Source organism: Rhinoraja longicauda, chromosome 27, assembly GCF_053455715.1.
Source record: "Rhinoraja longicauda isolate Sanriku21f chromosome 27, sRhiLon1.1, whole genome shotgun sequence".
NCBI classification, from domain to species: Eukaryota; Metazoa; Chordata; class Chondrichthyes; order Rajiformes; family Arhynchobatidae; genus Rhinoraja; species Rhinoraja longicauda.
The window spans coordinates 344,735-408,930 of record NC_135979.1 but is presented as its reverse complement, the minus strand read 5'-3'; the positions used below and the strand labels follow the sequence as shown (position 1 = coordinate 408,930).

At 51.3% G+C, this 64,196-nt stretch overlaps 2 protein-coding genes across 4 annotated transcripts; one reads left to right on the top strand and one right to left on the bottom strand.

Annotated features, from left to right (window-relative positions):
• Window positions 1–6,600: 6,600 nt before the first annotated feature.
• On the top strand, window positions 6,601–33,984 carry hdac1 (histone deacetylase 1). 2 transcript variants are annotated; one of them, XM_078423363.1, is made up of 14 exons: window positions 6,601–6,680; window positions 16,755–16,867; window positions 20,872–20,989; window positions 22,020–22,094; window positions 23,621–23,759; window positions 24,211–24,352; window positions 25,712–25,804; window positions 26,013–26,121; window positions 26,831–26,971; window positions 28,412–28,520; window positions 29,260–29,390; window positions 31,317–31,466; window positions 31,865–31,922; window positions 33,332–33,984. In XM_078423363.1, exons 1-14 carry the CDS (start codon window positions 6,626–6,628, stop codon window positions 33,366–33,368), a joined length of 1,470 nt encoding a protein of 489 aa, XP_078279489.1. In that variant the 5' UTR covers window positions 6,601–6,625; the 3' UTR covers window positions 33,369–33,984. The 2 variants fall into 2 exon arrangements, with proteins under 2 accessions (XP_078279489.1, XP_078279490.1); XM_078423364.1 differs by lacking the exons at window positions 6,601–6,680; window positions 16,755–16,867 and adding an exon at window positions 18,133–18,256.
• A 2,466-nt stretch (window positions 33,985–36,450) lies between these two features.
• marcksl1b (MARCKS-like 1b) lies at window positions 36,451–38,808 on the bottom strand. Of its 2 annotated transcripts, none has more exons than XM_078423182.1 (2): window positions 38,452–38,808; window positions 36,451–37,742 (listed from the first exon to the last, which is right to left on the bottom strand). In XM_078423182.1, the coding sequence occupies exons 1-2, from the start codon at window positions 38,482–38,484 to the stop codon at window positions 37,227–37,229; spliced, it is 549 nt and encodes a 182-aa protein (XP_078279308.1). In that variant the 5' UTR covers window positions 38,485–38,808; the 3' UTR covers window positions 36,451–37,226. The 2 variants fall into 2 exon arrangements, with proteins under 2 accessions (XP_078279308.1, XP_078279307.1); XM_078423181.1 differs by having other exon boundaries at window positions 36,451–37,739; window positions 38,431–38,800.
• Window positions 38,809–64,196: the final 25,388 nt, after the last annotated feature.

Sequence of the window (64,196 nt, the reverse complement as noted above, 5' to 3'; positions counted from 1 at the left end):
GTGTGTACTGGATTTTGCTAGCACTGTGCGTCACACCTGCCCCTTGATGTTATCTGTCATATACTGCAGGGGGATGTTTAAACTGATCTGCAATAGCTCATCACATTAACCCTGGCAGCTTACACCCCAGCGGTATGAATATTTGACTTCCCTAACTTCAAGTAGCCCTTGCTTTCCCTCTCTCTCTGTCCCTAGTTCTCCGACCAGTCCTGACAGTCTTCCTGATTAAAATTTGCTATTGTATTCTTCGTTGTCATCTTCCCCTAGCTAACAATTATCAATTCTACATTTTCCTTGATTCTCCCCCTTTGATCCCTCGTTTTCACACCTTACCCTTCCATATTGAAGGTATCACAAAAAGCTGGAGTAACTCAGCGGGTCAGTCAGCATCTCAGGAGAGAAGGAATGGGTGACGTTTTGGGTCGACACCCTTCTTCAGAACCTTCCATATCTCTCGTTTCCCTCTCCCCTGACTCTCAGTCTCGACCCGCAATGTCACCCATTCCTTCTATCAGGAGATGCTGCCTGTCCCTCTGAGTTACACTGGAATTTTGTGTCTATCTACATGAAATTATTATCTGTGGGGAATAGGGATTACACCAATCGGAACAATATTCTGGATCGAAAGAGGTTATTCTCGTTGTGAAACCGTACATTGCTGCACATTTTGCCAGGTGTGTGGGCTGCACTTTCCGCAAATACCGACTTGTTTTGTGCCGATTCAGACAATTACCAGCTCAGCACGAGGCAAACCAACAACAAGTCAAGTCAAGTCAATTTTATTTGTATAGCACATTTAAAAACAACCCACGTTGACCAAAGTGCTGTACATCTGATTAGGTACTAAAGAAAAAAATGAAACATACAGTAGCACGCAAACAGTTCACAGCGCCTCCTCAATGAGCCTCAAACGCTAGGAGTATAAATAGGTTTTGAGCCTGGACTTAAAGGAGTCGATGGAGGGGGCAGTTCTGATGGGGAGAGGGATGCTGTTCCACAGTCTAGGAGCTGCAACCGCAAAAGCGCGGTCACCCCTGAGCTTAAGCCTAGACCGCGGGATAGTGAGTAGCCCCAAGTCGGCCGACCTGAGGGACCTGGAGTTAGAGAGGGGGGTTAGAAGATTTTTGATGTAGGGGGGGGAATGTCCATTTAGGGCTTTATACGGTGAATAGGAGGAGCTTGAAGTTGATTCTGTACCGTACAGGGAGCCAGTGGAGAGAGGCCAGAATCGGCGTGATGTGGTCCCTTTTACGGGTACCCGTCAGGAGTCTCGCTGCGGCGTTTTGGACCAGTTGCAGGCGGGACAGGGAAGATTGGCTGATCCCAGTGTATAGGGAGTTGCAGTAGTCTAGGCGGGAGGAAATGAAAGCGTGAATGTCACGAAACAAGGATGTCACGATGATCGATAGCTAATCGTCTTTCCAAATTCGTACTATTCTGCAATCGTATTTCATGCGAAGCAAATTTGTGGATATTTGTTTCTGTTCTGTCTGAATATGTGAAATAATCTGATCTGCAGCACGTTGCACTCGTTGTGGCAGCAGAAGCAAGCTTGGGGTTGGTGAGATGGCACCTCATCCTCTCTGCTGTACACACCCACCCTCCCTCCATGCCTAACCTCCATCCCTCCCTCCCTCCTTCCATCCCTCCCTCCTGCACCCTCTTTCCATCCCTCCCTCCTGCTCCATCCCTCCATTCTCGCCATCCATCCCTCCCTCCCTCCCCCATCCTTGCCCCTCCACCCCTCCCTCCATCCCTCCCTCCCTCCATCCTTGCCCCTCCATCCCTCCATCCCTCCCTCCCTCCATCCTTGCCCCTCCATCCCTCCCTCCATCCTTGCCCCTCCACCCCTCCCTCCATCCCTCCCTTCCTCCCTCCCTCCATCCTTGCCCCTCCATCCCTCCCTCCCTCCATCCTTGCCCCTCCATCCCTCCCTCCCTCCATCCCTCCCTCCCTCCATCCTTGCCCCTCCATCCCTCCCTCCCTCCATCCCTCCCTCCCTCCATCCTTGCCCCTCCACCCCTCCCTCCATCCTTGCCCCTCCATCCCTCCCTCCCTCCATCCTTGCCCCTCCATCCCTCCCTCCCTCCATCCCTCCCTCCCTCCATCCCTCCCTCCCTCCATCCTTGCCCCTCCACCCCTCCATCCTTGCCCCTCCACCCCTCCATCCCTCCCTCCACCCCTCCCTCCCTCCATCCTTGCCCCTCCATCCCTCCCTCCCTCCATCCTTGCCCCTCCACCTCTCCCTCCTGCAGCCCCTCTCCAATACCGCTCTGACGAGCATCATTAGCCATGACCCATCAGTGCCAGCTGACAGATTACATGTTTTAAGTTTTATTTTCTCTTTATAGAATCTTTTAAACAGAATTAAATGTTAGATTTCTGAATACATAAAATTCATTGCAATTTCTGCTAGAACAAGTTTTTTTGTTTTTTTTCACACTATGCATTTTGTACAGATAGAGATGCAAAATAATCATTTGTGATTTTGTAGACTTTTGTAGTTTTGAGTCTTTTTTTAAGAAAATAAATAAAGGAAATGAAGTGCAAATTCTGCTTGTTTATCCATTCACCCACAATGCAGCAACACCCGCCCGACACAGATCACGCGCTGGGCCCACAGCCCCCACCAGGCAGAGCCCCTCAGCACTGCTGGGTCCTACTGCCCACCCCCTACTACAGGTAACTGCAGCAGGGGTTCCACTGGGTCTCCCCCTTCCCCCTCCAGCCAGGTGACCCCCAGTACTCCCCACATCGGTCCTCATGCCCCCCCTCTGCCCAGCTAACCCACCACCCCCCCACCATACATCCCCTCCACCTGCCCCCTGCCTCCATCCGACCCCAACCCCCACCATTGCCGGGTGTTCACCATCCCCCCTGACCTCCCCCTTTCAGACACCGAACGGTCGGTCCTCAGCAGAGGCCTTACCTTTGTTCCCCTCCGCCCCACATCAACGAGTTCCGCGTCCGCCATGACGTGGAGCTCTTCTTCCGCCGCCTCCGAGCCTTTTACCATGGCAAGGAGTCCCGACCCTCCACTGATGACCCCTTCTCCCGTCTCCAACGGACCCCCTCCACTTTTACCCCCCAGTATGGCCTACTACCCCCACTAGAACTTTTTATCTCAAACTGCCGGCGTGACATCAGCCGCCTCAAATTTTCCACTCCCTGACTAACTCCAACCTCTCCCCTCCTGAACGTGCAGCCCTCAACTCACTCCGCAACAACCCGGACTTAATCATTAAACCCGCTGACAAGGGAGGGGCTGTGGTAGTCTGGCGTGCTGACCTCTACCGCACCGAGGCCAGACGACAACTATCAGACACCTCTTCCTACCTATCCCTGGACCATGACCCCACCGATAAACACCAGACCTTCATCATCAGCACCATCACCGACCTCACCAACTCCGGCGATCTACCCCTCAGTGCCTCCAATCTCATAGTTCCCCAGCCCTGCACGGCCCGATTCTACCTCCTACCCAAAATCCACAAACACAATTGTCCCGGCAGACCCATTGTCTCTGCCTGCTCATGCCCCACCGAACTTATCTCTACCTACCTCGACTCCATCCTATCCCCCCATGTCAAATCCCTCCCCACCTACGCCCAAGACACCTCACACGCTCTCCATCTCCTGGATAACTTCCGGTTCCCTGGCCCCCACTCCCTCATTTTCACCATGGATGTCCAGTCACTCTACACTTCCATCCCCCACAAGGATGGTCTCGAAGCCCTCCGTTTCTTCCTCGACCGTAGAACCAGCCAATCCCCATCGACCAACACTCACCTCCGCCTAGCAGAGCTGGTTCTTACCCTCAACAACTTCTCCTTTGACTCCCCCCACTTCCTCCAAACCAGAGGCGTAGCTATGGGCACTCGCATGGGCCCTAGCTACGCCTGCCTCTTTGTCGGGTACGTCGAACAATCCCTGTTCCAGAAGTTCACTGGCCCCATCCCCGAACTCTACCTCCGCTACATCGACGACTGCATTGGTGCTACCTCTTGCACCCATGCAGAACTCACTGACTTTATACACTTCACCTCCAATTTCCATCCTGCCCTTAAATATACCTGGACTATCTCTGACATCTCCCTCCCGTTTCTGGACCTCACCATCTCCATCACAGGAGAAAAACTAGTGACGGACATTTATTACAAGCCCACCGACTCGCACAGCTATCTGGACTACACTTCTTCCCACCCGGTCCCCTGCAAAAAGTCTATCCCCTACTCCCAATTCCTCCGTCTACGCCGCATCTGCGCCCGGGATGAGGTGTTTCAGACTAGGGCTTCCGAGATGTCCTCGTTTTCAGAAAACGGGGCTTCCCCTCCTTTATTATAGATGAGGCTCTCACTAGGGTCTCTTCTACATCCCGCAGCTCCGCTCTTGCTCCCCATCCCCCCACTCGCAACAAGGACAGGATCCCCCTCGTTCTCACCTTCCACCCCACCAGCCAGCGGATCCAACATATCATCCACCAACATTTCCGTCACCTACAACAGGACCCCACCACTGGCCATATCTTCCCATCCCCTCCCCTCTCTGCGTTCCGCAGAGACCGTTCCCTCCGCAACTCCCTGGTCCACTCGTCCCTTCCTACCCAAACCACCCTAACCCCGGGCACTTTCCCTTGCAACCGCACGAGATGCAACACCTGTCCCTTTACCTCCCCCCTCAACTCCATCAAAGGACCCAAACATTCTTTCCAGGTGAGACAGAGGTTCACCTGCACCTCCTCCAACCTCATCTATTGCATCCGCTGCTCTAGATGTCAACTTATCTATATCGGCGAAACCAAGCGCAGGCTCGGCGATCGCTTCGCTGAACACCTGCGCTCGGTCCGCATTAACGCAACTGATCTCCCGGTGGCCCAGCACTTTAACTCCCCCTCCCATTCCCAGTCTGACCTCTCTGTCATGGGCCTCCTCCAGTGCCATAGTGAGGCCCGCCGGAAATTGGAGGAGCAGCACCTCATATTTCGCCTGGGCAGTTTGCAGCCCGGTGGTATGAACGTCGACTTCTCCAACTTCAGATAGCTCCTCTGTCCCTCCCTTCCCCTCCTCCTTCCCAGAGCTCCCTCTATCTTCCTGTCTCCACCTATATCCTTCCTTTGTCCCACCCCCGACATCAGTCTGAAGAAGGGTCTCGACCCGAAACGTCACCCATTCCTTCTCTCCCGAGATGCTGCCTGACCTGCTGAGTTACTCCAGCATTTTGTGAATAAATCAACATTCCCAGCGTCCCAATGGCTCCCGGGCTCCTCGCGGTCTCGTTGACTCTCTGGGACTTGTGGCTCTTTGGCTCTGAAAGCCCCTTCCAGCTTTTCAAACATCTTCAGTTTTAAGCACATCCAACACGTGCCAGGCACTTGGGAACACCAAGATTCTCTCTATGGGGAGGAGGATGGGGATGGGGAGGGGGATGGGGAGGAGGATGGGGATGGGGAGATGGGGAGGGGAATGGGGATGGGGAGGGGAATGGGGATGGGGAGGGGAATGGGGATGGGGAGGGGGGGATAGGGAGGAGGATGGGGATGGGGGGATGGGGAAGAGGATGGGGATGGGGAGGATGGGGATGGGGAGGAGGATGGGGGGATGGGGAGGGGTGGGGGAAGGGGATGGGGTTGGGGAGGGGGGATGGGGAGGGGAGGGGATGGGGAGGAGGATGGGGAGGAGGAGGGGGAGGGGGAGGGGGATGGGGAGGGGGTTGGGGAGGGGTTGGGGAAGGGGATGGGTTTGGGGAGGGGTGGGGGGATGGGGATGGGGAGGGGAGGGGGGGTGGGGAGGAGGATGGGGAGGGGAATGGGGATGGGGATGGGGGGGGGAATGGGGATGGGGAGGGGGGATGGGGAGGGGTGGGGGATGGGGTTGGGGAGGGGGTGGGGAGATGGGGAGGGGGTGGGGGGGAGGGGGATGGGGAGGAGGGGGATGGGGAGGAGGGGGTGGGGAGGGGTGGGGGAAGGGGGTGGGGTTGGGGTTGGGGAGGGGGGTGGGGGGATGGGGAGGGGGAGGGGAGGGGAGGAGGATGGGGAGGGGGGGTGGGGATGGGGAGGAGGATGGGGAGGGGAATGGGGATGGGGAGGATGGGGAGGGGGATGGGGAGAGGGGATGGGGAGGGGAGGGGATTGGGGATGGGGAGGAGGATGGGGAGGGGGGATGGGGAGGGGATGGGGAGTGGGGGATGGGGATGGGGAGGAGGATGGGGAGGGGGGGATGGGGAGGGGGTTGGGGAGGGGGGGATGGGGAGGGGGGGATGGGGAGGGGAGGGGAATGGGGAGGAGGATGGGGAGGGGGGGATGGGGAGGGGAGGGGGTTGGGGGGATGGGGATGGGATGGGGATGGGAGGGGGATGGGGATGGGGAGGGGGGGATGGGGAGGGGGGGATGGGGAGGGGGGGATGGGGAGGGGGTGGGGGAGTAATTCTGCACCGTCAACCTAACTCGCTGGCGCGGAGGCCCCGCCCCCTGCCTCGCCATTTGTTACCTGGGGCTGACGACATAGAGGGCGGGGGCGGGGCGAGGTGGGGATTGATGGAGGCGCCGCCACTCAGCGCGGGGCCAGCAGGGTAGGTTGCGCGGGGCGGGGGCTGCGGACGCGGGCGGGGCAGCGGCAGCGGCGGCAAGATGGCGTTCACGCAGGCGGGTGGCGGCAAGAAGAAGGTCTGCTACTACTATGACGGTGAGGCGGCGGCCGGGAGCCCGGCAAATGGGGGGCCGCCGGTTAGGCTCGACCCCGGCGGCCTGAGGCATGGGAGAGCCCCCGACCCGGGCACTGGTGCCCCCCAGGCTCCCCCCCCCTCCCCCCCTGCACGTTAAAGGCTCCTCTGCTGGTGTGCAGTTGTTGTGGTCGTGGGGCATTGCCCCCTTGGGCTGGGACCCTTGCCCTTGGGCTGGGAGCCTTGCCCTTGGGCTGGGACCCTTGCCCTTGGGCTGGGACCCTTGCCCTTGGGCTGGGACCCTTGCCCTTGGGCTGGGACCCTTGCCCTTGGGCTGGGACCCTTGCCCTTGGGGTGGGACCCTTGCCCTTGGGCTGGGACCCTTGCCCTTGGGCTGGGACCCTTGCCCTTGGGCTGGGACCCTTGCCCTTGGGGTGGGACCCTTGCCCTTGGGCTGGGAGCCTTGCCCTTGGGCTGGGAGCCTTACCCTTGCCCTTGGGCTGGGACCCTTGCCCTTGGGCTGGGACCCTTGCCCTTGGGCTGGGACCCTTGCCCTTGGGGTGGGACCCTTGCCCTTGGGCTGGGAATCTTGCCCTTGGGCTGGGACCCTTGCCCGTGGGCTGGGACCCTTGCCCGTGGGCTGGGACCCTTGCCCTTGGGCTGGGAATCTTGCCCTTGGGCTGGGACCCTTGCCCTTGGGCTGGGACCCTTGCCCGTGGGCTGGGACCCTTGCCCTTGGGCTGGGACCCTTGCCCTTGGGCTGGGACCCTTGCCCTTGGGGTGGGACCCTTGCCCTTGGGCTGGGACCCTTGCCCTTGGGCTGGGAGCCTTGCCCTTGGGCTGGGACCCTTGCCCTTGGGCTGGGAGCCTTGGGCTGGGAGCCTTGCCCTTGGGCTGGGAGCCTTGCCCTTGGGCTTGGAGCCTTACCCTTGCACTTGGGCTTTGGGGAGGGTTGGTCCTGCTCTCGCCTCCCCCCCTCTTCAGTCTGAAGATGTCCCCCACCTGAAACGTCACGCGTTCTCCCCGGAGATGTACCTGACCCCCTGCGTTACTCCAGCACTTCGTGTCTATCTTTGGTATAAACCTGCATCTGCAGTTCCTTGTTTGTTCATCGAGGAAGCCTGGCCTGGAAAGACTATCTCTGCCTGTGGAGAATTGAGTGAAAGATATAGGAGGCATCAGCCTTGGCGATCTAAAGCTGCACCTGGGAGCTGCAGTCAGTGGGCTAGCTTCTGTGCACTTCTGTTGAAAGCTTTTTTTTTTTGTCCTTCATTCATTGCAAATTTGTGATGATAATTATGTTCATGGTACACTGAGTGTGCCAGATGGTTATCTGGGATTTGCAGTTTCCACACATGTAGTGGAAGGACGTGTAGGGAGGATAGCATCACATTTGGAAAGTGGTGAAATCATCGGACAAAGTCAGCATGGATTTACCAAAGGCAAATCATGTCTGACGAATCTTATAGAATTTTTCGAGGATGTAACTAGTAGAGTGGATAAGGGAGAACCAGTCGATGTGTTATATCTGGACTTTCAGAAGGCCTTCGACAAGGTCCCACATAGGAGATTGGTGTACAAACTTAAAGCACACGGTATTGAGGGTTCAGTTTTGAGGTGGATAGAAAATTGGTTGGCGGACAGGAAGCAAAGAGTAGGAATAAACGGGTCCTTTTCGGAATGGCAGGCAGTGACTAGTGGGGTACCGCAAGGCTCAGTGCTGGGACCCCAGTTATTTACAGTGTATATTAATGATTTGGACGAGGGAATTGAATGCAACATCTCTAAGTTTGCGGATGACACGAAGCTGGGTGGCAGTGTTAGCTGCGAGGAGGATGCTAGGAGGCTGCAGAGTGACTTGGATAGATTAGGCGAGTGGGCAAATGCATGGCAGATGCAATATAATGTGGATAAATGTGAGATTATCCACTTTGGCGGCAAGAACAGGAAAGCAGAGTATTACCTGAATGGTGACCGATTGGGAGAAGGGGAGATGCAACGTGACCTGGGTGTCATAGTGCACCAGTCATTGAAAGCAAGCATGCAGGTGCAGCAGGCAGTGAAGAAAGCGAATGGTATGTTGGCATTCATAGCAAGAGGATTTGAGTTTAGGAGCAGGGAGGTTCTGCTGCAGTTGTACAGGGCCTTGGTGAGACCGCACCTGGAGTATTGTGTGCAGTTTTGGTCTCCTAACCTGAGGAAAGACGTTCTTGCCTTAGAGGGAGTACAGAGAAGGTTCACCAGATTAATCCCTGGGATGGTGGGACTTACATATGAGGAAAGACTGGTTAGACTGGGCTTGTACTCGCTGGAATTTAGAAGACTGAGGGGGGATCTTATAGAAACATATAAAATTCTTAAGGGGTTGGAGAGGCTAGATGCGGGAAGATTGTTCCCGATGTTGGGGGAGTCCAGAACCAGAGGTCACAGCTTAAGGATAAGGGCGAAGTCTTTTAGGACCGAGATGAGAAAACATTTCTTCACACAGAGAGTGGTGAGTCTGTGGAATTCTCTGCCACAGAAGGTAGTTGAGGCCAGTTCATTGGCTATATTTAAGAGGGAGTTAGATGTGGTCCTTTTTGCTAAAGGGATCAGGGGGTATGGAGAGAAAGCAGGTACAGGCTACTGAGCTGGATGATCAGCCATGATCATATTGAATGGCGGTGCAGGCTCGAAGGGCCGAATGGCCTACTCCTGCACCTATTTTCTATGTTTCTATGTTTCTAACTACAGGGAAGAAAAGGTGGTGAATCTGTGGAATTCTTTGGCACAGAAGGCTGTGGAGGTGAAGTCAGTGGATATATTTAAGGCAGCGATAGATAGATTCTTTTATTCACAAAATGCTGGAGTAACTCAGCAGGTCAGGCAGCATCTCGGGAGAGAAGGAATGGGTGACGTTTCGGATCGAGACCCTTCTTCAGACTGATGTCGGGGGTGGGACAAAGGAAGGATATAGGTGGAGACAGGAAGATAGAGGGAGATCTGGGAAGGAGGAGGAGAAGGGAGGGACAGAGGAGCTATCTGAAGTTGTTCACAAAATGCTTGATTAGTACGGATATCAGAGGTTATGGAGAGAAGCTAGGAGAATGGGGTTAGGAGGGAGTGATAGATCAGCCATGATTGAATGGTGGAGTAGACTTGATGGGCTGAATGGCCTAATTCTACTCTAATCACTTATGATCTTGTGAACTGCAGATATGTTTTTTAGGCTGAAGATAGATAATTCGGAAGCGTAGTGTAGTGGAAGGAGTTTCCTTGATCCACTCTTCAGTGCCAATCACATTAGGGTAGAGTTAAACCAAATAAGCAAACACTACGGCAACTAAATTGTACCTCGTCTACACCTAATATTTTGGAATGCCTGCTTCAAGAGCATCTCAGCCAAAGTTCCCTTTGAGTTAAGATAGACACAATGCTGGAGTAACTCAGTGGGAGAGGCAGCATCTCTGAATAGAAGGAATGGTGTGACATTTTGGTTCGAGACCCTTTTTCAGACCTTTCTAGTTCAGATGAATAAAGCAAATGGTGGCATTTAAAGCTAGTGCACAATGCTGAGCATGATGGGTTTGTGTTCACCAGTGGTGGACCATGGATGTGGAGGCTTTGGGGAGGGCACAGTATGCTTTTACCAGAACAGTTGGACAAACCTGCAATATTTTCTTTGGAGCGACAGAGGTTTTGGGAAATCTGGTAGAAGTAAGTAAAGATAGGGTAGACAGTCAGAACCTTTCCCCCTGATGAAAATGGCAAAGACTTGAGGACGTAGCTTTAAGGTGAAAGGGACAACGTTTAAAGGACATGAATTCAAGAAGATGAATTCAAGCAACAATCTAACTCTTCTTTCATCTTTGGACAGGTTTGGATTTGTTTTAGATATTTAGTGTCAGTCTGAAATTTATCTGCATTTTCTCCTGCCTTTAGATTATTTCTGGTTCAGAGTCAAGTAGAATGTAGGGAGGTACTAGTAAAATATTTTGGCAGTATTTAGTTTGGCAAATGTGAGCAATATTTAGTGTAGTCTCCCGCGCCCACTCCACCTACTACTCTCAAATAATTCACTCTGGCTCCGGAAACCCAAAAGCACTCTTCTCTATAATAAACAAACTCCTCAGCCCCCTGGACACCATCTCCCAATCATTCACAGTTGACAAATGCACCACTTTCCTTTCATTCTTCCAAAGCAAAATAGACAGCATCTACAGCACCTTAACCACCAACGCACCTGCTCCCCCTCAAACCACCTGCCCCCCTTATCCTGTCAACCCCTGCCTCAGTTCTCCCCAGTCTCCACCACCGACCTCTCTGACCTCTTCACAGGAATAAAAACTGCCACCTGCTCTCTGGACCCCATCACCTCCAGCTTTGTCAAGGCCTGCCTTCCTGCTCTCTCTCCACTTATCATTGCAACAATAAACTCCTCCCTGTCCACTGGCATCGTCCCGCCATCCCTCAAAATCGCTGCTGTCACCCCCATTCTGAAAAAACCTGGTCTCAACCCTGACACCCCAAACAACTTCAGACCAATCTCCAACCTACCCTTTCTGTCCAAACTTTTGGAACGTGCTGTAGCTTCTCAACTCAAATACCACCTCTCTACCAATAACCTGTATGAAACTTTCCAATCCGGATTCCGCTCCAACCACAATACTGAAACTGCGCTCCTCAAAATCACAAACGACCTTTTCCTCTCCTCTGACGCTGGCAACCTCAACATCCTCATCCTACTTGACCTCAGCGCCGCCTTTGACACCATAAATCACTCCATTCTCCTCACCCGACTTGAAACCTCCTTTAACATCACCGGCACAGCCCTATCCTGGTTCAAATCTTACCTCTCTGACAGGCACCAGTTCATCTCCATTAACAACTGTAAATCCCCCACCGCTCCCCTCCCCCAAGGTGTCCCCCAAGGCTCAGTCCTTGGCCCCCTCCTCTTCATCCTCTACCTGTTCCCCCTTGGTCAATTAATCCGCCGTCATGGTCTCAACTTCCACTGCTTCGCCGATGATATCCAGCTCCTCATCTCCACCAAGTCAATCTCCACCACCACACACTCTACACTGACAAACTGCATCACTGAAATAAAATCTTGGCTTCAATCAAATTTCCTCAAACTCAACTGCAACAAATCTGAAATCATCATCATTGGTCCAAAAACGCTCACCAAATCCACCCAAAACTTCATCCTCAATATTGATGGTCTCCCAGTATCCACCTCCCCTCACATCCGGAATCTTGGAATCATCTTTGATCAAACCCTCTCCTTCGACAAACACATCAAACACATCACAAAGACAGCCTTTTTCCACCTCAAAAACATTGCCCGTCTCCGTCCATCCCTCTCCTCCACAGCTGCAGAAACCCTCATCCACGCCTTCATCACCTCCCGTCTGGACTACTGCAACAGCCTCCTCTATGGCTCACCCTCAAAAATCATCAGTAAACTTCAATACATTCAAAACTCCGCTGCCCGTCTACTCACCCACTCCCCGATCCGTGACCATATCACCCCCGTCCTTTACAAACTCCACTGGCTCCCCATCCCCCAGAGAATCCAGTACAAAATCCTCCTCATGACCTACAAAGCCCTCCATAACCTGGCCCCATCCTACCTGACTGACCTCCTCCACAGGCACACTCCCACCTGCACCCTCCGCTCTGCTGCTGCCAATCTCCTGTGTCCCCCCCATCCGGACCAAACTCAGATCCTGGGGGGACAGGGCTTTCTCCATCGCTGCTCCCACCCTATGGAACTCACTACCCCAAACCGTCAGAGACTCCTCCTCACTCACCACATTCAAAACATCACTGAAGTCTCACCTGTTCAGCACTGCCTTCAACCACTGACCGTCACCTCACCTTCTGTCTCCTTTTTCTGTTTGTTTACTAATTTATCTATTTATTCACTTCTCTATGTTCTAGTAATTCCTGTAAAGCGTCTTTGAGTGTTTGAAAAGCGCTATATAAATGTAATGCATTATTATTATTATTATTATTAGTCTGTGTTTAATTGATGGCAAAATAGTGGCAGAGAGGGTAAAAGCAGTGCTTGCTGTCAGGTCATTCATAGAGATTCAGAAAGGCACAAGATGTTGCGTATAGGAGCAAAGAGGTCCTTCTGCAGTTGTACAGGGCCCAAGTGAGACCGTACCTGGAGTACTGTGTGCAGTTTTGGTCTCCAAATTTGAGGAAGGATATTCTTGCTATTGAGGGCGTGCAGTGTAGGTTTTACTAGGTTAATTCTCGGAATGGCGGGACTGTCATATGTTGAAAGACTGGAGCAGCTAGGCTTGTACACACTGGAATTTAGAAGGATGAGAGGGGATCTTATCGAAACATATAAGATTATTAAGGGGTTGAACACATTAGAAGCAGAAAATGTTGGGGGAGTCCAGAACCAGGGGCCACAGTTTAAGAATAAGGGGTAGGCCATTTAGAACGGAGATGAGGAAAAACTTTTTCAGTCGGAGAGTTGTAAATCTGTGGAATTCACTGCCTCAGAAGGCAGTGGAGGCCAATTCTCTGAATGCATTCAAGAGAGAGCTAGATAGAGCTCTTAAGGATAGCGGAGTCAGGGGGTATGGGGAGAAGGCAGGAACGGTTGAGAATGATTAGCATGATCACATTGAATGGCGGTGCTGGCTCAAAGGGCCGAATGGCCTACTCCTGCGTCTATTGTCTATTGAGATGGCAGATGCTGAAGTCTTGAGCAAAAACAAGCTGTTGGAACTCAAGCTATGCAGCATCTGTGGGAGGGAAATGGAAAGATATTATTTAGGGTCAGAACTTTTCTTCAGACAACCCCACTCTGAAGAAGGGTCTTGACCTGATAACATTATACATCTCTCTCCATAGATGAGTTCCACCAGAAGATTATATTTTGATGGATTCAGATCTTGTCCCAGCACCAATGAAGAAATAATGCTCAAATTTCCATATGTGATTGATATTAATAATAATAATACATTACATTTATATAGCGCTTTTCATATACTCAAAGACGCTTTACAGGGATTTAGAGAACATAGGGAAGTGAATAAATAGATAAATAAGTAAACGAACAGAGAAAGGAGACAGAAGGTGGGGTGACCTTCAGTGGTTGAAGGCAGTACTGAACAGGTGAGACTTCAGCGATGTTTTGAATGTGGTGAGTGTGGAGGAGTCTCTGACGGTTTGAGGTAGTGAGTTCCATAGGGTGGGAGCAGCGATGGAGAAAGCCCTGTCCCCCCAGGATCTGAGTTTGGTCCGGATGTGGGGGGATAGGAGATATTGAGAAATGATTGTCCGTGCTGTGTTACCCTTTGTCGTATACCTGCTAATATTCAAACTGAGATACCGCCACACGTGTCTGGGGTGAATCATGGAGCACAAAGTAAGCTGCTGGAGGAACTCGGTATATCATGTGGCATCTGGGGAGGGGGGTGGAATTATCAATGTTTTAAACCAAGGCCCTGCATCAGGACTAATGCCGGCCTTCAACCGGAAACATCAATGGTTCCTGTCCCCATGGAATCTGCTTGACCTGCTGAATTCATTCAACCATTTGCTTTGCTCACGATTCCAGCATCGGCAGTCTCCTATTGCTGAGGTATTGTGTTCTAATTCTGAAAAAGATGCTTAAGTTGGTGTCATCCACGTTGCTGGAAATTCTGTGTTGTGTTGTGCTGCTCTGTGGAGAGAGCTGGAAAGGGTGCTTAAGTCTGAAGAGGGTCTCGACCTGAAACGTCACCCAATCCTTCTCTCCAGTGATGCTGCCTGTCCCACAGAGTTACTCCAGCATTTTGTGTCTACCTTTGATTTTAACCAGCATCTGCATTTCTTTCCAACACAAGAGTGCTTACATTTTCAGGGATTGGACAAATTAATTGGAGACTATTGAAACAGGCACACTGGGTAGAGAGTCGATAGCTTTGCCAGAAATGGACTTGAATGGTTGCCCTTTTCTTTCAAAGTACTTTTGTACCTTGTGGACGCAGCCCAGACCATCACACAAACCAACCTCTCCGTTGACTCCATCTACACCTCACCCTGCCTCGGCAAGGCCAGCAACATAGTCAAGGATGGGTCACACCCCGGCCACTCCCTCTTCTCCCCTCTCCCATCGGGCCAAAGGTATAGAAGTGTGAAAACGCACACCTCCAGATTCAGGGACAGTTTCTTCCCAGCTGTTATCAGGCCATCCTATCATCAACTAGAGAGAGGTCCTGAGCAGCTATCCACCTCATTTAGAAACCCTCAGACTATCTTTGATCGGACTTTACTGGACTTTATCTTGCATTAAACGGTATTCACGTTATTCCTGTTATCGTGCATTTCTACACTGAACAGCTCGATTGTAATCATATTTTGTTTTTCCACTGATTAGTTGGCACACAACATAAGCTTTTCACTGTACCTCGGTACACGTGACAATAAACTAAACTGAAGTCTGAAGAAGGGTGTTGACCCGAAACGTCACCCATTCCTTCTCTCCAGAGATGCTGCCTGCCCTGCTGAGTTACTTCAGCACTCTGTGAAACGTCACCCTTTCCTTGTCTCCAGAGGTGCTGCTTGTCCCACTGAGTTGGAATTTTAACAAGCGATGTTGGAGTAAATAAGTTGATTATTCAAGTATTCAGCTGAACTTGGGACAATGACATGCTTTATGGGCTGAGTTGTGTGGTGTACCTGGCTTGTGCAGCCCCCACACCCTCTCACTCCCAAATGTGGTCCTGTTATTCGAAGAATTTCTAGGCATCTTTCCTCCTTTACCTGCATATTCGTCAAATTATCGTCAAATTCCTGTACTCCATGATGCATGACATGAAAAGCAATCCTGAAGTTGCAAAATCAAAGCAAAATGTTGAAAATACCCAGCAACCAGAGCAGGTCTCATGAAGTACCTTCTCCCGACTGTTTCCTGCCATCTGCAGGCTGGACTCGTCCCTGCTGTCTCTAGTATTATTGTAGAGGCAACATCCTGTTATTCACCCTTACTGTTCCATGTGGCACTCTTGTCACTGTTATCAGGAAGGCACCTCACCACCATGTAATTGGATGTGATGAGATCGCCTATCTGCTCATCCAACTAATTAATAGTCACATAAGTAGTATAAGAAAATAACTGCAGATGCTGGTACAAATCGATTTATTCACAAAATGCTGGAGTAACTCAGCAGGTCAGGCAGCATCTCGGGAGAGAAGGAATGGGTGACGTTTCGGGTCGAGACCCTTCAGTCTGAAGAAGGTCTCGACCCGAAACGTCACCCATTCCTTCTCTCCCGAGATGCTACCTGACCTGCTGAGTTACTCCAGCATTTTGTGAATAAATAAATTAATAGTCACAATTGCTTTCCTGTCCATCTCTCTAGAGGTGTATAAGATCACAAGAGGAATAGATTGAGTAGATGCACAGAGTCTCTTGCCCAGAGTAGGTGAATCGAGGGCCAGAGGACATAGGTTTAAGGTGAAGGGGAAAAGATTTAATAGGAATCTGAGGTGGTAACTTTTTCACACAAAGGTTGGTGAATCTGTGGAATTCTTTGCCACAGAAGGCTGTGGAGGCCAAGTCAGTGGATATATTTATGGCAGAGATAGATAGATTCTTGATAAGTTCGGGTGTCGGAGTTTATGGGGAGAAGGCAGGAGAATGAGGTTAGGAGGGAGAAATAGATCAGCTGTGATTGAATGGCGGAGTAGACTTGATGGGCCGAATGGCCTAATTCTGCCCCGATCAGTTATGATCTTATGATGCATGGAACAAGCTGTCAGAAGAGGTAGTTGAGGCAGGGACTATCCCAACAGATTAAGAAAAACAGGTTTGGAGGGATACAGACCAAATGCAGGTAGCTGGGATATGTTCGCTGGTGTGGGCATGTTGGGCTGAAGGGTCTGTTTCCATGCTGTATCACTCTGACTCTCCTCACCACCCCCTCCCCTGCCCCCACCCCTGCCCCCTCCCCTGCCCCCTCCCCTGCCCCCTCCCCTGCCCCCTCCCCTGCCCCCACCCCCAAATATTTGGGTCCCCCATGACAAAATACTTTTGCAAACTTGCTTCTGAAGAGCCTTTCCATTTGCGTCCATGCAGCCTGTTCTAATGTTATTTTTTATTAATGCAGGTGATGTTGGAAATTACTACTATGGGCAGGGTCACCCAATGAAGCCACATAGAATCCGAATGACCCACAACCTGCTGCTAAATTATGGCTTGTACAGAAAAATGGAAATCTATGTAAGTATCGTTATGTAGAAATTGGTTAGCTTTGTTTGTGCAGTACATCCTTACACCATGTTCCGTCTGATGTAATGAGGTGCGCAGAGATATTGGGCAAAGATAGTTATCTGCCCACAAAGATCACGTGGCCGTTCTAACGGCTGCTGGCTTGCTGTGGGAGTGGAGCTGTAAAAGTTTAAAGTGGGACAACACACACATACAAAACAATTAACAATCTGACCGTACACTAATAATTAAGTCAAGTCAGACTAGTGCCTGTAATGTCTTTTACAAACCCAATCAAAAGCTAGTTTTTCTTTAAAGCAGCTGGTTTGTTTAAATCATCACTGTTCGTCCAACCGACTGTAGATTTTGAAAATTACCTGCTGGAGTAACTCAGTGGGTAAGGTATCATCTATATCACCTATGGAGAACATAGACAGGTCATGTTTCAGGTCGGGACCGTTCTTCAGACTGATTTTATTGGGCGGGGGGTGCTGAGAGAGAGGGGAGGCAGGGCAACGTCTCGTGAGTAATAGGTGGATATAGGTGAAGGCAGACAGGTTGGTTAAAAGCCATAAAAGACAAAAACTATGAGATAGGGATAGAAGAGATGCAAATTGTGAAGCCTGGGGAAGGAATATAGATGGAAGGGGGGTGAGTTCAGGTGAGGCACAAGACGTATGATTTCTCCCTCGCCTGTATCCACCTATCACTCGCTAGGCTTTGTTCTGTCCCTCCTTCCTTCCAGCTTCCCCCTGCCCCCGACAATCAATCTGAAAGAAAGGTCCTGACCTAAAACATCACCTATCCATGTCCTCCAGAGGTGCTCCCTGACCCACTGAGTTACTCCAGCACTTTGTGTCTTTTTTGTAAACCAGCATTTGCAGTTCCTTGCGTCCAATTGTGTAGATTGATTCATTGTGGTTCAGATAAGTGGAAATGTCAGTTTGCTAAACTGCAATCCTATTTATTTTTGCCCCAGTATTTACGAACTGGCCACTGTAACAAGCAGACTAATGAATAATAATAATAGTGTGTTCTGAATTGCTGATTAGCCATGTTGTACCATGTGTGTAACAGAAATATTAAATTTAGCCATTAACCCGTCATAATTTATTTGCCATTTAATGGCAGGGTTCCTCTTGAGAGCAGAGGTCAGCCGAGCATCCAGGGGGGACTCTGGTATTTAGGAGATGGCTGGTTTTATAGCTGACAAAATGTCATGTTTTCTTCATGTCACCGTTAACAATTAATTGCATTTGATTTGTTTTACTACTTGTAATAAAGATTTAAATAGCAGCAGCAGTACATAGTGAAGTAGCTCGAGATGCTTGATCTGGTAACCAGGGCCGACTCGTGTGTTGCTGTGGGACTTCTGGTGCAGTAATTATGAGCGTTTTGGAGGTAAATGCATGTGTGCATTTATTTGTTGTCGTGAACCATGATAAGATGGGACATAAAGACCTCTGAGTCCATTGTGAGAATACTGTCTATCTTCAACAGCTATTGGATTGATATTGCTGAAGAAGGGTCCCGACCCAAAACGTCACCTATCCATGTTCTCCACAGATGCTGCCTGACCCGCTGAGTTACTCCAGCACTCTGTGAAACGTCACCTATCCATGTTCTCCAGAGATGCTGCCTGACCCGCTGAGTTACTCCAGCACTCTGTGAAACGTCACCTATCCATGTTCTCCAGAGATGCTGCCTGACCCGCTGAGTTACTCCAGCACTCTGTGAAACGTCACCTATCCATGTTCTCCAGAGATGCTGCCTGACCCGCTGAGTTACTCCAGCACTCTGTGAAACGTCACCTATCCATGTTCTCCACAGATGCTGCCTGACCCGCTGAGTTACTCCAGCACTCTGTGTCTTTCTAGTACTGCTTTCCTACTGCTTTATAATTTGTGCCTGTGCAGTGTTTGGATTGAGATTCCCAATCGGGTGGGGGTGAATGGTAAAGAGTGTAATGCATTCCAAGCTATGTTGAATTGTTTAAACAAAATCAGCAATTGATATGTGCATCCTGGTCCCAAATAGATGAGTTGAATGTCCAGGTAATCTCTTCCATTGCTGGTGGACTGCTACATGATGCTGTTTGCTTTTTGTATGTAGTCATTAAAATGTCTTGCATCTGCTTAAATGAACAGACATTTAGTATCACACTCAAGCCGGGCACCTGTGGCAAAGCTGTAATTCCTCAGTGCTGCGTATGTTGTCAGTGTAGGTCATCATGTTTGGTTAAGACCGACGCTCTTTACCACTTGCACTCTTGCTAAGGCATGTTCACTTGTCTCCTGAAAAGACGGCATGTATTGATAGGCAAAGGGGAAAGGCAAAGACTGGTGAATCGGAATGTGGAGAGCTGGGGGAAAATGACACGAACATATAAAATGTGAGAGAAATACTGGAATTCATCAAGAAGCAAAGTATTAGTGAACAGGAAATGTGTCCGTGGTGGTAGCAAGGATATTATTACAGATCGAGCTTTAGCCAGTAAACTGAAGACAAAGTAGATCAATGAAATTAAATGTAATGTGTAGTTCAAGGTATGAAATTTCACTTAAGCGTGTCAGTAATTCACTGGCATCGTGTTGGCATGGACATTGTGGGCTGAAGGGCCTGATCCTTTGCAGGATTGTTGTATGTTTGTAGCTGGGGTCGTGATGCAGTGCGAGTATGCATGCCGTCAGAGCCGCACAGCATTGGGAAGGGCTGGTGCTTTTGGAAGTAATCCCAACACGTTGTCCAGAGTGAAGTTGGGACTGTGGATGCTGGAGTGTAGCAGAAATGTAGAACATCAGAGAGCATTCAAGCCGTCTGGTCCTTGCTGCTCTGTGAGGGATGAATCGGAGTTAACTCCAATTCCCAGCTCTTGCTCTGGTCACTTCCATTCTTTGGGTGACATTTCTTTTTCCCTCAAATCCCCTTCATCCTTTCATCAAGTAACACGCTGACGTATCACTGCCTTTCCTGCAAAGGTTCTTTCTGTTTTGGAATCTGTTTTGTACCTCAGTTAAATCTTCCACCAGACCATGACAACAAGCCAAAAATTGTCTGTCTCTGCCTGCTTTGATTTCTAGCACCAACACATTGTTTATGTAATGCGCAAACCAGATCAGTCGTGGCATCTTTTACCTAAAGTTTTAAACCTTTCTGACTTCCTCTCCGCACGGGGCCCGCTCTCCCTGCACCGGGCCCACCCCTGCCCGCACTGGGCCCACCCCTGCCCGCACTGGGCCCACCCCTGCCCGCACTGGGCCCACCCCTGCCCGCACTGGGCCCACCCATGCCCGCACTGGGCCCACCCCTGCCCGCACTGGGCCCACCCCTGCCCGCACTGGGCCCACCCCTGCCCGCACTGGGCCCACCCCTGCCCGTACTGGGCCCGCTCTCCCCGCACTGGGCCCACCCCTCCCCGCACTGGGCCCACCCCTGCCCGCACTGGGCCCACCCCTGCCCGCACTGGGCCCACCCCTGCCCGCACTGGTCCCGCTCTCCCCGCACTGGGCCCGCTCTCCCCGCACTGGGCCCTCTCTCCCCACGGGGCCCGCCCTCCTGTCCACACGGGGCCCTCTCTCCCCACGGGGCCCACCCCTGCCCGCACGGGGCCCGCTCTCTTGCCCGCACGGGGCCCGCCCTCCCCACGGGGTCCCCTCTCCCCGCACGAGGCCGCTTTCCACACGGGGCCCGCTCTCCTGCCCACACCGTGCCCATTCTCCGCATGGGGCCAGCTCTCCTGCCCGCACGGGGCCCAGGTGCATGTTTTGGCCATCGCTCCTATCCGTGCTGTTACCTTGAGGGATCTGCAGCCAACACCCTCCTATTGCTCTGCTTTCTTGTCCTGTTTATTGTGCATCCCCTTTGCCTTTTATGCAAAGACATTATCTCAGACCCTGCTACAAACTTATTGCTCATGTTTTAAATGTTACCAGAGCCCTGCTTTCTGCCTTTGTGTTCCTAGCAATCCAAAATGTTTGAATTGTAATTGAATGATAAAGATTTCTATTCTTTCAAAGCGCCCACACAAAGCTTCAGCTGAAGAAATGACAAAGTACCACAGCGACGACTACATCAAGTTCCTGCGGTCCATCCGTCCAGACAACATGTCTGAGTACAGCAAGCAGATGCAGAGATGTACGTTGGCCTTTCCTTGTTTAGTTCAGCTCTAGGATTTTGCATTGAATTGGTACAAGGAAACATAAATAAACCTGATAATTTGAATAATATCTTCCGTTTATAAATGCGACCTTTTAGCTTTCATTTTTCCGAATCCCACAGAGGAAAAGCCCAGGGCAATGGAGAACGGGTTTACAGTTTTCCGAATCCCACAGAGGAAAAGCCCAGGGCAATGGAGAACGGGTTTACAGTTTCAAGCTGTTATTGGCCATTATCATCTAGTGTCGTTTCTGTTTCATTCTGATATGAAATATTTATTATTGTTGTCCTTTATCAAATCAACCATTGCATATTGCTTTATTACAGCGTATGACTATCAGTTAAAATTGACATTATTGACATAGCAACAAAATTAATAGCTGCTATAAATTATTGAAATAAATTTTAATGGGAACAGCATTTTAAATGCCTTTACGCAACCATTTTATCTGCACAGTTTCATTTTGTATGCAGTGGTGGGTAGATCATCTCTGGATTTGGAAAGATCTCACTGAGCTTTGTAAAGAACATTAATGAGAATACCAACACCAACGTTTCATTGATAACAATTATCAGTGTTATGACTTTCCCTTCTCTTGAAGTCACTGAAATGTGGGGTTTGTTTGCAGACTTTGATTTTGCATCTTGCAAGTGACGATCAAATGGCCGGTTCACCATCTTACCCCTACTTGGAAATCAACATAGGGAGTGAGTGTTTAACTGCAGGCGTAGGCCATCAGTGAATCCTTGCACTTTTCATTATTCCCCATTTCTTTAATCAAATCGGTTGTCCTGCTGAATCGGATTCATGCTGCAATTATCTGTACTTTCCATTGAGGTAGTGGCTTGCAAATCAGCCTTGTAGTGAACCCCACTGCCAACCTCTGGCAGAAGACAAGGCTTACTATTATAATGGAGATGTTTTGTCCAAGTATATATTATTTATCACTCAGCATTGCTGTGGATCTGTCTCTTGTAAAACTGCATTTTAAAACTTGTGTTTTGCCAGTCAATGTGGGAGAGGATTGCCCAGTGTTTGACGGGCTCTTTGAGTTCTGCCAGCTGTCCACTGGAGGTTCAGTCGGTAAGTGCCGTTACACACAGCTTGAAGCTCTGTGCACAGATCATCACACCTCTCATCTCACTCTCGCCATCATCCTCTCTCAGAGGAGTATGAAAGTCATGACGAGCACAGATCAGATGAATAGCCGTGGTCTTTTCCGCAAGTAGGAGAGTCTAAAACTAGAGCTTTGGGATGAGAGGGAAAAGATTTAGAGGGGGCTTGAGGGGCAACTTTATTGCATAGAGATGAAATGTACATGGCAGGGATGGGTACAATTACAACATTTAAAAGATACTTGGACGTGGATGGAAAAAGTTTGGATGAACATAGGCCGAGTGCAAATATGTGGGACTAACTTAGGTAAGCAAATTCATTAGTATGGACAGGTTGGGTAGAATGTCTGTTTCTGTGCTGAATAGCTCGACAACTGCGACAGTGCAAATCAATGCTCCTGTTTATTGACCCCCTCCAGCAACACCAGCAGGTATTGACCCCCTCCAGCAACACCAGCAGGTATTGCCCCCTCCAGCAACACCAGCAGGTATTGCCCCCCTCCAGCAACACCAGCAGGTATTTATCCCCTTCAGCAACACCAGCAGGTATTGACCCCCTCCAGCAACACCAGCAGGTATTGCCCCCTTCAGCAACACCAGCAGGAATTGCCCCCTCCAGCAACACCAGCAGGTATTGCCCCCTCCAGCAACACCAGCAGGTATTGACCCCCTCCAGCAACACCAGCAGGTATTGCCCCCTCCGGCAACACCAGCAGGTATTGCCCCCTCCGGCAACACCAGCAGATATTGCCCCCTCCGGCAACACCAGCAGGTATTGCCCCCTCAAGCAACACCAGCAGGTATTGACCCCCTCCAGCAACACCAGCAGGTATTGCCCCCCTCCAGCAACACCAGCAGGTATTGCCCCCTCCAGCAACACCAGCAGGTATTGCCCCCTCCAGCAACACCAGCAGGTATTGCCCCCTCCGGCAACACCAGCAGGTATTGCCCCCTCCGGCAACACCAGCAGGTATTGCCCCCTCCGGCAACACCAGCAGATATTGCCCCCTCCGGCAACACCAGCAGGTATTGCCCCCTCAAGCAACACCAGCAGGTATTGACCCCCTCCAGCAACACCAGCAGGTATTGCCCCCCTCCAGCAACACCAGCAGGTATTGCCCCCCTCCAGCAACACCAGCAGGTATTGACCCCCTCCAGCAACACCAGCAGAGACGAGCAGGAACTCTGGGCCAATTCCCTGTTCATCTCCACTGAGCCCAAAGGAACATCTATTCTAAGAATGATTAACTTAGTGCTAACTAATACTTGAACATCACCATTTGTCTACTAGTTTAAACAGGGTGTATGTGTATGTCAAAATATAAATACGCTGGCCTGAAGAGATGTCATGAATGAAACATTGTTATTGCAAACACTTCTTTCCTTATTTAATGTTGCATGAACAAACTACTGTTATTTCAAGTTACTTCTTTTTGTGTGATGTATGTTCCATTATATCAAATGGAATGAATGCACATTTGCTAATTTCTGCAGCCGGAGCGGTCAAATTGAACAAGCAACAAACAGACATTGCTGTCAATTGGGCTGGTGGATTGCACCATGCAAAGAAATCGGAGGCGTCGGGCTTCTGCTATGTGAATGACATTGTCCTGGCCATTCTTGAATTACTGAAGTGAGTACGTCATGTATGGGACTCTGATACATCACACGTTGTGTGAACTAGAGGCACTTTGTAATCCTTTCTGGGCCTCGTCGCCTCATCATGCCTGTCCCACGTTCGGCTTCCATCAGGAGCGACGGTTGCTTGAATTCAGTTCAGTTGGCATGAAGTGGGAGTTGCCCCAGCCGATGCTTGGCTTGTGTCCAGGAGTGCAAGTTAATCAGTGAGAGGGGCAGAATTAGGCCATTCGGCCCTTCAAGTCTACTCCGCCATTCAATTATGGCTGATCTATCTCTCCCTCTCGACCCCACCCTCTAACCCCTGACACCCTTGCCCCGTGGCCTTACCCAGTGCAAGTGGCTTTACCAAGAGGGTATTAACAAACCAGCCACATTTTTAAGCAGCTTTAAGCAATTTTTTTAATATCAAATCAATTTGGTTGAAGTATTTTCTGCCATTGAAGGTATCACCAGAGAGTGCTTTACATCGACATTGATATTCACCATGGCGATGGCGTGGAAGAGGCTTTCTATACAACCGACAGAGTGATGACAGTCTCATTCCATAAATATGGTGAATATTTCCCTGGTACAGGAGATCTCAGGGTAAGAAGTATATTGCATAGTGTGTATTTTCATGCCTGGCCTTCTCAAAAGTTACACATTTGATGTGAATCTAACAATGGGTTTGGGGGTAAGAAAAGGGTGAACTAATATAAAAATGCTGGAAATACTCAGCAGGTCAGGCAGCATTTGTGGAGAAAGAAATGGGGTTGTCAATTCATGCAACAACGTATTGCAGTGTCATTATCTGTGTACGTCCGTCTCCACAGATGCTACCCGGCCAATCTTGTTTCTTTTTGCTAGTATTTTGCTTTTATTTCAGTTAGATCGCATCTGGGAATTATGGATTATAAAAAGGTGTGCTTAGTTTGTTTTTGCATTATGGTTGGTGCAGATGGGGGTACTGTTTAGCTTTTATTAAATGGTAATTCTTCATTTATTAATAAATATTTGTTCTTGTAAATTCAGAGTGAGTCTAATGTGATCCATAACTAAATAACTAAAGTCCAATATCAATTCCAGGCAGCTTTTATCCATCCTTTTAAAATAATATGGAAAATTAAATAATTTAATTGAGTGGCCAGATGCTTTGGAAGTGGGTTGGTAGAAGGTAGGTGTGTGTCGAGGTTGCCAGAGTAATGAGGTTAACATACTGTGAAGGGACTACAAGGATGTTTTCTGTGGGTTAAAATGAATGGATAAGCACATGGAAAATGCAGTTTAATGTGCAGAAAAGTGAGAGGGAGAAACTGGGGGAAATGATGATAAAGATGGGAATTAAGCAAACAGACCAAAAACACAATTAACAATGTGTGTGTGTATAGAACCCATAAAGAATTCTGATCTTATAAATGGATGGTCTAGATTAAGTGATAAATGTGTGCTCCACATTGGCTGGGATACTTAGTGAGTTTAGTTCAGAGATACAGCGCAGAAACAGGCCCTTCGGCCCACCGAGTCCATTCCGACCAGCAATCCCCGCACACAGGCACTATCCTACACACTGGGGACAATTTACAATTTTTACCAAAGCCAATTAACCTACAAACCTGTATGTCTTTGGAGAGTGGGAGGAAACCGGAGCACCTGGAGAAAACCCACGCAGGTCACAGGGAGAACGTATAATCAGCACCTGTAGTCAGGATGGAACCCGGGTCTCTGGCACTGTGAGGTGCCAGGATGGAACCCGGGTCTCTGGCACTGTGAGGTGCCAGGATGGAACCCGGGTCTCTGGCACTGTGAGGCAGCAACTCTACCGCTGTACCACCATGTTGTTGCCTCTTTATTAATATGAACATAAATAATATACCTTTTCACGTTTGTTAGTGGTACATTGAGACAACTTCTCCGATTGTATTCTGCATTGGCATGAAGCTGATTTGTGGTTTTATTGCTGCCTAGGACATTGGTGCTGGCAAAGGCAAGTACTATGCTGTGAATTTCCCATTGAGAGATGGAATCGATGATGAATCTTATGAAGCCATATTCAGACCTGTGAGTATTTTCATTAAATTCCAACTACAATTTTCCAAACCTCTTTTTCTTTGTGGGGCGTTTCTTTGCATGAATGCCTATTGTACTCAGGGTGGACCATTGTATTTAAGTATAGTATTATCTGATCTGAATAGCATGCAAAACCAAGTCTTTCACTGTACCTTGGTACACGTGACAGTAATAAAGCTCAGCCTCTCTTCCTCTGCAGATTATATGCAAGGTAATGGAGATGTACCAGCCCAGTGCCATTGCCTTGCAGTGCGGTGCTGATTCTCTATCTGGGGACAGACTGGGTTGTTTTAACCTCACTATTAAAGGTACCGTCATCAATCTTTAATGTACGTGTATGGCTGCACATGAATGTGTGGGCTAAGGCAATACTGGGCTGATGTTTATAATTTATTTTGCCAGGGATGTAAGAACAGGTTCATCGTAGTTAATGAGAGCTCTGTAAAGTTACTTTGCACCCACTTGTATGTTGTGAAGGTGGAACATTATCTGAGTATTGTTGGCTCTCTGTCTGGTGTAAGTCACCATTCATCCCAAGCTGTGTGGTGCACTCGAGTGCACATACACAATGTTGCTTCATGCCTGCAGCGCTGCCTTGTGGAGGCAGCAGGTTATTTTGGGGAGTAGTTGAATTGACTACCAGGGTTTTGTTGCCTTGAGTTCCCAGAATGGTCTCTCCAGTAACTGAGTTATTGGAAGTAATTGTGGCTGGCCTTAAAGCTGCATCCTCTGAGTGAACTTTGCTGGGGCTGGGTGTAGTTGGACGTATCTGCTCTACCTGATGTGGCTGCAAGTGTACCTGGTCTGCCTGATCTACCTGTGGATGTACCTGTTGAATGAATCTTCTGGGACCAGGTAGATTCAGGACAATGTTTTATCATGGCTGCACTGCTGATTCTGTTGATATTGATATTACTGCAGTCTTCATAATCATTTTGTCATTGTGCAAAGGCAGGCTTCATGAAAACGAAAAATCACGGTTTAGTAGGAAATGCTAATTGATGTTTTTCTGACCAGGACATGCCAAATGTGTTGAATTTGTCAAGACCTTTAACTTGCCGATGTTGATGCTGGGAGGAGGCGGATATACAATTCGCAACGTAGCTCGGTGCTGGACATACGAGACCTCCGTCGCTCTGGATTCCGAGATTCCAAACGGTAAGCAAGTTCTCTGGATATGCATGGCCCCAAGCTCCATGTTAGTTTCCATTGGCACATAGAACAGTACAGCATGGGAACAGGCCCTTCAGCCCACAGTGTCCATGCCAGTCTTGATGCCAAGACTAACCCTTATCAGTCTGCTCATTGTTATTGTCTAACAGAGCGAGCGACTGACTGACAACCATGTATGTGACTCGCACTGTTTGGTATCTGATCAATATATCGGTGTGCTACCGAGTCAGTGGATGTTACGGATGTGATTGTGTTGGGGGATTCACCAGGATGCTGCCTGGATTGGAGGCCTTTAATTATGGGGCGAGATTGGCTGGGCTGTGTTTATGTTCTCTTGAAGCAAGGGGTGACCTTCTGCACAATTAGAACAGGCATGAAGAAGATAATATATTTTTCCCAGGAGTGGGGTGTCTAAAATGAGAGCGTTGGTTTAAGGTGAGGGAGGATTTCTTGAGGGGATCAGAGAGGGAAGGTTATCATCCAGGATACAGGGCACCTGGAAGCTGCTGCCAGAGGTGGTGGTGTCACTGCACACAGTCACAGCATTTACGAGGCAACTAGACAGGCACGTGCACAACCATGGCAGGGACCACGATGGACCTGCAGGGACATGGGAGGGATATGGATGACCAGCCTGGACACAATCGGCTAAAGGGTCAGTTCCTGTCTGACTGTAATCATCTGACTAAACGCTCCAGTGAGTTCCAGGCGTTGCCAATGTAACCCAGTGAACCACGGTGTTGGTGCAGCCCCCTGATGCCTCACGTTCCCTTGGTGCTTGCTTCATTCCAGGTGGGTAGTGGAGAGGGTGGTGTGGTATGGAGGGGGTGGGAGGGAGGGCAGTGGCCATGTGAGGGTGGAATAGGGTGTGGAATGCAGGCAATTGTCAGACAGATTGACGGAGCACATGTTTTTACACAGTGGTTAGGGTCTGGAATACAAAGCTGGGTATGTGTGTCGAGTCAGATCCCATTGGTGTTCAGTAAGGGAGCTGTGGAAGTTTCTGAAAGGAAAGCATTTGCAGTGTTGTGACAGGGCAGGAGATTGGGACAGGCTGGGTTCATCCCTGCACGGTGCGAATACACCGATGGGTAGAATGGCCGTTTCCTCTACCCCGACCACTCCATGAGTTGTGAATTCCTAAGTTATTGATTTTGGGTGAAGATTAATGTCTTATTGGCCTATATTGTAATAATGCGGTGTTTTGAACTTGGACTCGATGTTGTGAAGGGGAGATTTATGGCTGGCCCAGTGAGTACATTCTAACTGACCAGCTGAAGAGGTGAAATACCGACTGACCATCAGTTCATTTTCTCAAGAAGTGTATAGAGTTTTGCAAACACGTTGTTGCAGTTTAAAAGCAGAAAGTGGTGTTGGCTTCTAAACCTTGTGCTGGCGATGAGTACATTGTGTTTTGTATTTCAGAACTGCCGTACAACGATTATTTTGAATACTTTGGACCTGACTTCAAGCTGCACATCAGTCCGTCCAACATGACGAACCAGAACACCAATGAATATCTGGAGAAGATCAAGTATGTAGTCGATGAATGGTGCTGTAGTGTGACCTCTGTTATTTGCATCAGCAGTTTGGCACTTTCTCAATGCACTGCGCTTGATAAGTTGCAGATGGGTCTCAGATTGAGCGGCTAAAATGTCTCTTGCAAATGGGTGATAACATTAAACTATCGTTGATGATGATTCTGGCTTCCCTGCTCTTCCCACCAGTGCCTTGGTTTGTAAAGGAAACCCCCGTTAGGCTTGTATGGGACGATGCTGAGACACAGGGAGGAACAGTGAACCCTTGCACTACATGCCTACAATTTCCTACATGGTACGAGGACTGATGGATAAGGGAGTTCAAAACATGTAATAGGCAGAGTACTGGTGTAGAAGCAGGGAAGCTAAACGCAACCACTGGAGTAGCGGGTCAGGCAGCATCTGTGGAGAACATGGATAGGTGACGTTTCACAGAGTGCTGGAGTAACTCAGCGGGTCAGGCAGCATCTCTGGAGAACATGGATAGGTGCAAAGTGCTGGAGTTACTCAGTGGGTCAGGCAGCATCTGTGGAGAACATGGATAGGTGACGTTTCACAGAGTGCTGGAGTTACTCAGTGGGTCAGGCAGCATCTGTGGAGAACATGGATAGGTGCAAAGTGCTGGAGTTACTCAGTGGGTCAGGCAGCATCTGTGGAGAACATGGATAGGTGCAAAGTGCTGGAGTTACTCAGTGGGTCAGGCAGCATCTACAATAATTGTTTGTAAATCTCCAGGCAGCGTTTATTTGAGAACCTGCGGATGCTGCCGCATGCACCGGGCGTTCAGATGCAGTCGATCCCTGAGGATGCCGTGCCAGACGACAGTGGAGATGAAGAGGAGGAAGATTCTGACAAACGCATATCCAGTGAGTCCTGGTGTTTATTACCTTGTCTTAGATTGGCGGCAGCAGTTCATTCCAGTATTTGTTTAGCTGACACTACCCAGCTTTACGTCTCGTTGGGTGGGCTACAAAGTAACCTACTGAGGTGACCTCTCTCCATCCACTAGACTTACTGCAGCCCAGGGAAAGTCAGCAGGTGCAATCCCTTGGAATCTCTGGATAAAGAATGGGAATGCTAGGTTTGGTTTGTCCCATTAAAGGACACAGTGCTGGAGTAACGCAACGGGTCAGGCAGCATCTCTGGAAAACATGGATAGGTGACGTTTTAGGTGGGAACCCTTCTTCAGACACAGTTGTCCTGACCCGAAATGTCACCTATCCGTGTTGCCAAGAGATGCTGCCTGACCTGCTTAGTTACTCCAGCACTTTGTGTCGCTTTGTGTAAACCAGCATCTGCAGTTCCTTGTTTCTGTGTATTATCCCTTTGGAGATATGGAGATAGTAAATTATCATCATGTAAGTCAATATCATTCACATTCTGTACAGGGCTGTTTCGGTCACCTGATTGGATGAATGTGCTGAATACATGAGACATGTGCCAGAGTTCAGCACCTCCCTGGTATTCTACTCTTCACTGGCACGTTTAGATTTTGTTGTGTTTTTGTGAGTACGTGTTAGATACAAATATCAAGAGTTTTTTGCACCTCAAGAACAATACCTTGTGGCTATTGGGCACCCGGAAGATGCACCCACTGACCACTGGTCTTTGGAAGGAAAGAGCTGGATCTGGGGAAGTAGGGTTGTTCACCTGCACCTGCCATTCCAGGTGGTTTAAAGTATTCAAAGGATTTCAACCCAAGCCTAACTTCTAAAGGGTGTAGCCTTTACACAGTCCCAGAGAATGATGAGGGGGGGACGGGGGGGACGGACGTGTGGGTGGAGAGAGCTTTGGGCATCTTCCCAATGTGTACCTGCTCCACTTTCCCACTGATAACTAGCGTTGACCAACTGAAGGCTTCCTTGGTCAACACTAATTATCAGTGATTGGCAAATAATCTGGATCCGGGATAGACAATAGACAATAGACAATAGGTGCAGGAGTAGGCCATTCAGCCCTTCGAGCCAGCACCGCCATTCAATGCGATCATGGCTGATCACTATCAATCAGTACCCCGTTCCTGCCTTCTCCCCATACCCCCTCACTCCGCTATCCTTAAGAGCTCTATCCAGCTCTCTCTTGAAAGCATCCAACGAACTGGCCTCCACTGCCTTCTGAGGCAGAGAATTCCACACCTTCACCACCCTCTGACTGAAAAAGTTCTTCCTCATCTCCGTTCTAAATGGCCTACCCCTTATTCTCAAACTGTGGCCCCTTGTTCTGGACTCCCCCAACATTGGGAACATGTTATCTGCCTCTAATGTGTCCAATCCCCTAATTATCTTATATGTTTCAATAAGATCCCCCCTCATCCTTCTAAATTCCAGTGTATACAAGCCCAATCGCTCCAGCCTTTCAACATACGACAGTCCCGCCATTCCGGGAATTAATCTAGTGAACCTACGCTGCACGCCCTCCATAGCAAGAATATCCTTCCTCAAATTTGGAGACCAAAACTGCACACAGTACTCCAGGTGCGGTCTCACCAGGGCCCGGTACAACTGTAGAAGGACCTCTTTGCTCCTATACTCAACTCCTCTTGTGGTGGACAGTGAAATTTGTCGGCAGTCTAAATGCTAACAATATTAACAAAATGCTGGAGTAATTAAGCAGGTCAGGCAGCATCTCGGGAGAGAAGGAATGGGTGACGATTTGGGTTGAGACCCTTCTTCAGACTGATGTCAGGGGGGCGGGACAAAGGAACAATATTACACTGACAATATTAACAACATCAACTCGATGGTGCTGAGCGATCCTTCACGTTTCCATTGCCCTGTTTGTTTTGCTGACAGTCCGTGCTTCAGACAAGAGGATAGCTTGTGATGAAGAGTTCTCTGACTCTGAAGACGAAGGAGAAGGAGGCCGCCGCAACGCTACAAATTACAAGAAGCTAAAGCGTGCCAAAGTGGAAGAGGAGAAGGAAGGAGAAGAGAAGAAATCAGGTTGGTGGTTGTGAGCCTACTGTTTGAATACACGCACTGCACGCCTCCTTGGCACGTTGGTAATCAGTGAGTGAATGCCCACTCCACGACCTGGGCCAGCACTGCACCTGCTCACTGCACACTGCTCACTGCACACTGCTCAGCCCAGTGACCAGGTCAGCGATCGTCACTCTGTGTGGCCCACGATCAGATGGCCCACGATGAGGTCAGCTGTGTGTGGCCCACGATCAGATGGCCCACGATGAGGTCAGCTCTGTGTGGCCCACGATCAGATGGCCCACGATGAGGTCAGCTCTGTGTGGCCCACGATCAGGTCAGCTGACTGACTTCTGCTTCTGTGCCTGAGCAAAAATGTTTGGCAATTCAGGTTCAATTATGGTTTTTTTTTCATTTTCTAGATGGGAAGGAGGAAGAGAAAGCCAAAGATGGTGTTACAGAGAAGTTGGAAACTAAAGGGTATGCTGCGTTATTTGTGTGTAAGATATTCCAGACTCTCCTACGGCGCAAGAATAAACACTTCTCAAAGTTGTCATTATTGTTCCTTTCCTGGCGTGACATTGAATTATATTATCTCCCCCTCTGTGCCTTGCGCAATATGTTTGTTTGGCCTTAAGTCATCTCTTGCATCCTCTCTGGGATGCTTTTAACCCATCGTTTACCCGCATGGTGGCCTGCCTGGTGTTTGTCATTACGTTGTTCTATGCATATTGTCATGCTCTATCAACATTTGTGTTTGCATATGCTCTGTCTTTTGCATGCCTTTATCCTGCACATTGCCACTGAGCGTGTAATCCACGTTACATCTGCATTTGGTTTTATGCGTGTGCACTGACATCTTCCATTTGCATTCGCTGTCTGTCTCACGCACACACCTATCCTTGTGTATCTTTGCCTCTGCGTCCCAGTGCCTTGCTGTGTAGCTGCCTATCTTGTGTATCTTTGCCATTGCGTATCGAGCCTTACTGTGTAGCTGCCTATGTTCCCTGTTTGGAGGGTGTTCTTGCCCTTGTATTCAGTTCCTCCTGCCTAGTGTGTGTTGTTGCAGCAGTGACAGGGCCTGGGGCTTGGATGGGGTGGGAACCTGCCAGGCAAACTGATAGTTAATAGCTGGGACCAGTTAGATTGGTGGACAGTTACCTGTAGAATTGTTCCAGTTTTATATATGAAGTTCTACTATAATCTGTAGTTGCAAAATATGATAAACCACAAATTGTGTGCACATCCTAACTAAGCCATGAATTATCAAAAACATTAATGATTGGATAGAATTTACATTTCAATAGGTCTATGCGGAGGCTGTTCATTCTCCTGTTGGATTTGTTCAGCAGGTATCTGTGCTGGCGACTAATGCCATTTCACTGGGCAGGCAGTGACGTTGGCAGCACATCGGGAGATGGGGAGGGCCAACCCATCGGTGAATATGAGTGGAGGGAGGGAGGTGGTAGGTAGCAACAAAAGGCTGTGGTGGTGTTCAAGGGCAGGTACATAGACCAGGTTAGAGTGTACCTTGTGTGGACCTGGATGGTGTTCACAGATGGTTAGTTAGTTAGTTAGTTAGTTGGGAGATGAGCAGTTGCTTTCCCAGTAGTCTGGAAAATTAATTGGAGTCATTGGAAGTCTTGCAGTTGTACAGCGAGGAAACGGCCCTTGGGCCCACGGGCCCACTTGTCCATGCTGACTGAGATGGATACCAGGCTGGTCACATTTTCCTTCATTTGGCTCATTGTTCTGAACCCTCCCTATCCTTATCTCTCCCAATGTTTTTTAAAAGTCGTATCCACTTCCATGCTGGACTGCAAGAATGCGACAATGTTAACTGTGTGGTTTTGTGCAATTCACCAACTCTTCATGTGCTTTCCCCCTAGAATTAAGGTGGAAGAGACAAACCCGAGCAATGCATAAATCAAGATGGAAAGGTGTCGGTCGGCTCCACTACATGCAGCAAGGTCACTGTAGCATAGCATTGGTAAATGACCCTAGAAATGCTTATTTTTTTACAAGGTACAATGGACCATGTAATTTATTTGTAAACACAGTTTTGACCTTGGAAGTTGTTTAATCTGTGATCTAAAAAAAGTTAAATTGTTAAGTGAAGTTGACAGAGGGATTGTTAACCCTTTCCTGTATTTTCCAGTGTAAACAAATGGCATTTGTTGACTCCTTTGCCCGATCAGTATTTGCTGAGCACACACCAGTGTTAGGTTGTTGAGGACAGCTGACTTGCATTTTTACTACCCATAATGTACCATTTGTATTCTGTGAAAGTACTGAGAATCATGTAACCCCTCCCATGTTATAAGTAGTAATCAGATGTATGAGATGAATATTCTATTAATGTTTTTTATATATTATAAACTGGGTGAAATCAGTTGACTTCTATTCTTAGGCTCCTTAAGGAAAGGTTTTCCATTTTTTTAAAAACTTTATAGTATCTTATCGCCCTATTGAAACATGGGTCAGATGCGTGTGTTTTTTATCTTGCTGCTTGTGAATTAAGTTTATTTCATGACCTTTTTTGACCAAAACTTAATTAAAATATTCACTCAGACTGTGATTTGTGTTGTTCTGGAAATGTGACTCTTCAACTTTGAGCGGAGGTGGTAACACAACATGAACCACCAAAGGGTTGAGAATTACTGTTTCGGGTTTAAACCAGTATCTGTAGTTCTGCTTCTGAACACTGGAGGGTACTGCTGGGCTACAATGAAAGAATTCTTCCCGAGTCAGATACAATACTGTACATATAAAATGCTGGAGTAACTCAGCTGGTCAGGCAGCATCTGTGGGAAATTTCAGACATACCGTCTGACCTACCACAGCACTTTGTCTCTTATTGTAAACCAGCAAGTTCTATGCATTGGGCAAACCAATGGTTGACACCTTGTTATCTGTCACTACCCTGCACACCAAGCTCTCCCCCCTTGCACACCAAGCTCTCCCCCCTTGCACACCAAGCTCTCCCACCTTGCACACCAAGCTCTCTCCCTTGCACACCAAGCTCCCCCTTGCACACCAAGCTCCCCCCCCTTGCACACCAAGCTCTCCCCCCCTTGCACTAACCCAAGCCTGGTCACTTGCGTTAGCATTTTGACACTTGCAAGAACAAACCATTAAAACTCCAGTGGATGAGGGGCGTGTTTCAGACAAACATAGGATCCATGACCACTCTCGACCAGCCAGCACTAATTGGCCAAACCAATGGGAATTAAACACCTGATGAGACGATCACTAGACAAACAGAATTAGGCCATTGGGCCCATCAAGTCTCCTCTGCCATTCAATCATGGCTGATCTATCTCTCCCTCCTAACCCCATTCTCCTGCCTTCTCCCCATAACCCCTGACACCTGAACCAATCAATTATCTCTGCATTTAAAAATACCCATTGAATTGTCCTCCACTGCCATCCGAGGCAATTAATTCCAGATTCACTGCTCTCTGGCTAAAGAAATTCCTCATCTCCCATTCCAAAGGTGTGTCCTTTTATTTTGAGGCTGTGTCCTCTGGTCCTCAACTCTCCCACCAGTGGAAACATCCTCTCCATTTCCACTCTATCCCTTGCAGAGACCAGGTAGACACAAAATGCTGGAGTAACTCAGCGGGTCAGGCAGCATCTAAGGTGCGAAAGAATTCTTCCTCTCCTGAGATGCTGCCTGACCTGCTGAGTTACTCCAGCATTTTGTGTCCACCTTCAATTTGAACCAGCATCTGCAGTTATTTTCCTACACACCTTGCAGAGACCTCATCTCTCATGACCACGATCCAGCTCTGCTCCATCTCCATGGAGACAAGGATGTAGCTGCTGGGATCTCCAGGTATGTTTTGCTCAGTTGGTGCTCCAGCCACCCTGGCCCATTTACCTCAGGCAGTTTCTGCAGATGGAAGTGGGCAGGTGTCCTACAGAACATAACCCTCCACAGATGCTTCCTGACCCATCAACTCTCTCCAGCACTGTCTCCATATTGACTTCCTTCATGGAAGTTATTTCCAGCACACTCCTCGTCCACAACAGTTACGTATTCCTCTGGCATTCTCAGATGGTGCGTGTTTTTAATCTAATTACAACAGCCCAACATTGAACAATGCAGGTATGCTGCACTCTGACAAACTCCCAATGCCTGATCCATCAGTGTCCATCTCGACATCTTTCCTGAAGTGGGAATTGAAGTCATTTCCAGCACGCACATTATACGTGATCACAGCAGCTACAGTAAATGTTACATCAGCATTCTCACGTGGTGCATGTTGCTAATTTAAATTAAACAGCCCAGTGTTGAACAAGGCAGATGGACGAGCTCCCAATGCAAGCCAGCTCCAGAAACATGCAGTTACACACTGCAACAAAGGCAGAGGCATCTCCACTTTCAGACAGCATTTTCCCCACTCGGGGTCCAGTCACAGGCTTCAGGGGAAGTCACATGTAATTATCCCCAAATGTACCCAGTCACTGGTTCAATCCCGGGCCAGGGAATGAAATCCTGAAGGGCAATTAATAATTGGGGGAGGGTTTCCTCAGGCAGTAGCTTTGACCTGGTAGCCAATGTTTGAAGAGGGGTCTCGGCCCAAAACATCCCCTATCCGTTTTCTCCACAGATGCTGCCCGACCCGCTGAGTTACTCCAGCACTCTGTGAAACGTCACCCCTCCACGTTCTCCACAGATGCTGCCTGACCCGCTGAGTTACTCCAGCACTCTGTGTCTATGTTTATTGTGACTGATAAAATGCACCCCTCAATTGACAGGCTCCAACTCAATCACCGCCCAACGTCAGATTTAGAATTTATCATCCAATTTGATGAAAGACTATGGAGAGCCACGTGTCGGTGAACGTGGTTTAGAGGGGGTGGCGATTCCTTCAGGTGAGTCCAGGTAGACGGAGGTAAGTAACTGCATCGTTCACAGATCATGGACAAACGAGCTGGAAACAAGACCGTTTGTTTGTACCTACAGCGACTGACAAAGTGAAGAGAATCCAACAATTTCCATCAATATTTTTCCATTTAGTTTATTGGTAATAAGACTAAAACTGTACAATTACTGCACTGTTGAAGGTGACAATGAAAATATTTAACAAAAATCAGTAAAAATTGACCAGGACTTCTCCAAGTGTAAACTGGAGCCGAAGTTCCAGATGCCCCTTGACGGGAAAGTTCAATCACACTCGAGAATAGTCCACAAGATTCATTTTCCCTTTTAAAAATGTTACAATAGTCAAACCACCTTAAAAGTTAGCAATAAAAAATTGCAAATCAATTTGGCGGGTTTTATTTACAGGACAAAAACAGCAAAAAACCATCACATTTAAAACGTTGCACTCCCCCCCTCAACAAACATAATTAAAAAACCAATGGGAACACAGTTTGCTTAGTTTTATAGTGTTGGAGCCGGACTGTAAAACTACAAAAGAATCTAGAAGCTTCGATGAAAGACTGCCGTCTTGCTAAAAAAGCACAAGATGTTTTAAACCTGGAGGGGGGGATACAGATGCTAACGATTGCCGGGGAGGGGGTGAGAGAGAGAGAGACTGGGTCAGGTCCAGACCAAAGTTCGCCACGTGTAGAATCAAACTGAAGGATTAAACCCTCCATCGGTCTTCAATAAACTCGGTTTTAATCCCAGGCTGGGGGAGGAATGTTGAACCCAAGATGTTCCCAGGAAGGGTTTTGAAATTCAGTGGTGGAACACAAGTTAATACTGGATCAGGGAGTAACCGGGGGCGAGCGAGGTCACACGTGGCGGGTGGTGTCTGTGAACAGCCCCGGCTACTCGTGATCGCGGGCGGCGTCTGTGGAGCCGGTCTCCGGGCTGCCCGGTCCCGGTCCCGGCGCTCCCTCCGCCGCCGCCGCTCCCTCCACCTTCCTCTCCTCCCCCGCGCTCGGCTCCTCCACGGCCGCCGCCGCTGCCTCCGTCTCCGGGGCGCCGGGTTTGGTGTCAGTGGCGCCGGTGTCGAGCTGCCCCTCGGCCCGGGGCTCGTCCACCTGTCCGGCCGCCGCCTCCGCCTGTCCGGCCGCCGCCGCCACGACCACCGGCGCCTCGCCGCGCCGGCCTCTCTTGAAGGACATCTTGCCCAGTTTGAACGTCTTGAAACTCAGGATCTTTTTCTTCTTCTTCTTGGGGGTTTCGGCTTTGGTCTCGCCCTCGGCGGGGGGCGCCGGCTCGATCCCGTCTCCTGGACTCTCCTTCCCCGCCTCGGCGGCGCAGTCGCCCCCGGTCGCCGCCGCCACCACCGTCTCCCCGGTGGGCGACGCGTCTCCGTTGATCTTCACGTGGCCGTTCTCCTGCGGACAGAGGGAGGGAGGCGGTGGGTGGCGGTGGTCAGCCCGGGACCCGGGACAGATGCCCGACCGGCCCTGAACGGTGGACCAGACCAACGGGGGGGGGGGGGGGGGTCACACGGGGCCGGGACTCGGGCTCGCCCCCGGGGACCGGGATAACGGCCGCTGGTCCCACCGGGCGGCGGGTCCCGGGTCTCCCCCTTTCATCCACACACCCGACAACCGCCCCGGCGGCGGGAGAGGGAGGGAGGGGGTCCCGACAGTCGGTCTCCGGGCGGGGCGGGTCGGCTACCCGGGCTACCGGCAGCACCGCCACTCGCTGCCAGGCGGCGCCACTGAGCCGCGCCCGGGAGGGGCGTCGGCGGAACAAAGTGACCCCCGGGCTGGGCGGCGGCAGTGGGGGGGGGGGGGGGGGGGATGGGGGTCGCGGTGGGACCGTGGGGGCGGCGGGGATGAGAGGGGAGGGTCGCGTCGCGGCCGGACCAGAGAGGGGGGAGCGGGACAATAAATGGGAAATTCACGGCGCTCCAGCCTTTGTTCGGTCCCCGCTCGCAAACCCGCCGCCCGCGCTAGACAAAGGCAGGAGCGGGGACCGCCGCGCCCCCCATTCCCCCGCGACCCCCCGCCCGCCCGCCCGCCCCCCGGGGTTGAGAGCCCGGGTTTCCCGCTGCGTTGCCCGTGTTGCCGGGACCCACTGCCCGCTGGTCTTCACCTGCTGCTTGGACTTGGCGAGTGTGCTGCCCATGATGGCGACTGGCCGGCTCCGGACACAAGGCTGGCGGGTCTGGCGAGCGGCGACTAGTCGGGCTCCTGTCGCGGGTGTCTAGGGCTCCGGGCGCTGCCTGTCTGTCTGTCCGCGGGTCTCTCTCTCTCTCTCTCTCTCTGTCTGTCTGTCTGTCCGCGGGTCTCTCTCTCTCTCTCTCTCTCTCTCTCTGTCTGTCCGCGGGTCTCTCTCTCTCTCTCTCTGTCTGTCTGCGGCCGCTCCGTCGCTCGGATCCGCTGTGTCTCCGCTCCGCTGATAAACGGCGACTCCCGGGACCCGCGGCCGGGAGCGGGGCTGAGCGGCCGCCGCCAATCGCAACGGGAGGCGGGGCCGGGTCGCGGGGAACCCCCCCCCCAGGGTGTCGCCTCCCCCCTCACCCCTCCCCCCCCCCCTCACCCCTCCCCCCCCCCCCCCCCTCACCCCTCACCCCTCCCCCCCCCCCCTCACCCCTCCTCTCCCCCTCACCCTCTGCCCTCTCCCCGCCCCTCCCTTAACCGGGCACCCCGCCCTCCGGGGGAGACGGAATGGGGAGAGGGGTACTGGGATGAGGGGAGGGGGGCAGTCTGCTTCCCCCTGGGATGGGGATGGGGGGTGGGGGGGCGGGTCTGGGTCAGCCCTTGGGGGGGAGTTGCCACGCCGGGAATGTCCGGTGAATCAGCCGGGATTTTTTCTAAATTACCTCCTGGAAACAACTCGGCCGCGTGGGGACATTTGGGCAGTTTTTTGTGATTCTTAATTTTACTGATGGCACCGACATGGCGGCGGTCTCCGCACCCCTCCCCCTTTTCCCCCCTCTCCTCTCCCCCCCTCTCCTCTCCCCCCTCTCCCATCCCCCCTCTCCCCTCCCCCCCTCTCCCCTTCCCCCTCTCCTCTCCCCCCTCTCCTCTCCCCCCTCTCCCATCCCCCCTCCCCCCTCTCCTCCCTCCTCCCTCTCCCCTCCTCCCTCTCCCCTCCTCCCTCTCCCCTCACATTAAATCTTAGCCCTCGATTCCCCTACTCTGGGCAAGAGACTGTGCATCTACCCGATCTATTCATCTCATGATTTTTCTAACATCACCCCTCATCTTCCAGCACTCCAAGGAATAAGCAATGATGGGGGGGGGGGGTCTGAGGAGGGGAGAGGGGGGGGCTTGAGGAGGGCAGGGAGATTGGAGGGGGGGTGGTTGCAGGGAGGATACTGTGACCAACGTCGTTCAACTCTGACTCAGTGCAGCCTGTGTCTGATGGGTTGCAACATTTCCAGTGAAGGTGGCCGTGGGTGACAACCACAGTATTTTATTGCTCAGATAATAAGTCCCTAGATTTCTGAATCTAGGGCGTGCAGCGTAGGTTCACTAGGTTAATTCCCGGAATGGCGGGACTGTCGTATGTTGAAAGGCTGGAGCGATTGGGCTTGTATACACTGGAATTTAGAAGGATGAGGGGGGATCTTATTGAAACATATAAGATAATTAGGGGATTGGACACATTAGAGGCAGGAAACATGTTCCCAATGTTGGGGGAGTCCAGAACAAGGGGCCACAGTTTAAGAATAAGGGGTAGGCTATTTAGAACGGAGATGAGGAAGAACTTTTTCAGTCAGAGAGTGGTGAAGGTGTGGAATTCTCTGCCTCAGAAGGCAGTGGAGGCCAGTTCGTTGGATGCTTTCAAGAGAGAGCTGGATAGAGCTCTTAAGGATAGCGGAGTGAGGGGGTATGGGGAGAAGGCAGGAACAGGGTACTGATTGAGAGTGAGCAGCCATGATCGCATTGAATGGCGGTGCTGGCTCGAAGGGCTGAATGGCCTACTCCTGCACCTATTGTCTATTGTCTATTGAATACTCAAATATTGTTTGTTAATGTAGATGAATCAAAATGCCAAAACAGGAAGTGCTAGAAACAGTCGGCGGGTCAGGCAGCATCTGTGGAGAAAGAAACTTGGTCAACGTTTCATCGAAGTTGGACACTAAATGCTGGAGCAACTCGTCTCTGGGGAAAAGGTGACGTTTCAGATCGAGACCCTTCTTCTGACAACGAACTTTAAGTCTGAAGAAGGGTCTTGACCCGAAATGTCACCCATTCCTTCTGTCCACAGATGCTGCCTGTCCCGTTGAGTTACTCCAGCACTTTGTGTCTATCTTTGGTGTAAACCAGCGTCTGCAGTTCCTTCCTGCACATCCATGTTTTGTTCATGAGAGACTGATTGGCATCTGTTCCTCACAGAAGCTGCCCGACCCTCTGACCCTTCTCTCTGCTCGCTCGTTTTCAGGTTTGCTGCGGCTGCAGGTTTTTGTGTCGTTCACCGGCATCTCTTCCAGCTTTAGAGTGGGTGCGGGAGGACTGTAGGGTGCACCACACACGGAACACAGGACGACACAGAACACACGGAATACACGGAACACAGGACCACACGGAACACAGGACCACAGGAACACACGGAACACAGGACCACACGGAACACAGGGAACATAGGACCACACAGAACACAGGAACACACCAAACACACGGAATACACGGAACACAGGAACACACAGAACACAGTACACGGAACACAGGAACGCGCAGAACACACGGAATACAGGTCCACACAGAACATGCCAAACACACGGAATACAAGTCCACATGGAACATGCAGAACATACAGGAACACACAGGACCACAGGAACATACGGAACACAGGTCCACAGGAACATACGGAACATAGGTCAGAGACAAGCAAAGTGAGATCAGAAAATAATACAATGGTCAGTGGAATGTTTTTGGTTTAGCTTAGAGATACAGCGCGGCACCAGGCCCTTCGGCCCACTGAGTCCGCACCGACCAGCAATCCCCGCACATTAACCCTATCCTATACCCACTAGCGACAAAATTTATATTCATACCAAGCCAATTAACCTACAAACCTGTGCGTCTTTGGAGTGTGGGAGAAAACCAGAGCACCCGGAAAAAAACCCACGTAGGTCACGGGGAGAACGTACAAACTCCGTAGTCAGGGTCGAACCTGGTTCTCTGGTGAGGCAGCAGCTCTACCCGCTGCACCACTGTGCTGCCTTGTAGAGCTTTGTAGAGCTCCACATTCAGTAGCGATTGTCAAACTGCAAAAGGTGCAGAGAAGATTTACGAGAATGTTGCCAGGACTCTAGGGGCCTGAGCTACAGGGAGAGGGCAGGTGAGGACTTTATTCCTTGGAGCGCAGGAGGATGAGGGGTGTACAAAATCATGAGAGGAATAGATCGTGTGAATACATCCTATCTAGAGTGATGAGGACAGGAATTGAGAACCAGAGGTGAGGGGGGAAAGATTTACAAGGAACCTGAGGGGAGACTTTTTTCCACAACGGTTGGTGGGTGTAGGGAACGAGCTGCTGGAGGAGGTAATTCAGGCAGGTACTATCATAATATTTAAGAGACAGACAGATACATGGATTGGACAGGTTTAGAGGGATTTGGACCAGACGTGGGCAGGTGGGACTAGTGTAGATGGGGCATGTTGGTCGGTGTGGGCAGGTGGGACTAGTGTAGGTGGGTCATGTTGGTCAGTGTGGGCAAGTTGGGCCTGTTTTAACGCTGTATGACTCTAATTGTTAAACATTGACCCTTGATTCCAGTTTCTTCCACAAGAGGAAACATCCTCTCCACCTCCGTCCCGTTCAAATCTTCAGTGATTTCCTCTCTCTCTCCGAACTTCCAATAAAAGCCTGGTCTGAGCAAGCTCCTTCTCCACGATACCGCCCCTCGATCTCCTCTTGCAGCCTCTTGCCTCTCCCTCCACCATCCCCTCCCCTCCCCACACCCGAGTCCTACTGCCCATCACCTGGGGCCACCTGTCATCTGCCAGCTCCCTCCCCACTACATTCTGGATACCTCCCCTCGATCTCAGGTTTAGATTTAGAGTTGCTAATAGGTGCGGGTTTATTATGGTCACATGTACCAAGGTACAGTGAAAGAAGGAATTCCTTCTCTCCTGAGATGCTGCCTGACCCGCTGAGTTACTCCAGCATTTTGTGATACCTCCGATATGTACCAGCATCGGCAGTTATTTTCCTACACAAGGTGCTGTGAAAGGTTTCCCACTCCTATTGCTGGGTCTTGTCCTGAAACATCGACCACAGGTTTTCCTGACTCACTGGGTTCCTCCAGCAGTTAGCTCTTTGAAAAGATTCTTGCTCTGATATTTGCACAAAACTGAAGCCTGCCATGGAATCAGTAGACGGTGCACGCTAATGTTGTGAGAGGTGAATTGATTAACTGCGGGAAAGGTTTCACTGATGATTTATTTACCAGTTACTAAACACGTCATCAGTAATGACATTAGGAATTCTGAAACAAAAGGGTAAGATGAACTTTGATTTCAGCCATTATTCCAAAGTTTGTCACAGATGACTAGAAGACGTGTTTAATAATGCAAAGAAAGCCCATCCACACCTTGACTTTCAATAGACAATAGACAATAGGTGCAGGAGGAGGCCATTCAGCCCTTCAAGCCAGCACCGCCATTCAATGTGATCATGGCTGATCATTCTCAATCAGTACCCCGTTCCTGCCTTCTCCCCATACCCCCCTAGAAGATTGAGGACATTTGCAATGCTGACGAATTCTATCTGGAACTTGTGTAGGTGTACAGTAGTTAGCACACTGACTGGTTGCATCGAGCTGTCTGTCCCGCTGAGTTACTCCAGCTTTTTGTGTCTATCCCCACCATCGAAGGGATCTACAGTGGAAAACTAGGGTGGGGGAGGGATGGAGAGAGAGGGGAAGCAGGGGTTACTAGAAGTTAGAGAAATCAATATTCATAGCACTGGTTGTAAGCTGCCCAAGTAAAATATGAGTTGCTGTTCCCCTAATACTGTCTGTTTTAATTATTGGAATGTGAAAGAGAAAGAAATATAAATAGCCCATCCCGGCTTTCTGCTTCAAGGCATGTGCATCACTTTGGAATCACATTGTGAATGTATTAGAGCAGTGAGGATTGGGCCCACTCTACTCTGATCCAGAATGTGTTTCTGTGGCAGTAACTGCTCTCTGTAAACCAGAGACCACCATCACTCTCCTTGGAACAGGGTCACCTGTATCTGAACATGGGGGCTGTGGGGGAGAAGATAAGGGCCATGCACTTGCTCCCAGCAACACAAGAATACTGACCCATGGAGACGCAAGGTAGAAACCAGAGGGTGAAGCCTCTCCACCTTCTCAAGCATTGTGTCTCCATGGGAACCGGCAACAAAGATGCCAGACGATGGTTGAATCCACAATGTGTGTGTTATGAGCATCGGCTCATTATAACGAGGAATCAAACCTCGACTGCCTGGCACCTAGGCTGATGACAAACCTTCGTTTAGGAGATGCTGAGGCCATTGGGCGATGGGCCAGTGCTTGTTCCTCCCTGGCCCAATCACCGCCTCCCTGATGCCAGAGTTCGGAGCTGTCCGAGCTGTTGCCGATAATCACCGGCCGTTGTCACCACATTCAGCTGAAGATGGACACAGAGATCGGCCCAAAACATCACCCATTCCTTCTCTCCAGAGACACTGCCTGTCCCGCTGAGGTACTCCAGCATTTTGTGTCTATCCTCGGTTTAACCAGCACCTGCAGTTGCTTCCTGCACCCCAGTGCCAGGACTGTGTGGGACGGGGATGGACAGAATGTTCTGGGCATGATCTAATCATGGCCTCATTCTCACAAGGCCAGAGCTTGTCCAGAGCTTGTAACAATGTACCACATCTCCACACAAGGACTCTCGTCTCTTGTCTCTGCCTCGTGCTGAGAATCCCGTGACCCACGGTTCACCTTGCTGTTTGCCGATGGCCATCCACACTGCTGCCTTGCCGATCTGCACAGACCCTGTTAACTGGATAACAGTATTGAGTAGTGAAGTTGGAAGGTCATGTTGCAGTCGTACAAGACGTTGAGGCCGTATTTAGAGTATTGTGTTCAGTTCTGGGCACCGTGTTATAGGAAAGACGTTGTCAAGCTTGAAAGGTACAGTAAAGATTTACGAGGATGTTGCCAGGACTAGAGGATGTGAGCTACAGGGAGAGGTTGGGGCAGGCAGGGTCTCTATTCCTTTGAGCGCAGGAGGATGAGGCATGATCTTATACAGGTGTATAAAATCATGAGAGGAATAGATCGGGTAGACGCACAGAGTCTTTGCCCAGAGTAGGGGAATCGAGGAGCAGAGGACATAGGTTTAAGGTGAAGTGGAAAAGATTAAATAGGAACCTGAAGGGTAACTTTTTCACACAGAGGGTGGTGGGTAGATGGAACAAGCTGCCAGAAACAGTTAGACAAGTACATGAATAGGACAGGTTTGGAGGGATATGGGCCAAACGCGGGCAGGTGGGACTAGTGTAGATGAGACATGTTGGTCGGTGTGGGCAAGTTGGGCCGAAGGGCCTGTTTCCACGCTGTATCACTCTATAACACAGTGGGAAAAATAGAAAAATTCGGCCCTTCAATCCAGCACCACCATTCAATATGATCATGGCTAATTATCCAAAATCAGTATCCAGTTCCTGCTTTCTCCCCATATCCTTTGATTTCGTTAGCCCTAAGAGCTAAATCTAACTCTCTCCTGTAAACATCCGGTGAATTGGCCTCCACTGCCTTCTGTGGCAGAGAATTCCACAGATTCACAACTCTCTGGGTGAAAAAGATTTCCCTCATCTCAGTCCTAAATGGCCGACCCCTTATTCTTAAACTGTGACCCCTGGTTCTGGACTCCCCCAACATCAGGAACATTTTCCCTGCATCCAGCCTGTCCAATCCTTTAAGAATTTTATATGTTTCTATAAGATCCCCTCTCATCCTTCTAAATTCCAGTGAATACAAGCCTAGTCGACCCATTCTTTCGTCATATGTCAGTCCCGCCATCCCGGGAATTAACCTGGTGAACCTACGCTGCACTCCCTCAATAGCAAGAATGTCCTTCCTCAAATCAGGAGACCAAAACTGCAGACAATACTCCAGGTGCGGTCTCACCAGGGCCCTGTACAACTGCAGTAGGACCTCCTTGCTCCTATACTCAAATCCTCTCGCAATGAAGGCCAACATGCCATTGGCTTTCTTCACTACCTGCTGTACCTGCATGCTTACTTTCAGTGATTGATGTACAAGCACACCCATGTCTTGTTGTGGAAGAAAGTGGGATAACATAGAACTGGTGTGAGTGGGTCATCAATGGTCAGCATGGAGTCTGTGGGCCGAAGGGTCTGTTTCCTTGCTGTATCTCTGATCTAAACTATCCATTTTCCGCTCTGAACACAGTGGAAGCATTTGCCAGCACAGCCTGGATTACACGGAGCGTCATTCAGTGCAGTCCCCAGGCTGGGGGAATAGAAAGTAAAACAGATAATGTGAACGGGAACCTGTGGTTGCCCTGGAGAACTTCTCCACTTCCTGGAATTGGCCCAGTATCGACAAGTCCCTAAACTTCCCACAGATGCCGCCTGACCCACTGAGTCTATCCATCCCCACCACAGATGCTGCCTGACCCACTGAGTCTGTCCATCCCCTCCACAGATGCCGCCTGACCCACTGAGTCTGTCCATCCCCACCACAGATGCTGCCTGACCCACAGAGTCTGTCCATTCCATCTGCCGTACCTTGTCCGCAACATATCGAAGACCATTTTTACCCCGGTCATTCCCTCTTCCCCTGTCATGAGATTCACAATCTAAGAACCGGGTGCTCTGGTTTCCTCCCACATCCCAAAGACGTGCAGGTTTGTAGGGTGATTGACTTCTGTAAGTTGTAGGAGTGTGTAGGATAGTGTGTGGGTGATTGCTGGTTGGTGTGGACTTGCTGTATCTCCAATATAAACAACCAAAACTAATATGACTCAGGGTATCGTAGGGAAATAACTGCAGACACTGGTACAAATCGAAGGTATTTATTCACAAAATGCTGGAGTAACTCAGCAGGTCAGGCAGCATCTCAGGAGAGAGGGAATGGGTGACGTTTTGGGTCGAGACCCTTCTTCAGACAGAGTCTCAGAGTATCCCATGCCAACAACAAGAGCTCTCTGCATGCAGGGAGTGCTGGCTGGATGCTCACACCACAGTGTGGGCTGCAGGAGAGGGTGTCAAGCTGAGCAATTAAGATGAACAATTAAAACATTAGCATTTATAAGGCTGTTGAGTTGCCTGGTTTATGAGGTGAGGAACTGTAGCTCACAGTCAGATTTGTGGAGTAGTTCTGGATGGGAATCTGCTATTGTGTAGGAAATGCAGAATTAAATTGCAGGAGCTAAAACAATCTGTTGAAGAAACACAACTGGTCAGAACGCATCTTTGGAGGGAACGGAACAGAGGACATGTGTAGGAAGGAACTGCAGATGCTGGTTTAAACCGAAGATAGACACAAAATGCTGGAGTAACTCAGCGGGACGGGCAGCATCTCAGCAGAGAAGGGGTGATGATTGGGGTCGAGACCCTTCTTCAGACTGATGCATTGTTTAGTTTAGAGATACAGCTCGGAAACAGGCCCTTCGGCCCACCGAGTCCGCACCAACCAGCGATCCCCGCACACTAACACTATCCTACAAACACTAGGGTCAATTTACATTTATACAATGCCAATGAACCTACAGACCTGTATGTTTTTGGAGTGTGGGAGGAAACCAAAGACAAAATCCTCGGTCACAGTCACGGGGAGAACGTACAAACTCCTTACAGACAGCACTGTCAACTTATTTACATCGGCGAAACCAAACGCAGGCTCGGCGATCGCTTCGCTCAACACCTGCGCTCAGTCCGCATTAACCAATCTGATCTCCCGGTGGCCGAGCACTTCAACCCCCCCTCCCATTCCCAGTCTGACCTTTCTGTCATGGGCCTCCTCCAGTGCCATAGTGAGGCCCACCGGAAATTGGAGGAACAGCACCTCATATTTCGCCTGGGCAGCTTGCAGCACAGCATTATGAACATTGACCTCTCCAACTTTAGATAGTTCCTCTGTCCCTCTCTTTCCCTCCCCCTTCCCAGATATCCCTCTATCTTCCTGTCTTCACCTGTACCCTTCCTTTGTCCCGCCCCCCCTGACATCAGTCTGAAGAAGGGTCTCGACCCGAAACGTCGCCCATTCCTTCTCTCCTGAGATGCTGCCTGACCTGCTGAGTTACTCCAGCATTTTGTGAATAAGCACCCTTAGTCAGGATCGAACGTGGGTCTCTGGGGCAGCAACTCTACCACTACGCCACCCTGCCGCCCTTTGTCTGACCATTCCCTCTACAGACGTTGCCTGACTCGCTGAGTTCCTCCAGCTGTTTGTTCTTTTCCCTCAAGATTCCAGCATCTGCAGTTCCTTGTGTCTCCAGTAAATTACAGCAGTTTTCTTCCAAGCAGAACAGCACCCTGTAGTGGGAAGAGACATCTAGACCAAAGTACCACAGCACCTGATTCATTCCTTCGTTAAGTGTATCTGTACACTGTGGACGGCTCGATTGTAATCATGTGGAGTCTTTCTGCTGACAGGTTAGCACGCAACAAAAAACTTTCACTGTACCTCGGTACACGTGACAATAAACTAGACTGAACTGAAGTGAGAAGTTGGAATGAGTTGGGAAGAGAATCATCGGGATGTTACAGGGAGAGGTTGTGTAGGTTGCCACGGATCAGGAGGCTGAGGGGTGACTTTATTGAGGTGTGCAAGATCACGAGGGACGTGGATAGACAATAGGTGCAGGAGGAGGCCATTCAGCCCTTCGAGCCTGTACGCACCGCCATTCAATGTGATCATGGCTGATCATTCTCAATCAGTACCCCATTTCTGCCTTCTCCCCATACCCCCTGACTCCGCTATCCTTAGGAGCTCTATCTAGTTCTCTCTTGAATGCATTGAGAGAATTGGCCTCCACTGCCTTCTGAGGCAGAGAATTCCACAGATTCACAACTCTGACTGAAAAAGTTTTTCCTCATCTCCGTTCTAAATGGCCGATCCCTTATTCTTAAACTGAGATAAAGTGAACGCTCAGTCTTTCCACCAAGATAGAGGATTCTAAAACTAGAGGGCACAGGCTCACGGTGAGATGGGAGAGATTTAAGATGGATCTGGGGGGCAACTTTTTCACTTGGAGGTGAAAGCCCACGCAGGTCACGGGGAGAACGTGCAAACTCCATACAGACAGCACCCATAGTCCAGATCGAACACGGGTCTCTGGCGCTGCAAGGCAACAACTCTACCGCTGTGCCACCGTGCCGCCCTGAAATATATTGTTTTTATATTTCCATTAAGTGAACCAGGAAAATCTAACGCATGCATCTGATGTGCTCACGTGTTGCAGCGGAACTGGTTTACTTTCATCTGTCCTGTTGGCAAACTATTTGTTTTAATTCAGTATATTCATAAATAGGTTGCTACAGTTTCCAGCTGCCACAGGCAGTGATGTTGAGAAACTCTGCTGCACTGCCCTTTGTATGTAGACCACAATGTTACTGCTTTCACCCTGGGTTGCAAAGGGTTAAGTATTTTATCTGTGTTCCCTTTATCAGAGTTATCTGCGTCTCTGGGATGGGATTCTCTCTGACCATTTGTTGTGAGCAGCAGTTGTTAAATCTCTGGCATTCCACTGATTGCTGCAGCACAGAGAGCTATTTGCACAATGCCAACTATGTGTGCTATTCCCTGCAGACTCTACATGTGTCCCACACCGGCTTGGACACGATTCATTCAGGAACTGGTTCTGAGTCAAAGATGTTCTTACTATAATTGATGACATTTAATGCCCTTTGAGAGTCCCCAGACTGGCCTATAGTCATATGTGATAGGAGCAGAATTAGGCCACTCGGCCCATCAAGTCTTGGCAGATCTATCTCTCCCTCTCAACCCCATTCTCCTGCCTTCTCCCCGTAACCCCAGACACCCGCACTGATCGAGCAGAGACACCGGGCACATGCGATCCACGCTGGGACTCCACACTTTGATTGAGAGATCGGGAGCTGAGGGTGACGAGACGCTGGGGGGATGGGGAGCGTCAGTGGGAGGGGGACAGGAAGGGGGGCAAGAGGTGGGGCAACAGGTAATGTGTGACCGGGGATGGGAGATGAGTGTGGGGAGGAACAGCGAGGGGCTGAAACTTGGTCCAGTGTCTAGTGAGAGAGTTTATTATTGCCACGTGTACCGAGGTACAGTGAAAAGCTTTGGTCGCGTGCTAACCAACGGAAAGACAGTACCTGATGACAGTTGAGTCATTTACAGTGTACAGATACAGTTACAGTGTACAGATACATATTACAGTGTACAGATACATATTACAGTGTACAGATACCGTTACAGTGTACAGATACCGTTACAGTGTACAGATACAGTTACAGTGTACAGATACCGTTACAGTGTACAGATACAGTTACAGTGTACAGATACATATTACAGTGTACAGATACAGTTACAGTGTACAGATACCGTTACAGTGTACAGATACCGTTACAGTGTACAGATACAGTTACAGTGTACAGATACAGTTACAGTGTACAGACACATGATGAGGGTTTAACGTTTGGTGCAAGGTAAAGCCAGCAAAGTCCGATCAAGGATATTGCGAGGGTCACTGATGAGGTGGACAGTTCAGGACCGCTCTCTGGTTCCCAGCATCAGGCCCACTGCCCCGCCAGGCCCTCAGGAGAGGGGAGCCGCTGAGCCCGGCCCCTGCTGGCCCCAGTGACCAGCTCCTGCTGGCCCCAGTGACCGACCCCTGCTGGCCCCAGTGACGAGCTCCTGCTGGCCCCTGCTGGCCCCAGTGACCGACCCCTGCTGGCCCCAGTGACCAGCTCCTGCTGGCCCCTGCTGGCACTAGTGACCGGCCCCTGCTGGTCCCAGTGACCGACCCCTGCTGGCCCCAGTGACCGGCCCCTGCTGGCCCTAGTGACCGGCCCCTGCTGGCCCTAGTGACCGACCCCTGCTGGCCCCAGTGACCGACCCCTGCGGGTCCCAGTGACCGACCCCTGCTGGTCCCAGTGACCAGCTCCTGCTGGCCCCAGTGACCGACCCCTGCTGGTCCCAGTGACCGACCCCTGCTGGTCCCAGTGACCGGCCCCTGCTGGTCCCAGTGACCGACCCCTGCTGGTCCCAGTGACCGACCCCTGCTGGCCCCAGTGACCGACCCCTGCTGGCCCCAGTGACCGACCCCTGCTGGTCCCAGTGACCGACCCCTGCTGGTCCCAGTGACCGACCCCTGCTGGTCCCAGTGACCGACCCCTGCTGGTCCCAGTGACCGACCCCTGCTGGTCCCAGTGACCGGCCCCTGCTGGTCCCAGTGACCGACCCCTGCTGGTCCCAGTGACCGACGCCTGCTGGCCCCAGTGACCGGCCCCTGCTGGCCCCGGAGACCGGCAACTGGAGAGGGGGTGGAGGGATCCGGGGATGGATGCAGGTCAAAGGCCGGTGGGAAGGGCCGGGGGACTGACCATCCACAAGGTCGGCTGCAGGAGGTGACCGCGCGGCAGCAAGGCTGACGGTGGCCGGCTGGGCTCGGAGCATCAGTGGGGAGAATGACAAGGGGCTGGTGAAGAGTTAGTGTGGGCTTGGGCTGGGCGCTGCAAACTGGCCGGGCCCAGCGCCCGTCTCCATGATGTGTGGGTCCCTGATCAACACAAACCATCACACCTCACGGCACCAGCTCAGTGCAGAGACTCCTACAACGCAGAGGCACCCACGCCTCACCAACCCCACCCATACCCCACCCTCGCCCACACTCACACCCCACCCACACTCACACCCCACCCACATCTCACCAACCCCACCCACACCTCACCCACACTCACACCCCACCCACACCTCACCAACCCCACCCACACCCCACCCTCACCCACACTCACACCCCACCCACACCTCACCAACCCCACCCACACCTCACCCATACTCACACCCCACCCACACCCACACCCCACCCACACCCCACCCTCACCCACACTCACACCCCACCCACGCCTCACCAACCCCACCCATGCCCCACCCACACCCCACCCTCACCAACCCCACCCACACCCCACCCTCACCAACCCCACCCATGCCCTACCCACACCCCACCCTCAGCAACCCCACCCACACCCCACCCTCACCAACCCCACCCACACCCCACCCTCACACCCCACCCACACCTCACCAACCCCACCCACGCCCAACCCACACCCATCGTGTGTGGTAGATGCCCTCCAAGGCCAGTAGCTCTGTTCCGATGGTCCTATGAGCTCTATGGACTACCCGCTGAAGAGCTTTCCTCTCTGCCTCCATGCAGTTGAGGCAGATACGATAGTGGTGTTTAAGAGGCTTTTAGACAGGTATATGGATATGGAGGGATATGGATCATGGCATCATGTTCAGCATGGACATTGTGGGCTGAAGGGCCTGTTCCTGTGCTCTTTTAGTTTAGTTTGGTTCATTATTGCCATGTGTACTGAGGTACAGTGAAACACTTTTGGTTACGTGGTCCAGTCAGCTGTACATGATTATAATTACAGGATGTACAGGAAGGAACAACAGATGCTGATTTACGCTAAAGATAGACACAAAGTGCTGGAGTAACTTAGCGGGACAGGCAGCATCTCTGGAGAAAAGGAATAGGTGACATTTCGGGTCGAGACTGTTCTCAACCCAAAACGTCACCCATTCCTTATCTCCAGAGAAGCTACCCGTCCCACTGAGTTACTCCGGCATCACAGTGTACAGATGCAGGATGAAGGGAATAACGTTTAGTGCAAGATAAAGTCCAGTAAAGTCTGACTGCTGTGCTGTTGTGTGGACAAGTTTGTAGCACCTTGTGTGTTAGCCATTGAGGCAGGGATGTCTCAGTTATGTGAGCTCCAACGATGGCTGCCTCGAGTTTTACAAAGTTTGTCCATAAATGTTCCGCAGAGCCACACTGTGGGCGATGGAAATGCACAGGGCTGGGTCCAGGAACACCTCCAGCCCCCTGGAATTTCACACATCCACACAACGCACACGTGAAAATGAGTTGTCAATTGGTTAATGTTGTATCTGCTTCCCATTCCTCACATTCCATTCAGTTGTGGAATGGCTGCCGGTCCTCACATTCCCAGCACTCCCAGATACGTCACAGGCCTGTATCCACTGAGCAGTTAGTTGTGTGTGTGAAAATGTGGCATGTAAGTGTGCATGTGTGCGATCGAGGGCGTGAAAGTGTGTGCACGTGTATGTGAGTGTTTGTATGAGTGTGGGTTTATGTGTGTGCATGCGTGTGTCTGGGTGGGTGAGTGTGTGTGTGAGAATGTCTGTGTGTGTGTCCGTGTGACTGTGTACATGTGTCTGTTTGTGTATCTGTGTGCGTGCGTGTGTGTGTGTATCTGTGTGTGTGTGTGTGTCTGTGTATATGCGTGGCTGTGTACATGTGTCTGTGTATATGTGTGGGGGTGTGTGTGTGTGCGTGGCTGTGTACATGTGTCTGTGTATATGTGTGGGGGTGTGTGTGTGTGCGTGGCTGTGTACATGTGTCTGCGTATATGTGTGTGGGGGTGTGCGTGCGTGTTTGCGTGCGTGCGTATGCGCGTATGTGTGTGGGGGTGTGTGTGCGTGCGCGTGTGTTTGTGCGTGCGTGTTTGCATGTGTGCGTGTGTGTGTGTGTTTGACCTACAGAATGCCAGGCTGCATTGCTGCCCATGCACTGTTCCAGTGTTGCAGTGATCCATGGAGTAGGGGTGCCAACTATCTCACTCCCAAATACAGGACAAGGTGACCTCACCCAGTCAGCGGCCACGTGCTCCCGCTCCAGCAATGGCAGCTGCCCGGGCCGGGAGGCGGGTTGCTACGCAACCTAGACTGTCCGGAGCTAAAATGTCGGAAACCTAGAGTGTCAGGGCCTAAACAGTCAGAGCCTACAGTGTCCGGTCCTACAGTGTCGGGGCCTACAGTGTCCGGGCCTACAGTGTCGGGGCCTACAGTGTCCAGGCCTACAGCTTCGGGGCCTACAGTGTCCAGGCCTACAGTGTCGGGGCCTACAGTGTTGGGGCCTACAGTGTCGGGGCATACAGTGTCCAGGCCTACAGTGTCGGGGCCTACAGTGTCCGGGCCTACAGTGTCCAGGCCTACAGTGTCGGGGCCTACAGTGTCCGGGCCTACAGTGTCCAGGCCTACAGTGTCCGGGCCCACAGTGTCCAGGTCTACAGTGTCCGGGCCCACAGTGTCCGGGCCTACAGTGTCCAGGCCTACAGTGTCCGGGCCTACAGTGTCCGGGCCTACAGTGTCGGGGCCTACAGTGTCCAGGCCTACAGTGTCCAGGCCTACAGTGTCCGGGCCCACAGTGTCCGGGCCTACAGTGTCCAGGCCTACAGTGTCCAGGCCTACAGTGTCCAGGTCTACAGTGTCCGGGCCCACAGTGTCCGGGCCCACAGTGTCCAGGCCTACAGTGTCCAGGCCTACAGTGTCCGGGCCCACAGTGTCCGGGCCCACAGTGTCCGGGCCTACTTCGCTCCCAGGTTCTAATACAGGACAAGGGCGGTCCCATACAGGACAAACCAATTTAGCTAATACGGGACAGTTGGCGACCCTGCATGGAGCTGACCACATGCGCTGGTGCTCCATGCCACCGCTGCCACGGGCACTGACCGGCCGGCCGGCCACCTGCAGCAGTGCAGCTCATCACCAATGCAGGGCTGCAGTTTATCCGCAGCAAAGAAAGCTTCTTCCCAAAACAATCTTCAGACCAAAATAACCAGGCATGCCTGTTCCTGGTGGAGAATGTGTCACCTGTTGCTTTGGTGACAGAGGCTGGTACAAAGTGAGAGTGGCTTCTGCAGAGGTTCCAAGGATGAATGATGCTTATTGAACAGACGAAGCCTTGCATTTCTCTAGCGCCGTTCACATCCCATCCCAAGTGCTTTACACTGATTCAGTGCCGGTGATGATAGACGCAAAATGCTGGAGTAACTCAGCGGGACAGGCAGCATCGCTGGAGAGAAGGAATGGGTGACGTTTCGGGTCGAGACCCTTCAGCAAACACAAAATGCCACCCATTCCTTCTCTCCAGAGATGCTGCCTGTCCCGCTGAGTTACTCCAGCATTTTCAGCGTAACCCAGCATCTGCAGTTGCTGCCAACACAGTGAGGACCCGGCAATGAGAGACTGGAGAGGTGGGGGCCCATAAGGTGGTAGCCCATGGTGGTGAGGTGGGGGCCCATGGTACAGAGGTGGGGGCCCGTGAGGTGGGAGCCCATGGTGGTGAGGTGGGGGCCCATGTTACAGAGGTGGGGGCCCGTGAGGTGGGAGCCGGGAGGTGGTACCCCGTGGTGGTGAGGTGGGGGCCCATGGTACAGAGGTGGGGGCCCGTGAGGTGGGAGCCCATGGTGGTGAGGTGGGGGCCCATGGTACAGAGGTGGGGGCCCGTGAGGTGGGAGCCGGGAGGTGGTAGCCCGTGGTGGTGAGGTGGGGGCCCATGGTACAGAGGTGGGGGCCCGTGAGGTGGGAGCCCATGGTGGTGAGGTGGGGGCCCATGGTACAGAGGTGGGGGCCCGTGAGGTGGGAGCCGGGAGGTGGTAGCCCGTGGTGGTGAGGTGAGGGCTCGTGGTGGAGAGGTTGGGGCCCGTGAGGTGGGGGCCAGTGAGGTGGGGGCCCGTGGGAGAGGTGGGGGCCCATGAGGTGGGGGCCCATGAGGTGGGGCCCGCGGTACAGAGGTGGGGGCCCGTGAGGTGGGGGGGCCGTGGTACAGAGGTGGGGGCTCGTGGTGGAGAGGTGGGGGGCCGTGAGGTGGTAGCCCATGGTAGAGGTGGGGGCCCATGAGGTGGGTGCCCGTGAGGTGGGGGCCGTGAGGTGGGGGCCCGTGGTAGAGGTGGGGTGGGGGCCGTGGTACAGATGTGGGGGCCCGTGGGAGAGAGGTGGGGGCTTGTGGTACAGAGGTGGGGGCCGTGAGGTGGGGGCCGTGAGGTGGGGGGCCGTGGTGCAGAGGTGGGGGCCCATGAGGTGGGGGCCATGGGGGAGAGCTGGGAGCCTGTGTGTGCACAGCAAGATCCCACAATGACCACACCACCTGTACATTGATCAGGAGATATAGATTAGCCAGGGTCAGTTGCTGCTATCTGTCAGATACAATGAGCAGGGCCAGGGCACATTCCCTGGATTCTGGAGACATTCCAGAGGATTGGACAAACACAAATGTAATGGCTTTATTTAAAAAACGAGAGAGGTGTAAAACTATCTGTGATATCATAGGTTTAAAGTGAAGGGGAAAAGATTTCACAGGAATCTAAGGGGTAACTTTTTCACACAGAGGGTGGTGGGTGTACGGAACAAGCTGCCCTAGGAGGTAGTTGAGGCTGGGACTATCCCAACATTTAAGAAACAGTTAGACAGGTACATGGATAGGACAGGTTTGGATGGATATGGACCAGGTGCAGGGAGGTGGGACTAGTGTAACTGGGACATGTTGGCCCGTGTGGGCAAGTTGGGCTGAAGGGCCTGTTTCCATGTGTAGAGGGGTAGTGGTGCCAAAGGCCATAGCTCCATGAGAGGGGCAAGGCAAGGAGACAGAGCGGTGAAGTAGACCCACGGTCAGGGGCATGGCACACTTTACTTCATCAGGGACAGTGAGTCTGAGAGTCAGGAAGTCATGTTGCCGTCAGCTGGAGGTGTGTGTGTGCAGCTCTGGTCACCACTCTCCCAGTAGCACATGGAGGACCTAGAGAGGGTTCCCAGAATTCGTGAACAAATAACTGCAGGTGCTGTTGTACACAAAATGACACAGAGTGCTGGAGTAACTCAGCGGGTCAATAGACAATAGGTGCAGGAGTAGGCCATTCAGCCCTTCGAGCCAGCACCGCCATTCAATGCGATCATGGCTGATCACTCTCAATCAGTACCCCGTTCCTGCCTTCTCCCCATACCCCCTCACTCCGCTATCCTTAAGAGCTCTATCCAGCTCTCTCTCTTGAAAGCAACCAACGAACTGGCCTCCACTGCCTTCTGAGGCAGAGAATTCCACACCTTCACCACTCTCTGACTGAAATAGTTCTTCCTCATCTCCGTTCTAAATGGCCTACCCCTTATTCTTAAACTGTGGTCCCTTGTTCTGGACTCCCCCAACATTGGGAACATGTTTCCTGCCTCTAATTTGTCCAATCCCCTAATTATCTTATATGTTTCAATAAGATCCCCCCTCATCCTTCTAAATTCCAGTGTATACAAGGCAGGCAGCATCTGTGGAGAACATGGTGACGTTTCACAGAGTGCTGGAGTAACTCAGCGGGTCAGGCAGCATCTCTGGATAAGAATGGGTGACTGTTTGGGTCTGAAGGGTCCTGACCAAAAACCTATCCAGGTTCTCCACAGCTGGAGTATTGTGTGCAGTTTTGGTCTCCTAATTTGAGGAAGGACATTCTTGCCATTGAGGGAGTTCACCAGGTTAATTCCTGGGATGGCGGGACTGACATATGATGAAAGACTGGGTCGACTGGGTTTGTATTCACTGGAATTTAGAAGGATGAGAGGGGATCTTATCGAAACATATACAATTCCTAAGGGGTTGGACAAGCTAGATGCAGGAAAAATATTCCCGATGTTGGGGGTGTCCAGAACCAGGGGTCACAGTTTAAGAATAAGGGGGAGGCCATTGAGAACTGAGGTGAAGGGGAATGTCACCCGGAGAGTTACTACCGACTAACAGCGACCGACCCGACCCAACCCCTGCACCTGTCTTCTATGTTTCTATGAATTCAGCACTTTGTCTGTCTCCGCTAATCACTCCCCCCCCCTCCCCCCGACACCCTCCCCCCCCCCCGCCACCCCCCTCTCCCCCCCCCCCCCCTCTCTCCACCCCTCTCTCCGCTCCTCCATCACTGAAGGAGGGTCCCGACTCCAGATGCCGCCCCACAGCCGCAGTTGCAGAGTTTCCCCGCGGGCCCCGTCTTTGTTCTACAGTCGCTGAACCCCCCGCGTGTAAACGCTCCTCACATCCACACAGCGACCCCCACCCGCGCCCCCTCCTCACCCCAGCGCGGCTCACACTGCGGCCGGGGGGAGAGAGGATGGGGGGGGGGGGGAGACAGAGGGGGGGGGGGAGACAGAGGAGGGGGGGAGACAGAGGGGGGGGGGAGACAGAGGAGGGGGGAGACAGAGGGGGGGGGGGGAGACAGAGGAGGGGGGGGAGACAGAGGGGGGGAGGGAGACAGAGGAGGGGGGGAGACAGAGGGGGGGAGGGAGACAGAGGAGGGGGGGAGACAGAGGGGGGGGGAGACAGAGGAGGGGGGAGACAGAGGAGGGGGGGAGACAGAGGGGGGGGGGGAGACAGAGGAGGGGGGGGAGACAGAGGGGGGGGGGAGAGAGAGAGAGGAGGGGATCTCCGGAGACATCTGGACCGCGGCGCATCCCTGCCCGGCTACTGAACATGGCAGCGTGCACACACAGTCACACACACAGTCACACACACAGTCACACACACAGTCACACACAGTCACACACAGTCACACACTGTCTTATAGAAACTTACAAAATTCTTAAGGGGTTGGAGAGGCTAGATGCGGGAAGATTGTTCCCGATGTTGGGGGAGTCCAGAACCAGGGGTCACAGTTTAAGGATAAGGGGGAAGTCTTTTAGGACCGAGATGAGAAAGTTTTTTTCACACAGAGTGGTGAATCTGTGGAATTCTCTGCCACAGAAGGTAGTTGAGGCCAGTTCATTGGCTAGGCCTGTTTCCGGCTGTATATATATGATATGATATGATATGATATATTTAAGAGGGCGTTAGATGTGGCCCTTGTGGCTAAAAGGATCAGGGGGTATGGAGAGAAGGCAGGTACAGGTTACTGAGCTGGATGATCAGCCATGATCATATTGAATGGCGGTGCAGGCTCGAAGGGCCGAATGGCCTCCTCCTGCACCTATTTTCTATGTTTCAATGTGGTCCCAATGGTCCCGCTTTGCTCTCGGCGCCCCACCCCCCCCATCCCCACCCCCCACGCCAGGTCCACCCTCCCCACCCCCACCCCCCCACGCCAGGTCCACCCCCCCACGCCAGGTCCACCCCCCACCCCAGGTCAACCCCCCCACCCCCACGCCAGGTCCACCCCCCCACGCCAGGTCCACCCCCCACGCCAGGTCCACCCCCCCATGCCAGGTCCACCCCCCCACCCCAGGTCAACCCCCCCCCCATCCCTTGTCTGCAGAAGGGTCTCGACCCGAAACGTCACCCATTCCTTCTCTCCACAGATGCTGCCTGTCCCGCTGAGTTACTCCAGCACTCTGTGTCCATCCTCGGTGTAAACCAGCGTCTGCAGTTCCTTCCTGCACGTATTTGTGTGCGGTGGGATTGTACTCAGTTTGATTTGTGGCCGGAGGGTTTGTGTTGTGTGGGCTGGTTCCTGTTTCATCCCTCACCAAGGTCCTTGAGTCGGCACTGGTATCTGTCAGCTGCACTCTCAGCCCTTGGTGCTGGTAAACAGCAGGGACAAAGGGCTTCTCTAAACACCTGTCAGCGGCTCCACTCCATACACTTGCTCTGTGTGTTTAATGGCAGCACCTTGCCCAAACACAAACCTCACAACACACCAGCTCATTGCTGCTGTTTCCCACACGTTACTGTGATCACCCACCTCCCCATATTAACGCCCCCCATTACCTGCTGCTTCAAGAGGGTTGGTCTGAAAATCCCAGCTTTAGTTTAGTTTAGAGATACAGCGCGGAAACAGGCCCTTCGGCCCACCGAGTCCACACCGACAGTGATCCCCGCACACTTCCTACACACTGGGGACAATTTACACTTACGCCAAGCCAATTAACTTACAGACCTGTACGTCTTTGTAGTGTGGGAGGAAACCGAAGATCTCGAAGAAAACCCACGCAGGTAACGGGGAGAACTGTACTGGTAACGGACTGAGGTAACGGGTACACGTGTGGGAAGTACATGTGTGTGGGTACACCTGTGAGAGGTACACATGTGGGAGGTACATGCGTGTGGGTACACGTGGGAGAGGTACACGTGTGGGAGGTACACATGTGAGGTACACGTGTCGGTCCATGTGTGAAGAGGTACACACGTGGACATTTTCTCCCGTCTGTGAATGAGAAATAGGACGGACAAGAGAGAGGAGGAGATGAGGACCACAGTTTACGGGGCAGTGAGCGGAGGTGCAGGAACGAGAGGGCAATCTCAATAAGCAGAGAGTTAGCAAACGTCTGGCACATTGAAAGGCATTTGGACAGGTGCATAACTCCCATAGACAGACCTACGATGGACATAAAACATCATCAGCGGCCGCAGGGCAGAGGTTTCTGGTCTCCCTCCACCTCAGCAGCAGCCCCTTTCACTCTCCGCTGCATACAGTCACTGAGCTGTCGGGACATTGTTGTGATCCTCAGCATTGCAGCACTCTGCCACACACAGGCTTTGTTGCCAGATTCAGATTAGTCCTCAAAATATGTTCCAATCAGAATTAAAAAGGTTTGCAAAATGGGATAAGAGGGATTATTTTCTGGATGTTTTTGTTCATCATTGAAAACATCAGTTAAATGTCATAAACATTGCAGGCCTCTGCCGAGGAATAATTCAGCATCAAGTCCTTACATCAGTGGAGATTGCGTGTTGTGTATCAGGCCTGTACATCAGTGGAGGTTGTGTTGTGTATGGCGGGACAATGTCATTGGACTGAATCTATTGTAGTTGCCTGATGACACCAATCGTCTGCTGGGATCCCCCAGCAGTCTAGACGAGGGGGGACTGAGAGGGTGATGTGGAGGAAGGAACTGCAGATGCAGGTTTACACCAAACATAGAGACAGAGTGCTGGAGTAACTCAGCGGGACAGGCAGCATCTCTGGAGAGAAGGAATGGGTGACGTACCGGGTCGAGACCCTTCTTCAGACTGAGAGGGTTATTGCCCACTGACTCAAGCCTCTCGTTCTGTGTGTCGACCCTCACAGGCTCCCCCCTCCCCCCCTCCACAGAATCACAGGACTGCAATAACCTGGTGGAGATTTTCCCATGGAAATCCCTGAGTCCCTTTGGCAAGGAAACCTTTCCCATGATCATTACAATTTATAGTAAAATACCCAGAAAATTAATCTCACTGCACCTCGGTACATGTGGCAAATAAAGTACCGTACCATCAAGTACCATCCCTTCCACACCAGACCTGGCTCCCAGCCCTCGATCGTGACCATAGTCACTGTCTGTGTGGAGTTTGTCCGCACGCTCTCTCCCTGATTTGGGTGCTCTGATTCCCTTACCTGCCCTAAAGTGGAGCCAGTAGATCACTGGTTCGCTCTGAGCTGTGGTGTAGAGAAAGACTAAACATGTCAGTCATACAGCACGGAAACAGGCCATTCAGCCCAACCTGTCCATACTGACCAAGGGGCCACATCTAGGCTTGTCCCACCTGATTGCATTTGACCCATATCCCTCTAAATCTTCCCTATCCATTTACATGTCCAAGTATCTTATAAATGTTGTATAAGACCTGCCTCACCACCTCCTCTGACAGCTCGTTCCACACACCCACCACTCTCTGCGTGACAACATTTCCCTCAGGTTTCTATTAAATCTTCCCCTTCACCTTAAACCTATGTCCTCTGGTTCTTGATTCCCCATCTCTGATGAAAAAGACTGTGCATCTACCCGATTTATTCCTTTATAATTTTATACACCTCTATGAGATCACTCCTTGGCCTCCCTGCGCTCCAGGCAATGAAGTCCCAGCCTGCTCAACCTTTCCCTGTAGCTCAGGTCCTCCAGTCCTGGCTACATCCTCGTAAATCTTCTCTGTACTCTTTACAGTCAATCAAAAGAGTCTTTCTAAATTGGCAGCACACTGTCACTAACTGCTCACACTGGCCCCAACCCAGGGCCAACCCAGGCCCAGCCCAGGCCTAACTCAGGCCCAACCCAGGCCTAACTCAGGCCCAGCCCAGGCCTAACTCAGGCCCAACCCAGGCCTAACTCAGGCCCAGCCCAGGCCCAGCCCAGGCCTAACTCAGGGCTAACTCAGGCCCAACCCAGGCCTAACTCAGGCCCAGCCCAGGCCTAACTCAGGCCCAGGCCTGGGCCAGGCCTAATTCAGGCCCAACCCGGGCCACTCTTTGTGTGCTGGTCACAGAAGTGGATCTGCAATCACACATTACAGTCACTACGGTCTTTTAAATCTCTATCTGTACACTGTAAATATCTCGATTGTAATCATGTATTGTCTTTCCGCTGACTGGTTAGCACGCAACAAAAGCTTTTCACTGTACCTCGGTACACGTGACAATAAACTGAATTAAACTGAACTAAATATTATTTGAAGAATTGTATAGTTTCTTCCCAGCTGTCATCAGATAACAGAACCATCCTACCACAACCAGGGAGCAGTCCTGAACTACTGTCTACCTCATCAAGGACCCTTGGACACTCTTTGATCCCATCGCCCCAGTACAATCTCTCCCGACCTATGTTCAATATAACTCATAGGCTTTTTTGTAAAGTAGTCTGAAGAAGGTTCTCGACCCGAAACATCACCGATTCCTTCTCTCCAGAGATGCTGCCTTTCCTGCTGAGTTACTCAGCTTCTTGTGTCTATCTTTGATCGGACTTTGCTGGCTTTGTCTTGCACTAACGTTATTCCCTTACCATGTTTCTGAACACTGTAAATGGATCGATTGCAATCACATGTAGTCTTTCCGCTGACTGGATAGCACGCAACAAAAGCTTTTCACTGTACCTCGCTCGGCACACGTGCCAATAAACTGAACTGAACATTGGATTGTAACCTTTCTTGGTGCAGGGACGGGCTGCTGCTGCAGCGTGCGTGCGAAGGTGCGGGAGGGGAGTGCTGGTCCTTTGTTGTTCTGCTGTCCAGGGTCTCCATCTGTCACAGGACGACAGCCCTGATGCAGACGGCCAGCCTGTCGACAGCATTCCCCATCCAGGGGGCAGTGAGTATCAGGCTACAGTTACAGCACCACCACAACACACACCATTAATGCCGCTGCCTCGGATCAGGTTGCACGTCCCACTGCTGCCTTATTGATTACACATCCCTTTTGTCGGCTGATTAATCATTTACACGAGTTAACTATTCCTGCAATTTTTCAAGCTGTTGGATCCTTTTTCCAGAATACAATATTAGTTGCAATGTAGATCTGACTAAATTTGAAAAGCACAATGACACGGAGTGCTGGAGTAACTCAGCGGGTCAGGCAGCATCTGTGGAGAACATGGATAGGTGACGTTTCACAGAGTGCTGGAGTAACTCAGCGGGTCAGGCAGCATCTGTGGAGAACATGGATAGGTGACGTTTCACAGAGTGCTGGAGTAACTCAGTGGGTCAGGCAGCATCTGTGGAGAACATGGATAGGTGACGTTTCACAGAGTGCTGGAGTAACTCAGCGGGTCAGGCAGCATCTGTGGGGAACATGGATAGGTGACGTTTCACAGAGTGCTGGAGTAACTCAGCGGGTCAGGCAGCATCTGTGGGGAACATGGATAGGTGACGTTTCACAGAGTGCTGGAGTAACTCAGCGGGTCAGGCAGCATCTGTGGAGAACATGGATAGGTGACGTTTCACAGAGTGCTGGAGTAACTCAGCGGGTCAGGCAGCATCTGTGGGGAACATGGATAGGTGAGGGTGGGGTCCCTTCTTCTGACTTTGTGTCTTTTTATTTTTTGTAAAACAGCATCTGTGGTTCCTTGTTTCTACAAATTGGAAAAGCAAATGATGTGACAACTTTCTGTGAGTTCCCTCCCAGTGACCAACATCGTCGAGTAACACAGCTGAGTGGAGTGAAAATGGACAGCCCAGCGGGGAGGGGCGATCATCTGGTCCTGCCCTGTGGGAGAGGCTTTGGCTGTGGATTCAGTCATCTCTCTCTCTCTCTCTCCCTCTCCCTCTCTCTATCTCTATCTCCCTCTCTACCCCCCTCTCTCTCTCTCTCTCTCTCCCTGTCTCACACTCTCTCACCCTCACTCTCTCTCTCTCTCCCGCGCTCTCTCTGTCTCTCTCTCTCTCTCTCTCTCTCTCTCTCTCTCTCTCTCTCCCTCTCCCTCTCTCTATCTCTATCTCTCTCTCTACCCCCCTCTCTCTCTCTCTCTCTCTCCCTGTCTCACACTCTCTCACCCTCACTCTCTCTCTCTCTCCCGCGCTCTCTCTGTCTCTCTCTGTGTCTGTCTGTCTCTCTCTCTCTCTCTCTCTCTCTCTCTCTCTCTCTCTCTCTCTCTCTCCTCTCTCTCTCTCTCTCTCTCTCTCTCCCCGCGCTCTCTCTGTCTCTCTCTGTGTCTGTCTGTTTGTCTGTCTCTCTCTCTCTCTCTTCTCTCTCTCTCTCTCTCTCTCTCTCTCTCTCTCTCTCTCTCTCTCTCTCTCTCCTCTCTCTCTCTCTCTCTCTCTCTCTCTCTCTCTGCCAATTTTCAGTTGCTTGGCAGGGGCTGGTGGGGTGAGGGGGGGCTGGAGCGGGTGGAGGCAGGGCGGGGTGGGGAGGGGCTGTGGTGAGAGGGGAGGGGGAAGAGGTGGGGCGGGGATGTGGAGGGGTGGGGGAGGGGCAGTGGCTTGAGGGGGTGGAGGGCTGGGGTGAGGGTGTGTGTGGTGGGAGGGGAGGGGGGAAGAGGTGGGGGGAGAGGTGGGGGGGATGTGGAGGGGTGGGGGGGGATGTGGAGGGGTGGGGGAGGGGCAGTGGCTTGAGGGGGTGGAGGGCTGGGTGAGGGTGCGTGTGGTGGGAGGGGAGGGGGGAAGAGGTGGGGAGGGATGTGGAGGGGTGGGGGAGGGGCAGTGGCTTGAGGGGGTGGAGGGCTGGGTGAGGGTGTGTGGTGGGGAGGGGAG

What these genes read in the sequence shown, in the direction of transcription:
- marcksl1b (XM_078423181.1), bottom strand. Translation starts at nt 38,484, where the DNA reads ATGGGCAGCACACTCGCCAAGTCCAAGCAGCAGGTGAAGACCAGCGGG. An exon ending in TGAAGACCAGCGGGCAGTGG is followed by an intron (nt 37,740 to 38,430) that starts GTCCCGGCAACA and finishes TGTCCGCAGGAG; the next exon opens with AACGGCCACGTGAAGATCAA.
- hdac1 (XM_078423363.1), top strand. Translation starts at nt 6,626, where the DNA reads ATGGCGTTCACGCAGGCGGGTGGCGGCAAGAAGAAGGTCTGCTACTAC. An exon ending in CAGCAAGCAGATGCAGAGAT is followed by an intron (nt 20,990 to 22,019) that starts GTACGTTGGCCT and finishes GTGTTTTGCCAG; the next exon opens with TCAATGTGGGAGAGGATTGC. An exon ending in GTCCACTGGAGGTTCAGTCG is followed by an intron (nt 22,095 to 23,620) that starts GTAAGTGCCGTT and finishes TAATTTCTGCAG; the next exon opens with CCGGAGCGGTCAAATTGAAC.